The sequence below is a fragment of the Panthera leo genome, chromosome C2 (assembly GCF_018350215.1).
Source record: "Panthera leo isolate Ple1 chromosome C2, P.leo_Ple1_pat1.1, whole genome shotgun sequence".
NCBI lineage: Eukaryota > Metazoa > Chordata > Mammalia > Carnivora > Felidae > Panthera > Panthera leo.
The window spans coordinates 77538548-77610636 of NC_056687.1; the positions used below are offsets into that span (position 1 = coordinate 77538548).

The 72089-nt window shown below is 37.1% G+C and overlaps 1 protein-coding gene across 1 annotated transcript; it reads right to left on the reverse strand.

The window, feature by feature from the left end:
* Window positions 1-1682: 1682 nt before the first annotated feature.
* Window positions 1683-23475, reverse strand: CLDN16 (claudin 16). Its single transcript, XM_042903638.1, is given in 7 exon segments — window positions 1683-1816; window positions 2571-2762; window positions 6145-6309; window positions 9580-9682; window positions 23146-23280; window positions 23282-23329; window positions 23332-23475. Coding segments are annotated over 7 exon segments (921 nt in total).
* Between the last annotated feature and the right edge of the window lie 48614 nt (window positions 23476-72089).

The following is a 72089-nucleotide window of genomic DNA, read 5'->3' on the forward strand; positions in this document are numbered from 1 at the left end:
GTGAATCAGTTATTCTTAACCCTAAAATTAGATTAGAATTTCTCCTGAGAATACTAGTAAAGAGATACCATGTGAAGTCATGAACACCACTCTCAATGTAAATATATGTTCTAGGCTTTCATCATCTTATTTTCACATTGTTTTTAGCTTTTATTAACTTAAAATACTTCTTTTGGGGGTCTTCAGAAATTCGCAGCTAAATTTCCATTTTCCAGAGAACTACTATCTAGTTCAGTGGATAGCCTGTTAAGGTACTGCAAAAGCATTAAGCTATTCATGTGACTTACAAGAAATCAGAAAACCTGAGATTAAATTATATAACTTTAAAAACAAACCCTACCATTTAAAAAAAATGGGGGCGCCTGGGTGGCTCAGTCGGTTGAGTGGCCGACTTCAGCTCAGGTCATGATCTCGCGGTCCGTGAGTTCGAGCCCCGCGTCGGGCTCTGTGCTGACAGCTCAGAGCCTGGAGCCTGTTTCAGATTCTGTGTCTCCCTCTCTCTGTGACCCTCCCCCGTTCATGCTCTGTCTCTCTCTGTCTCAAAAATAAATAAACGTTAAAAAAAAAATTAAAAAATAAAAAAAAAATAAAAAAAAATAAAAAAAATGTATGACCACAGTGTGAATATGAACAAGATGCTATTAGCAATCATTCACTGATTTCTTTACGTGTATTATTAAATACATAATTCCATTTTTTTTCTCGACAAATAGACATTTTGTGAGAAAAACTGATCTTTATTTCAGTGGAGAGTTGTGAGAATTTATTTCTTCCAATCAACAAATATTTGTTAAATTTTATCATTTGTCAGATATTTTCCTGGGTGCTAAGGATGCAGTTGGTGGGAGAACACCTGAATCAGTGAATTTTAACATGGTGCATTTCTGAAACATTTTTGGATGTCCAGTACATAAACGACTGAACTCTCTGGTTTAGCTGTTGCAGCTGTGGTCTAATAATTTGGCAATATATAAGCAAACTTACAGTAGCAATAAAATAATACACAGATCTCTTATGTTGTTTACAAGGAAGACAGTGACCACTGCTCTGGTATTAATCTGACATTTGCTTTTGACATTCCAAGTATGGAGGGGACACTTCTTATCTTTCAGTTCCACCAGCAGCTGGTAGATGAAGCTGTTAATTTCTTTTTTCTGTTTTAACAGAGTCAGAGTAACAGTAGGGTTTGATATACTAGTTTAAATGTGGAAAATCATCTTCAAAGTTATCAAATAACTCAGTTGAGAACACAAAGAATGAACCAAAAGCCAGAGAAGGAGCTAAGAGGCTGTCAATACCTTCAAAGATTAGAATCTCTGGCCTCTTTTAAAGGTTGCTTTCTGGTTTAAAGTATCATTTTACTTGAATATCACCATGTCACAATCTCTAATAGCAATATGAAATCACAAACAAACATTTGTATATCCTAGCAACCTTATCTGCAAATACAGGGCAAGTGTATGTGAGCATGTGCAAGAGGAGGGTAGAAAGGAAGGAGAATATGGGAATAACAGAAAAAGAGCAGTGATAGCAGAATCAAACTTCCTCATTAAGCTGAGCAATTAACTTAGTTGAACATGAGGACTAAGTAAGTGCTCCTAGATCAACCTGCTATTGTATTAACCTAAACATATTGATTGATCATTTCAGGAACATATATACACAGACTGATGTGTGGCACTTTACACTCTCGTGTCCACGGCATACATTTTGGCGGTCTCTGTCCGAGGGGCTACGTATGACTTGGCCATGGAAATAGCTGCATTTGAGTAGGCTTTCCTCATGGAATACGGATAGTTCCTTTCAGGTCCAACATCTGTTGGAAAGAGATAAATGTAGTTGTATAGAAATAATTATGATTCAGTGAACTTTGGGGAAAAATGCCATTTTACACATTCTTCTCATAAAGAGACAAAAATATAAATACTTTTAAGAAGGAATCATCTAAGAAGAACCTTAGAATAAAATCTAAGATTTTCATCTGGAAAGTTATTTTTAGATTAAAAGCTTAGGTACTTTCCTTCTTTTTCTCTCCTCCTTCTCTTCTGTCCTTCCTTCCTTCCTTCCTTCCTTCCTTCCTTCCTTCTTTCCTTCCTTTCTCTTTTCTTCCTTCCTTCCCTCCTTCCTTCTTTCCTGATGAGGAGATGGATTTTCTTGCTTTTTAACAATATTTTTAGAAACCCAATAGTAATGCATTATATTTTTTAACAACAAATATTTGACTTGGCTCTCAGTCTACTTCTCTGTTTAACTCTAGATATAAATTTAGTAGATTAGATGAAGTTAGATATATAAGATTATGAACACATTAAAATCATCATTATATATTTAGATATTGGATACAGTTATAGGTGTGTTTTTTTTCCACCCAATATACCACTTATGAGGTATGAGGCTTGAATATTGCAAATCAGTTTTCCTTGAACAACAGAAACTTCTCAAGTGTCATTTTTTATAAGAGGTAGGGATCAAGTAAGCAACATTATTTCGCACTGGTGAGAACTGTTTCTACCAGATTGGGAAGACTGATAATGGAGGCAAGTAAGTGTGCTATTTTATTTTGTTCTTACCTTTGAAGAGGTATAAGCAGCATGTCAGGACAGCACCAGCCAAAAAGCAACCCAGAGACCCAGCCATTCCAAGCCAGCAAGACCAACCAAATTTATATTGGATGCCAAGAAATATATTGTGCAAAACCAGAGAAGAACGTTCTACATAAACATCAACAGCATACCACACTGAACCAATGATTCCTGGGGCACCTGAAAGAAAGAAAAGTTGCTAAAATAATACAGGCTTTCCAAATGTAAGTTCATGGACTGCTACCCAAAATGGATGGCATCATTTAGACAGGGATAATAATCATTTGGAGGGGCAATAATAATTGCTTTCTATTTTGTGTTTCTTCCAAATTATGTATCAGTTTATACATAAAGAGAAATACAAAAATTTTAAAATGCAGTGTTCATCTGTTTGTGTAAACTTAAAATGATCATTGTGGTTTTCTTTAATTTTCCTCTCTCACATGTTATTTTGAATGCTGTGTAAAAGGAAATATGAAAAACAACAGAAAAAAAGAAAGAACACAAAATCGAAGACAAATAATACACAGCATACATTCACTCTATTGATTTTTTAATTAAAAGTATATATCTTTAAGAATATTCTATTCTTCTCTGCCCCACCCTCTGGACCCACAATTAAAGCTGTGTCAGCTACATAATCAGCACCCATATGGAAACTATGTTTTTTGAAGTCAATAATCTTAGTCTGTTGGGCTTAAAAACAAATAACTGGAGTAAAAATTGTCTTTATTTTAAAATAAATTCTTACCTACTACCCACACACCATGAGAGAACAAACTAAGAAATTTTATTCCTTTTAAACAAAATTTAACCCCCCAAATTAGTCTATCTGACAATTTGACTGGCTTGGAATGATGCCAGTAGAGTCTGCTTGCTTTAAAGGTATAAATTGCACATCAGTGCTAAGGTGCAGGAAAAAAAAAGGTGAGGAGCTATAGGACAAAATGCTATGTGAAAATGGTGTTTCACATTCTTTTCTAGGGGGTCTGTGATATGTATTTAAGTCACCATTTCATTGCATTATTTTCCCAGTTGTTTAATGCAAGAAGTTTAAGGACAGATAATGAACACATAACCTTTAGATAACAGGGTATAAATTACCACCTATTTTCTACAGTACTTCTAATCTATGGGTTTAAGATGGAAATTCCTTTTTTAAAACTTAGAAAGAGATTATGTAAAATTATATATACATATAACACACATAGATACATATATATATGAAATATGCATATATTTCATTTTATACCATATGAAAATAGCATGTCATATATATTTATATATATGTATGGTGTTAGTATTTCATGTATTACATATATTTATTATATGTAATATAATATAATTATATAATATATATCTAATTTCTTCTCTTTTTAGGTTTATTTATTTTGAGAGACAGAGTGAGTGGGGGGGCAGGGATTGGAGAGAGGGAGAAAGAGAGAGAAGTCCAAGCAAGCTCCACACCACCAGCACGGAGCCCAATGTGGGGCTCAAACTCATGAACCATGAGATTATAACCTGAACCAAAATCAAGAGGCAGAGGCTTAACTGACTGAGCCACCCAGGTACACTTGGCATAGTAATTTCAAATGATGGTTTCAAGCCTTTGGCAATATCTGGAAATTTAATTTCATCATTTCTTCATCCATTCCTATAGGGAATTTTTCATCAACTCATATTTTAAAATTTAGCTGATTTTTATTTTTTTAAATCAAAAGTGGCATATATAGTGGTATCTCAGAAAGTATTCTGGAACAAAACTGTATGCATTTGTTTAAATTTGTTAAATAAAACACATGGTTACATACAAAAGCTCTATGTTATCACTAGGCCAACCTAGACATGAGAATAAATGTCTTAAAAAGGAAAACTTACTAAGTTCTTATGGTTTTTTAATACAACCTAAGGATCATCAGGCCTTGACTCAATGCTTGTGTGAAAAAATTCAGGGAGGCCCCAGTTTTGACTGTGTGATGGGTTAGGCTCTCTGCTATGGGCTCACTCTGTCCACACTGGATCTTTACAACAGCAATTCAGAATAGATTTTATTGCTGGGACGTGGCCTTCTTTTGCAGATCAAGTAAAGAAGACCAGTTAAGAAACTGGCCTAAGGTAAAAAGTCACACATATATATCTCCAAGTATTAAAAAAATTAAAAAAAAATTTTTAATGTTTATTTTTGAGACAGAAAGACAGACATGTGTGGGGGAGGGTCAAAGAGAGAGAGAGAGCGGGAAAGACATAATCTGAAGCAGGCTCCAGGCTCTGAGCTGTAAGCACAGAGCCCGATGTGGGGCTAAAACTCGGGAACAGCAAGATCATGACCTGAGCTGAAGTTGGACGCTTAACCGACTGAGCCACCCAGGTGCCCCTAAAAAAAATTTTTCTTAAGTAAACTCTACCCCCAACGTGGAACTCGAGTTCCCAACTCTGAGATCAAGATTGCATGCTCTACTGACTGAGCCAGCCAGACACCTCTGCAAGTATTTTTAATTCCAAAATCCCTATCCATTCATTTTATACTTCCTGGTGAAGTTATCACTTATATTTGCTTTGCTAAATTTTCACTACTACCATTAAAAAAAAAGATAGTTTCCTCTCTGGGGGTGTGCCCATTGGTTTTCAATCTTCCTGCACTTTGATCTCTTGGACAGTGTATTTTCTCCCAACTTGCATTCAGGTCTTAAGAAGACATCATATTGTGACAGAGAAAGACTAAAGTGAATTTAATGACAGAATTTAATGATGCTTTTTCATCAATAAACACCATGTAAAGTGCTTCTTGACTTGTTTATAAGTCATGCTTGATTTATTATCCTTCAGAATTCCATTTATTCATCTGCCTCTTAAGTGGAGATATAATCTGCTTATTGTTACATTTACATTCAGATGGGTTGGCACATAAGAAAACCTGACATAGGACTTGGCACAACTTAGTTGCTAAAGAATTGCTAAAGAATTGCCTACTCTTACAGTGGGTACAGGTAAGGAGATGGGACCTTGGGACTTTAGGATTTAACTTCAAGAATAATAAAAAATAAATTATTTGAAAATTTTAAACCATTATATAACTTTTTAAATGGTTAAAAATAGTTTGAGGACTTCAATAAACTTTCATCTAACATCGTAACAAAAAATTAATTATCTGATTTCACAGCTGAAGAAAGAAGGGCTGATGTGCTCCTTATTCCTTCAATCTAGAAAAGCAAGTCACATATGATGTTAAAATGAACAGCTTCACAGGGCACCTGTATAGCTTAGTCGGTTCAGTGACTGACTCTTGATTTTGGCTCAGGTCATGATCTCAGGGTCATGAGATAGAGCCCCACATTGGTCTCTGCGCTGATACTGTGGAGCCTGCTTGGGATTCTCTCTCTGCCCCTCTCTCTGCCCCTCCCCTGTTCATTTGCACATGTGCACGTGTGCTCTTCCTCTCTCTCTGGAACAAAACTTAATAATAAATAAACTTAAAAAAAATGAACTGCTTCACAACAGCATCCTCCTTCATCTCAAGACTGTAGATGAGCACCTCTACCCCCATCCCTAGTGCAGAGAGTACCTGCTATTAGTAATATGGTTCCAGCAACAAAGCAGATGCGGACTTTGATGTATGGCTCATCAGGGAGGAATTTCACACAGTGGAGACCAAGAAGCAGGGTGATAAATCCAAATCCAGCTAAAATATCTGCAGTAATCATCAACGCTCGAGTTACCACCAGCTTCACTGGAAGATCAGGGCATGTGGTTAAATCATGGTCAGAGGAAGGAAACATGTTAATGTCGAGGTATCCAAAAACCAGATAATTACATACATTAACAAATGCCTATTGAATTAGAATTTAAATTTGCATGAACTTGGATTTTTTTTTCATAAAATGCAAAAATATCATGAGATTATCGGTATTATTATTTGTTTAAGCACTGATTATTACTTAGACTTGTCGGCCCCCTAGCAAAATGCTTGGCCTATCGTGTACACTAAATACCTTTTTCCTTGTTTGTTTCTTGTTCTGGAATGAGACTTGTTCACAAGTATTATAGCTGAATACTCAATTGAAAGTAGAGTATCTATTCTGCAGAAGTTGCCCAATGAATATTTAAGAAATAAATGATCACTACAGTTGTTTGAAGTTCCATTGAAAAATATACTTAAAATAACTGGTTAAAATTTGGTACAGGGGAGCAGGATAAAATGATTCAAGATGTCTTTTGCCCATTCAAGCTAATGGGAGCCATCTCTTCTAAAGCCATCTCTTTAGAAGGAGGAGGAGCTACAGAGCTTCTGTTATTTAGTCGAAGACTACTTCTAAAGGCCAGATCATATTCTTTTTCATCGCCTCCAGGGGTGACCCTTCTTGGCCAACATTCCATCTTAACCCTTTAATCTTGCACTGTCAACTGAGCAAATTTCAACTATGGCCAATGAGAATATGTGGTAGAAGGTCCAGGGAAGAGGGTATTAGGTAAGTAGAAGTGGAATAGTAGCAATCATCTTCTGCAGTGGAAGCATCTTCAAATGTGAAAACCTCTTGAACTGTGAGTCTCGGTTATGGTACCTTAAAAATGGGAAATTTTGTCAGAAATGAAGGGTTAATTACCTGATGTCAAAACTACTACTATTTTAGCTCGCTAATGGAAAGGAGGAATACAATTTATTCTTTTTGAGGGTATTGTAATTATGTTTTATTTTCATAGTGATGGGGGCTTCCTTGTATTTTAAATAATTCTTCTGCAGTGGTGAGATAAATTTAGGGCTGATTAGTAATAGATTGCTTGTAAAATGTGGCCAATTTATTTAAAATAAAAAAATACCTTTATAATCCATCTAAGAGAGGAAATCAATGCATAAAATCAGCTTTTACCTGATTAATAGGTGAATATTTAAGATCTTAATATATGGCATTATTTCAAAAAATTTAGATTTATATTTCTAATTTAGGCCAAATCTAAGGCTTATTTTTCTCAAATTTCAAGAAAGAGAAAAATATGTGCCTAACTAGGCTATATATATAGAAGTGGGTCTCCTACTCAGCACCCCAAGCCAAGCAGTCCCACACTTTGGAGTGCCTTCCTTAAATATTAAGTCCCTTTTGGACCTGGGACCAACAGGGCCAGGATTGCCTTTGGATGGGACACCTTGAAATCGTGACCCTGGTTTTCCCCTCTCCAAGCCTTGATCCCACATATAGCATGATTTCTGATGCTCTGTAGAACTCCAGGACTCATGTCTATGGTGTTATCCAGCCAGCCTTATGGCCTGTCCAGTTCTAAGAGGGCAGTTCTGCAGGCAGACTGCTAATGCTAATGAACCAGGAATTTTTTTTTCCCAGGTATTGTCTGAGAACAGGCTGCTAGAATAATGTTAAATATTCTGACTGGAGAAAAGGGAACTCAAATTAACTATATCAACAAGAGCCCTGAAAAAAAAATTTTGTCTCGGTCTGTATATCCTAGGCCCATAGGACAGTGGGAAAAGTTATCTAATTGTGATTCTATAAAAGATATCAAAGACTAAAAATAAAATTTTATAGGTAATATCCTAACTTAGAGGGTATAGTTGTTATTTTCTTAGAATACATGTAGTCTCTAAGCATATGATGGAATTTCTTAAACAAAAGTAATTACTTTTTAAGATATTATTTGAAATTAATAGGTAAGAACATATTTTAAAATGTGAGCTAGTGCAGGCAAAAGATTAAAAAAAATAAATATTTAAAAATACAATCAGCAGTGTTCTCTGTGCAGTAAGCTTATGAGTGATTTTCTGTTATTCTTGTATAAATGTACATAACAACATTTACAAGTTTGAAATATTTTATCTTTATTTTTTTTTCTCCGCTCCCACCATAGCACCGCATTTCTGGAATAGCCTAGTGTCCACATGAACTTACATTTTTATTGACCAAATCATGCTTTTTCGTGGATAGAAGTAGGTTACCACAAGGAGGGAAAAAGAGAAAGAATTAAGAAGTTTCAAAAAAAAATGAAATATAGGCTTTATGAATTAGGTTAAAAAAAAACACTCAAATCCTAAATAGCAGAAGAAGATATTTTAGAGCACTGCTCCTTTTAAGTGCTTATCCCTGGACTGAAATAGCTGTCCAGGGGAAAAGTCACATTCCAAGCATTTGCTTTTCATTTATCTTCAGAAAAGAAGTTGCCAGGCTCTACCATACCCCGTCTGCTTTGAAGGAGACCAAAACCAATTAGCTTTAACAACAGCACCAGTATTTCTTGGCATGATTCAATGTTCTAAATAAATAAATATCTGCTGTGGAGAAAAACTGAGAGAATCAATGATAACATTTTTTCATCTATGAAATCTCTTTATTCATAGAAATATGGACCTTGTTAACACCTAATTAAAATTTAAAGCTAAAGGTTAGGAAGAAGAAGGAGCTGGCTTTACTATTTCTGTTAATTGTGTGTCATATGTATTGATTCTTTTCATTCCCTGATCCTATAATCTGTGTGTCTCTCTTTGCCTATCTCCATGTCTGTTTTTCTCTTTGTCTCTGCCCCCTCTGTTTCCACCTTCTCTCTTTCTCAGCAACTCTCTCAATGAATTAATGTCAACTTCCTATCTGACTTACATCACAGCTAAAAGACATCTCTGAAATGGTTTTCATCTAATGTGTCAATTCTAATCCTCCAGTAACCACAACCTGAAGAATTCATCTCAATTTAAAAAGTGTTTACTTTAAGTCTACTGTGTGTAAGACACTCTGCCAGGTATTTGGGGGGAGGGGGCAGAGATGAAGAAGTTAATATTTTTACCTTAAAAGAATGTATACAACATGGAAAAAGATAAAATATGCCCAACGTGTTTCAATTCACGTTTCTGAACTTTTTATGGAAACATTTAAAATGAGACAGAACTTTACCATAGTTCTGGAGACACACACACACACACACACACACACACACACACACACACAATGAAAACCTGTTTGGGATCCCTCCCTGGCAAGGGGGTTGTCTAAGGCATACATACAGGGGTGTTCGGCAAGGATAGAATCATACTCGTCACAGGTGCGAATCCCATCAAAAACGTTCGTGACACACTCCCACCAGAGGCCTCGGCATTTGGTGCTCACCTAGATGTTGGGAGAAGACACTGTGTGAAACAACTCATGCAGGCACACTCTAGTTCCCCTGGATCAAAGGAAGACCTCGGCTGTTGTGCGTTTGATAGTAAAGTACATTGGTTGCAAGCGTGATCAGAATTTCATTTACAACAAACACAATGTGTTTTACAGTATTTTCCCTTAAGCACTAACAACTAAAGGCTTTCTCCACCAGGAAATGAATTCACTTCCTGATGGGGTGGGGAGGGGGGGCAGTGGTACCTAACTAGATAAAGTCTTCATTACATATAGGCAAATGTCTATGGCTGGTTCGATCGTGGAGTCATGGTTTCACATGGAGACAATTTATGTCACTTTTCCTCTGCTGACATTTTTCATCAAAAATAAATAAATAAATAAATAAATAAATAAATAAATAAATAAAAAAAACAATAAATGCTAACTCTTGACATCCTGAGTCTATTAAGAATGTACATTAATTTTTCACCCCGATAAACACTGAGTCCCATGAAGAAAGGCATTATTGTATATGAAGTTCACAATTTTACAATAATTGCCAAAGAATGCCATACCTCAGGACAGCAACAAATAAAATATAAAGACCCACAGCTTCTTCCTCTTTGCTCCACTGACACATTACAAATGTTCCAGCTATGATATGAATGTGAACGAACTGAGCATTAATGTCATAGAACCTGACAGCTGGAAACCACTTTTACTTAGAATCATAGTGCAGATGATTCTAAGTGTCCACCTAGAGCTAAAAGATACCAGTGCCCAGAGCCATTCCATGTTTTATCTGTAAGCTGCACGTCACAAAAGATTTCCTAAAATTGTAAACATGCCAATGGGAAATAGTTTCAAGTATTCTTGACACAGCTCATGCATATGGAACAGAGCTAATATGATTGTTTGTCCTGATTCAATTACAGATTCACATTACCTTGGGATTCTGGGAATAGTTTAGTAAAATTTAACCAAGAATTATCTTGGAAAATAAAAACTTATTTTTTTTTTCCTTAAAGAAAGACTAAATAACAATGTGGGAAGAGAAATGCCAAAGCGGGGAGATTAAAATTGGTGTGAAGAAGAAAGGAAGGGACGTAAAACCCTTTGATCTGCAAAAGGAAACCGTATCAGGGAATGTTTGTGCTTTGAAGCTTTGCTTGGTGCTCTACCTTGCAGCTGTATTGTGTGCCAAATAAAACTTTACTGCTTGTTCTTCCACTACAAATGTCAATGTTGTACTTCTATTGTCCTTTTATAGGTAAAATACACATAATCAGTAATAATAAATCTATATTGAGTCCATACTGTGAAGCAGTTACTATTTAAGTATATTATTATCCCATTTATTCCTTAACTGCTCCTGTGAGACATCAATTACTATCAGCTATTTTACAAATAAGGAGAATGAGGAATATAAAAGGTAAGTGATAACCCCAAGCAAGCATAGTTCACAAATACGGCAATCTGTGTGCTTGTTCTTAAGCACCGCAGTATACTTAAAACCCATTTTAAGAAATTCCAAATCCGTTTCAGGCTAGAGTACTCCAGCACTGAAAATGAGAAGATAGCTTGGGGTGAAGGGTTATAAACCCTAACTTTAATCTTGTCCTACGGCTATTATTCTACAAACCTTCACTTTGGCTTGCTCTTCCTAAGGTTAAAACTGAAGGGATGCTTTGGGGATATTATCTGCCTTAGGAACTGCAATAACCAAAAATTTAACACAGATCTACCTTGTGAAAGTTAACATACCAATTTTTTAATGATGGATGTGAGCATCTCAAGTTAGATATGCATGCAATTTAAGCTGCCACTAAAAAAGTATAGACTTTAAATCTAAGTTGATACTTTTTAAATGTGTTGTATCTTTGGGCAAGATCTTACCTTTTTTTGAGCCTCAATCTTCTTATCTGCGTAAAGGAGATAGTGCTAGGATAGTTATAAGAATTAAAAAATTACAAACACACAATATAAATGATTTGCTCATAAGTGATCTTAGTAAAGTACTTAAACATCGTAACCACCTGAGTAGTGACAGTGTTCAACATTGCTAACTAACCACAATCAAAGTGAAGAAGGGTAGGTATGATGGGTTGAATTATGCCCCCCCCCTCACTTCTCCCACCAAAGATCTGTCCAAGTCCTAATCCCCAGAACCTATGGATGTATGGATGTTATCTTTTTTGGAAAAAGGGACTTTGCATATGGCCAACTAATCTTTGACAAAGCAGGAAAGAATATCCAATGGAAAAAAGACAGTCTCTTTAACAAATGGTGCTGGGAGAACTGGATAGCAACATGCAGAAGAATGAAACTAGACCACTTTCTTACACTATTCACAAAAACAAACTCAAAATGGATAAAGACCTGAATGTGAGGCAGGAAACCATCAAAAAACCCTAGAGGAGAAGCAGGAAAAAACCTCTCTGACCTCAGCCGCAGCAATTTCTTACCTGACATATCCCCAAAGGCAAGGGAATTAAAAGCAAAAATGAACTATTGGGACCTCATGAAGATAAAAAGCTTCTGCACTGCAAAGGAAACAATCAACAAAACCAACGGAGTGGGAAATGCCAACTAAAAGGCAACCAACGGAATGGGAAATGATATTTGCAAATGACATATCAGATAAGGGCTAGTATCCAAAATCTGTAAACAACTCACCAAACTCCATACCCAAAAAACAAATAATCCAGTGAAGAAATGGGCAGAAAACATGAATAGACACTTCTCTAAAGAAGACATCCAGATGACCAACAGGCACATGAAAAGATGCTCAACGTCGCTCCTCATCAGGGAAATACAAATCAAAACCACACTCAAATACCACCTCATGCCAGTCAGAGTGGCTCAAATGAACAAATCAGGGGACTATAGATGCTGGCGAGGATGTGGAGAAACAGGAACCCTCTTGCACTGTTGGTGAGAATGCAAATTGGTGCAGATGCTCTGGAAAACAGTGTGGAGGTTCCTCAAAAAATTAAAAATAGATCTACCCTATGACCCAGCAATAGCACTGCTAGGAATTTACCCAAGGGATACAGGAGTACTGATGCATAGGGGCACTTATACCCCAATGTTTATAGCAGCACTCTCAACAATAGCCAAATTATGGAAAGAGCGTAAATGTCCATCAACTGATGAATGCATAAAGAAACTGTGGTTTATATACACAATGGAGTACTACGTGGCAATGAGAAAGAATGAAATATGGCCCTTTGTAGCAACATGGATGGAACTGGAGAGGGTGATGCTAAGTGAAATAAGCCATACAGAGAAAGACAGATATCATATGTTGTCACTCCTATGTGGATCCTGAGAAACTTGATAGAAGGCCATGGGGGAGGGGAAGGAAAAAAAAAAAAAAAGAGGCTAGAGAGGGAGGGAGCCAAAACATAACAGATTCTTAAAAACTGAGAACAAACTGAGGGTTGATGGGGGTTGGGAGGGAGGGGAGGGTGGGTGATGGGTATTGAGGAGGGCACCTATTGGGATGAGCACTGGGTGTTTTATGGAAACCAATTTGACAATAAATTTCATATTTAAAAAAAAAGGAAAAAGGGACTTTGCATATGTAGTGAAGTTACGGATCTTGAGGTAATGAGATCATCTTGGATTACCAGGGTGGACCCCAAATTTAATGACAAGTGTTTTAATGAGAGACACATAGAGAAGAAGGTACTATGACCAGAGAGGCAGAGATTGAAGTGATGTGGCTGTAAATCAAGGAATGGAGTAGTGACCAGAAGCCAGAAGAGGAGAGGAACAGATTCTCCCCTAGAGCCTTCAGAGGGGGCACAGCCTTGTCAACACCTTGATTTCAAACTTGTAACCTCCAGAACTGCAAGAGAATAAATTTCTCTTGTGTTAAGCCACCAAATTGTGGTAATTTGTTATGGCAGCCCTAGGAGACAAATACAGTAGAGATGATTGGTACAGAACTGTTATACTGAAATAGAAAACAGGACTTCTCATAGCTTATTCCTGTTCAGTCCCTCAATTAACAAGAACATACTGGATCCAGTTTATACCAACTAGAGCTAGGTTATACGGATTTGAAGTCACTGTTCCATAATTAGACAGTGACTGTCCATAATTCCTTCTGTCTAACATAGCCCCATTAAAACAAACAAACAAACATTCCTACTGTGGTATTTCTTTTTATATATGAGGTTATTTAGAAAGGAACCTGAGATATATATGTAGGAAACTCATTTTACACTAAAAAAGAGTCTCTTGGCAAAATAATCCAACAGTGGTGTCATTTTCAAGGCTATTGATCATTTACCTGCAATGACCATATTTAGAAAAGCAATGAGCTCATTAGAGGAAACAGGAATCTAATTTCATTAGGTATTAATGCTCAGGGGCACACTATTAGATTGCTTGGTATTCACACTCGGTTAAGGTACGTGAGAATAGTGGCTGTAATTAACTAAACTTCTGTGTTAATATAGCACTTACTGGAGACACCCTTAAAGGTGCCTTTGTGCACAAAGACAAGGTTAAAATTTTTTATGGTATTTATCATATTTAGGGAAGCCCTCCTTGGCTCTAATATATAATCTTCACTTACTTATTCCTGTGTTATACAGAGGCTTATTAAGAACTCTCTCAAAGGCAAGTAAATCTAAATTCTTAAAAGTTTTAAGACAAGGTTCTGTTTAAAAAGGAGACTGATGCTTCAAATATTATGATTAACCTTTCTTAAAGGGCAAAAATGCAAAATGTTAACTAATAATTCTTATCTTGCAAGGTCATTCAAAATAGAAGATTGCAATTTTAAGCTTACTCTTTTAACATGCAATTTATACATTAATAAATACAGATAATGATACTAGAGGGATTTCTATATTATTTCAATGAATATCTGTCCTGACGTGAGGAGATTATCTCCTAAATGGGGAGAACTCAGTTTATCCAAGATGTAACAATAAAAGCACAAGTCACAAACATGAGGCTGGCATAAATCTCTTAATATTATTTCATTACAATAGTAAAACAGAGATCTTATAGAACAGTCCATATTTCTGCTTTCCTTTGGCAACTTAGTCATGCTGGCCACCTGGACTCCTCAGTCCCACATAACAATGATTAGCACCAAGGGACTGGCTGCTTCCTTTAGATGGGGCTTGTACTCACAGTTTTCCTCCTCCTCCCTCCTCCCCCAATCTGCCTCTCTCAAGGATGTTGGTTACCTGGTTCCTAACAGCATTTAACTTTCTCACTCCTTGTGTATAATAATGAGAATGACTCCCTTTGCCTTCAATTTGTCAAATTTCTACCTATCCTTCAAATGGCACTTCAAAGATACTCCTTCTTCCAAGAAGTTCTCCCAGTTTCTCCAGCTAGGGTTAATTTATTCCTAGATCATACCATAATCTGTCCATATTTTCTATAGTATTTACAATATTGCATTACTATTCTTCTGTGCATTTGCAGACATCTGTCTCCCAAGTCTGTCTGTTGTCCTCTTTCAAACTATATTCATTGAAGATCTGCCATGTGCCAGTCAACAGACTAACAAAATGCTGGGGATAAAGCAAAGTCCAAGAAAGGTATGGCACCTCGCTTCAAGGAGCTTACAGACCCTCCTGCTTGGAACATAATGGATGCTCAAAAGATGTTTATTAAGAAAAAAAAATTGGTCACTTTTTCTTTCTTTTTTTTTGAATCTTTATTTCCTTTGAGAGAGAGACGGAGACAGAGACAGAGTGCGAGCAGGGGAGGGGCAGAGAGAATCCGAAGCAGGTTCCAGGCTCTGAGCTGTCAGCACACAGCCTGACACGGGCTCCAAATCACGAAAGCAAGCTCATGACCTGAGCCAAAGTCAGAAGCCCAACCGACTGAGCCACCCAGGCGCCCTGGTCACTTTTTAAAATTCACATTAACTATCTGTCTTTAGATAATGGTTACTGATACACTCTATGCACAACTGGTGCTTAATATATGCTTCTGACTTGACTGAATGGATAAAACAGCTGAATCTGGGAGTCAAAGAATTATGATTTAGACTATAGAGTTAATACTGATTTATTTTCAGGCTGGACCCTATCTACTCGACCAGCTCTGGGAAGTAAGTGTTTACCACAGGACACGGGATGAGCAGGATACCACTCAGAAAATTCTTTAGGACACCATACTGACCACGTCTCTTCCCTGTTGAATTTATAGTATCCTAAATTAGTTCCTTAATCCTGGGATTTCCTATTCCCATCTCTTTAGCAACTTCCCATTAAGGCTTCTCTACCCTTGTCTTTGCCATTTTTTTTTCCTTGTCACTCTGGAAATATTTACAGACAGCAACATATAATTTTGCCTGCCTTGTCTTGTTTCCTGTAGTACTGGATGTTTGTCTTGCCTCCATGTATTTTATATATCTTTTGGGAATTAGAGAAACTTAAAAATACTTTAATTAATCGGCATTTATTTTTCTTCCAGCTGTGTGGGGAAAAATATATTTATATACTCAATAGTTTGAATAAATATGTATTGTTGGCTGGCCACTATAAAATAAGATTTTTCTTTGTCAATGCTCATTAAGTTATAAGTGCATATGCACTGAGATGTGTGTGTAAATATAATACATAGAGAGAGAAGTATGCAAAACCCAAAAGAAAAGTAGAATAAGCCATGAAGATGTACTATTTTAAAAACCACCTTGCACACACCTATTATAGGAATTTATGCTTTTCACACCACTTTACCATTCTTGTGTTAATGTTCTTTAATACGGAAGATACAACTTAGCTGTTACCAGTATTTACTTAAATATACTCATTAAGATGCAAAACCTTAATAATTCCATAGTAAATAACATACTTTACTACTAATACTTGAGACAATTTCAACATGAAATGCATTTGAGTTTTTTTATACCAGGATTCTGAACTTTTCATTTTAATATTTTATATTATTGGGACACTTGGGTAGCTTAGTCACTTGAGTGTATGACTCCCGATTTTGGCTTAGGTCATGATTCCAGGGTCCTGGGATCAAGTTCTATGTAGGGATAAATGCTGAGCATGGATCCTGCTTAAGATTCTCTCTCCCTTTCTATCTCTCCCTCTGCCCCTCTTCCCCACTCATGCTCTCTCTCTCTCAAATATATATATATATATATATATATATATATATATATATATATATATATAAAACTATCCCAAGGTCTAAAAGAACTCAAAACAGTCATTTATAAAGGTAAAGAAGCAAGATTAAAGTAAGCATAATAGATGTTACCTTTCCTTTCCTCTCCATTTATGTGCCACGAGTTATTTGCTGAAATACATTTGGTTTAGTTCTGCCTGTTTATTTGTGGGAGGCTGGCTAAAAGTAAAAATGGCAAGAACGAGATAATACTTACTTAGTAGGTAAAATGGTCTTCATGGTTATATTACCCAATTTACATATTTGAACTAAACATTTCTATTTTTTTACGTTTATTTATTTATTTTGAGAGAGAGACAGAGTGCACGAGTGAGAGAGGGGCAGAGAGAGAGGGAGAGAGAATCCTAAGTAGGCTCTGCTCTGTCAGCTCAGAGCCTGATGTGGGGCTCAGATTCACGAATCATGAGATCATGAACCCAGCTGAAAACAAGAGCCAGACACTTACCCAACTGAAGCATCCAGGCACCCCTAAATATATCAGTTTTAACATTTATTGTTTAATTTATTTAAATCACACGTTTAATCATCTTAGAATGCTTATGAAAGCATGGCATCCTAACTTTGCAATGACTACTGCATCGGTTGTGACAGGTCAGTGTTTGCTGAGTGAATGGTAATAAAATATTAGTTTACTTTTTCCTCTCTTCTTTTCTTCATTTCTGTCTTTATTTAAAGCACCAGGCAGAAAAAGCTATATTCTCTGGACCAGAATACACTCTTCACCAACCTTATTGTACATCCCAGGGAATTAGATTTTTATTCCTGCTTTTTTAAAAAAAGGGACGAAATCCATATCTTCAACAATTTTAAATTGTACTAAGATTAAAAAGCCTTGCCTAGAAAATGGTGGTGGTCTCCCCACAGAGATACTTTTCATTTATGGCTCAATGTGTGATTTCCAAAGATCACATCGCATTATATTCATTCTTTTCATAAACATGCCAAGTATCTTAATAGATGCACCCTGTCAGTTCATGTGAATCATGAGTTTCCATGATGTGGAAATTGGTGTGAAGAGGAGGAGATCATGAGATGAACAAGAGAATATTTGTAGCCGCCAATGTCTGCTGAATGAGTTTGCAATGAGTCGGGAAAGTAAAACCAGTATATATATATATATATATATATATATATATATATATATAATCAGAGTACATGCAGGTATGATAATTTTAATATTTATTTTATATCCAAAACAACTGTGGCATCATTAATGTAATTAGAAATCCCAGGGAAGAACCTGATCATGGGGATAAAATAAATCCAAATGTGAGAAACCTTCATTTGAAGTAATAAAATTTTAATCATAATAGTGCTTGGTGTATAGCAAATTCTCAGTAAATAATTAACGCAAGATTAACTGAAAACGGATTAATCTTGTGAAAACATTCTTTCCCTCTGATAATTGAAAGAACTTTGCCAAGAAACTACTTTTTTTTTATTTAAGTGTGGTATATGAAGAATTTCATATCTTCTAATATAGTTAACAAACTAATAATAATAATTCATTTTATTTTTCTTTTTAAAATGCATTTAATAGGTAACTTATGCTACTTTGTCTCTATTGTTTGCTCTTATTCCCTGGTTAGATAAAAACAGTCATAAGTATAAAAATGGGCAAACCACAGCTCAGAGAAGTGAACAAAATTTCTCCAAGAGAATCAATAGCTAACACAGGGATAGAACTTAAATCTCATATCTCTCCCTTCAGTGAACATTATACAAAATGTCATCTTCTCCTCCAGAACAAAAACAAAACAATAAACTGCAAATAGACACTAATATATCTCTCGTTTATTGACTGATTTGTATTTGCCCAGGACTGTGGTAAATGCTTTAGGACAAGCTCACAAGCTTAATCCTCACAAGGCACTTATTACATTATTATCCTCCCTTTACAGAAGAAAAAATGTGCTTTACAGCAATTTAAACGTCTGCTATTTAAAATCATACAGGTATTGCCTGGGAGTGTGGGATTTAATCTAGGGTCCTCTCACATCAAGTCCAACCTGTGAACTTTCCCACTAGAAAGCATTTCACTCCTGGCCCCCTCGAGGTGCTGTATAAAAATCTCAGTGAGGAAAAAATAGTGGGATGGTCCAGGGACATTGCTGCTTAATGACTTCTGTACAGAGACTCATTTTCCTCCATTTGAGCTCTTGGTGAGTGACTCCACCATTCCTCTAATTGCTTAAAAACAGTAAAGTGGATTTCAACCTTGGCTTGTCCCTTGAATCAGCTCCTTTCTCCACATGCACTTATTAATCCTATCCATTCAAGTTCTTTAGAGCTTCCCATATCTTCACGTCTCTCTATGCTTGCTGCCTCACTAGTTCAAGCCATCAATGTTTCCCTCCTGTTCTACGGCAAAGACCTCCCAATTAGTCTCCTACATTTCCTTCTATTCATTCTAACCTTTCCCCATAAGTAGCCACAACAATTGATATTTGTAAAACACATGTGCATATTTGTTTACAGTGAAACACCTTTCACTACAGTGTAAGATCTATATTTTACTTGAACACAAAGCCTTTGATGACCAAGCTCCTATAGTCTCCTACCTACATTGGAAATTCTTACCATGCTGACATAGTCCAAAGACACATATATTACTCTCATACCTGGATCACTGCCCATACTATTTCCTGTGCTTGCAATACTCTCTACTTCTTCCTTACTCACCTGTCCTTAGGTCCTATGCTAGGTGTTTCTTCTGGGGTGCCTTTACTCATTCTCTAAGATTGGGTGAGCCAGTCACTCAGAGTTATTTGTTATCATGGTGCTTGTCACACCGTATGGCAACTTTCAGTTTACTTGCCCATAACTCCCAGTAATGTTGGGACAACCCAAGGTAGATCCAGGTCACATATTCCTTCCAAACCTGTTCGCACGGCAACCCCAGGGGACAGAGGTATCAGACAGTATTTGTGGAATGAAAGAAGATAGAAAGAAAATAATAAAGGGAGAGAGAGAGAGGGAAGGAAACAGAGATGAGGGGGAAATTATGGGAAGGAAAAAGAATAAGTAAGGAGAGGAAGAGCATAAGGGGTAGAAGAGGGAAGAAAGGAGACAGGGAAAAAAGGAGAATGGAAGTATCGAGAAAAAGAGGGTGGAGGGAAGGACAAGAAGAAATAAGTAATGAGGAATGGAGTAATATGGAAGGAAGAACATAGGAAGTAACAGAGAAACAGAGAAGGTTTGCATTAGATTCCAGATGGAAGTTTCTGGGGAGACTGTAGACACCATGGGTCCTTCAGTGAGTGGCCATGACTTTGGGATCACAGACAGTCATAGTCAAGGAGTCCTTGTGTTAAACAACATGAAGACTGAGGAAGGATCTTAAAACTATGGAGTTTACTTCATCTTCTAATTGAAGAAACTGAGCTAATTGAAGACAGAGCTGGGGCTTGCTCAATGGAAGACAGGTAAGATGCGAACACAGGCTGGAATAATCTCGAAGCCCTAGATCTTTCCACCGCATCAGTCCTCCCAGAGACACAGGAATCAGTAATGAAGGAGCAGGGCCCCTGGTCCCTGGTTTGGAGCTGTGCACTCTGCCATCTGTGTGCCATTTCTTTTCTCCTAACATTTTTACTTAATGCAAAGAACTTTCTTCAACGGAGGCATGAGTAAGGCAAAATAATGTTTTATACTATTTTGAGTATGCTGTAGTAAGACAAAAGAGTATTTGAGCTCTTTCTGCCTTGTGCTCCCGGTTATTCATCTTAATCCTCTAACAAGCCTTGAGTTTTTACTCATTCTGTACTTTTGCCGTGTATCCTCTCGTCTAGAAGGCCCCTGCTGCCATTTCTACCTTTTGAAGTCCTTTTGGAGGCTTTGCTCAAATGCCTTTTCCTCCCTGAGGCCAGCTTCAATGTCCTCAACAGGAAATAATCATTCTATCTTCTTTGCTTCAATGGTATATTGTTCATTTCTTTCTCAAATATGAACTGGCCTATGCCTTTCATTATAGTTCCATGTGTATCTTTTTTCTCTACTAAATGTCCACTCCTAGAAGGCATGACCCATTCCCGCTTTATCTTTGCCTCCCCTAGGAAGATTAGCCCAGTACTTTTTATATGTCATACATTCCATGTTTGTTACGTTGAATTGAACTGTTGAATCCATTTTCCAGTTTCCATCTCCATCGCTCTAGAAGATTAACAAAGCCAACAAAGCTAAAAATTCATAATACTCCTTTTTGCTTAAATACTGCACAGGTGGGTTTTTTTAAAAGCGCTTTTACTGTGTTGACTTTTGTCCAATAGTTGTTTAAAGTGAGCTGCTCATGTGGACCAAAAATGATACATACATAAGGAAGGAAGCAAGGAGCAAGAGTAACAGACTTGAGTCAGTGGGTATCAGAACACTGAAATCTGTGGATAATTGTATGTCTTCATATATTGGCCAACTGAAGGAGGAATTATTACAAGAGGTCCCTGTCGCATTGAAAATACTGACAAATAGAGATTGTTGGAGAGCAGAAGCCTCATTTGTTACAGTATTTCTTTTAATGTGGAAGCGTCTTGGAGAATGTTTGCATAGTATGTTTCAAATATGGGAAATAAGAAAGAAGCTAAGAAATACTAACTCTTGTCCAAGGTTAGCAAGGATTTACTCGAGGTGAATAACCTGGACTGCTCATACCATTCATTTTAACTAGAAGTGTTCTTGCACAGAGCAGATGGCAAATTGGTTGGATGTACTGAGATACAAGCAAGAAAATGCTTTAAATGCCGGGACTCTCAATCTCCCTCAGCAAGGTCTGACCCTTCCTAAAACTTCCATTCTTGCCAAGTGAAGTTAGTATTTCTGTCGGCTTAAGCAGAAAGATTTTCAAATTGTTTCAGAAAATATTTTAACAGTGCTTTTAGATGAGATTTTGCATATTTTTCAAAAATAATTTTGTGTGTGCTAGAGTCCAATATATTTCTAAATTAATCTCCTACTACTGGCAGTCTGGATTCTGGGGAGCTAATGGCAGCAGACATTTTTATCTGCACTTTTCTCTTAGCACTGTTCAAAAGGCATTCTTTTTTTCATTCACCACTTACATGCGAGGCCAGATAAAATACATCACTGGACTCACATATAGCACACATCCTTTGCAGTATTTCAATTCTATCACAATTTTCAGGCACATAATTTTCTAGCTCTAAAGAAGTATTTCTAACTCTGTTGGTTTTGAAATGCCATGTAGAAGTCAGAGGAAAATTAAAAGCTAAATATAAATAAATAAATAAATAAAGCAAGCCAAAATAATACACAGCAGAATAGAAAGGTCATTACTTTCTGTTTCTAACTGTAACATGAGAGTCTAATAAATAAAATTAGGAGAAAAAAATATATAAACTAGCTCTTGGGTATCTTTCCTAAACTTCATAGAGGTGATATTATAGCGTTTGTTAGAACAAATTGTTCCCCTCAGGATATAAGTAAGAGAGTAGAATGGGTTGCTGCATAGTCATTGAGTTCCTGATATATTGTTTCTTTTCTTACCTACTTTTTCTGAAACCTCACTAATGAATAGTAGCTGATTTTGAAGATTTGATTTTTAATCAGTTCTACCTTCCTCACATTCCTATAGCCGCAGGAAATTACTGTAAATTTCAAAATGGTTTCTTTCTGAGCTTCTCCAGTAAGAAAAATAAAATCTGCAAATGTGAACCACTCACTCATTTGTGTTAACAGTTGGCTTCCAAGAGCAACTTATTTTTGAGAGTTTCTTAAATCCATATCTGTCCCCCATACTTTGGGACCCACTGGAAAGATTTGTTCTTCCTCTCGCTCCTACTTGGAAGCACCTTAAAATAACAATTCCTCTTATGTAGGAAATGGGTAGGTTTTTATACACCTTGAGCTTGATTACTCAGTTTCTTAGATTATCACTCTAAGAGAGGCCAGTCATAATGCTGTCATCCAAATTAGAAAATGATTATGAGAAAGGCTGTCACTGGAATGTTATTATAATTTAGTATAAGCAGCAGTGGAAGAGGTGAGTTTCTAGAAGACTCAGTGGCAGGGATTATGTAGTTACACTTAAGGGAATTTATCCTTAAGAAAAAAGAGGGATTATCCAGTTACCTCATCTATATAATGGGATAATAACAATGCCTACCTCATAGATCAGCTGTGAGGATTAAATGAGCTAACATAAGACTCAGTAAGTAGTAAGTAAGGAGTAAGTCCATCCATGTTGGCTATTATTTCTATCCCCAGTAAGCATCCTGAGACAGCGGGGCTGAGAGAAAATTTGGACAGGCTTGGGTCAGGAAAAGAAGGTGCTGACTTCTTACCTCCAGGGAATCGTCAGCATTCACCATCCAACAGTCTGTCCAGGTGGCCACAACCAAGAACCCAGTAGAGAAAAAGGCAAAGAAGCAGGCGGCGTACTGAAGAAGATCCCTCATTTTAGCAAGCAGCCTGTCTGGAAGGGACACATGGGCAGCTGCGAGCCCTGGGCCCACTCAGGTGGCTGGAACGTTGTCAGTCTTCTGAGCTTCTGGTACCTGGGGATGTGAAAATACCGGTCTTTTACTTTTCCTCACACCCCACCGCAGACGTCTTAAGTTGTGGTAAGAGTAACGCGAACAGGCTGTAACCCACAGAGGGGTCCTGGAGGTCATTATCCAAAGCAACCAGCCTCCAATCAGAAGCCAGGTCAGTGAAAGGGCTGAGTGTGTTTTGGGTGGGGGAGAAAAGGCACTGTGGTAACATTTTCGGGCCAGACTGTGGGCTAATGTGAGGTGATGGTCACCCGAGGCACGTGCCAGCGCCAAGATGGAGAGAAGAAGGGTCACACCCCATGCTGACGCCTGTAAACCGATCTTTCTCAGGCCCTCCAGGGAAAGTGAGCTATTCTCCTCCCCCTTAGTAAGGAGGCTACACGGTTGACTGAGTGCTCTTTTATTATGAGGACTATTTTAATATTCGTTGACTACCTTGGACAGACAGGCCACTGGTGAAACTATGCTAAACAAGTGTTTGCTCAAGGGAGTTTGCATTCCACAGTGTTGGGCAGAACAGCTCCTTGAAGGGTTTCCAGCACCCTTGCCCCAGGTGGAGTCACAGTTCCTAACCTTCTGGCACCACAGAGTGAGAAGGCGTGTGCAGTTTCATCATCAGTTCTGTGTGTAAATCCTTGCTCTGAAGCTTATAGGCGGAGGGCACTTGGGCTGTGGGTTCTGGAAAACTGGAGGTACTAATGCCATCTTCATGAGACATTTGTGAGAATTGTCTGATATTGTGTCTGTATATCATTTAGGACAGTGTCCCAACAAAAGTAGTTAAGTGGCAAATATTAACATGACCAAGAAGTCCTTATATGATTACTTTTCTCCCATATATTCCTGACTGAATGCATGTCAAAAAAAAGCAAACGAACGAACAAAAACACCTGTTTATGTTAGGGAAAAACATTTTAAAAAAGTTTTTGATATAGCATATACAACTGGAGCTTTACTTTTATCTGAATGGATAGTTTTATTGGGTAAAAATATTCCATAACCAGTAGTCTTTTTAAAATACCTAGAAGAGCATACACACACCCATTTTATCATAATCAGATAGACTTCTCTAAACTAAAACACAACACTTAAGTGTAATAATAAAAACTATATTACGTGGTTCTTAATCCAAGAGAGAGAATACAAAAGGGGTGAGATAGAAAAAGAAGAGGGTGGTGAGGAACAGGAAAAGAATTACAAATAGGTCATTACTTTGGGAAGACTCAGCTACTAAGATAGTTATTTTAGGAATGGCTCAAGGAAGGATTACCTTTTTTCCAACTTAAAAATGATTGGGTTATACTATTTAGGGTAAAAGGCTAAAATCAGTATTGATACAATATCCTTCAAGGATATATTAAAATAATAACTAATAACTTTTTATAACTGAAACGTGTTATTTTCTCATTTTAATTCATTTGTGTTCAAATATATAAAAATGTAAATTTAAAGTTAAGAGTAAATGCATAAGTTTATGTAAAACCCTATGTGGAAGATAAACTTAACTGTCACCATAAACGAGGATACATATGTTAGAGGTAGTTACTGTTAGTTTGTAAGTTGCACTCGAGATGCTTTCAATTTTACTAATTTTACTGACTTATTTTACTTAACAATTGGGAAAAATAATGCTTATTGTTTGAAGTGTTCATTCAAGAATGGAATTATCTATGGTGTAAGGCAGCCACAATGCATACATACTATTTTGCTGAGTCACAATTGAATCTTTCCCTGTGCCCTAAAATCTAAAACGTTCATGCTCTATTGGTCTGGGAGAGGAAACCCATTCCAAAAGCACACAACCCGTTACAGGAAAAATCCCGGACTTAGCAGCTAGCTTTCCACCTAAGTACCTTTCACAATGAACTATTCCCGCTAACAGTGCACCCAGGGCAATGGTTCTAAAACTTCAGTGCACACTGGAATTTCCAAAGCCACTTATTACAAATGCAGAAGTGGGAGCTCCACCCTCAAAGATTTGAATTCAGGAAATTGGGAGTGGAGGCCACGTGTTCAGATTTTACAAATGTCTTGTTTAAAATTCTGATTCTGAAACAGATGACCACACTTTGAGAGACTGAGAAGAAAAGAAAATCAGAATTAAAACCAGCATACTATTTTTCATAGTCATATATTATAGACCGCAAAGCCATGGGAGGGGAGATGTGAGAATTGCATCTTTGGTACAAACACTTCCCTATTGATAACCAATAGCAGGTCCCAGATCCAGATATAAGAGCTTAACAGAGAAGATCAAGAAAGAGAGAAAACGCTGAGCACATGCATGCATTCTACATGCAAACACAAACATGTACACGTGTATCTTGGGAAATCAGAGATTCTTCTATAAGAAAAGTATAGACTATAAATTACTTTCATTCCTCAAGTGGTACTAAACATTGCATATCGTTGAAGGTGAAGGTACTATTCCTATAACTATAGAACTGTTCCTGAATCAAAAGTTTAGTACTTGTAGAGAACAACACAAGGCAATCAGATTTAAATGTTCATTTCTGTGGGTGAGTCCATAATATGAAAGGGGACCCAGGAAAGGAGAGCCATACCAACTAACAGAGGAGGAAGGACTTCATGATGGAATGTGTGTGCATTTCTAAGGAAGATTGAAATGTGTAGGCAGCTGTGAAGATGGAGAGTGTAGAAGGAGAACAAATCACTCACAAGTCCATACAGACAATCACTTTTCCTTTCTGCCCGTGCTGTCGACTCTGGTAACTAGCTTTATCAACTCATTCACAGTTTAGTTCTGTTCCATGCCCACATTTATGGGCAGCCTACTCTGACTCCAGTTTTATGCGAGGTTCTGGGGACACAGAAAAAATAGAAGATGGAAGACATGGTCCCTGTATTGGAGAAGTTATAGTCAATGACCCAGAGCCAGGCTCATGGTGTGAAATGAAGAACTCCACTTAGGTAACTCTGAATACAACCTTAAGTTATAGTTCCACTCCCCAGAATAATGTCCAGGCATATTAGTTGGAAAAAAGCAGAGTTTCCCAATGTAATAGAAACACAAAGGACAATTGTCACCATGCATGTGGCTCAGCAGTGTTTACAAAATATTTTCAAATGCATTATCTCACGTAAGTGTCATAAAGACAGCTTTGTTTTGTTCACCAATGCACCCCAAGTGCTTAAAATTCCGCCTGGCATGCGGTAGGTCTTACCAAATATATGCTGAATTTAATTGAATCCTCACAGCTCCCACATTTTATAGAAAAGGAAGTAAGGTTACACTTGCTCTTTCTGAGCCATCCTGGCTCCCCCAGGATCAATCCCAGGCTGGCAGAAGTGGCACTACCATCTTTGCAGCTCCAGAGCTCTCTGTTCTGCACAGTTGCTAAGAAATTTTGGTCCATTCATATTCACTGTGTTCCCCTGGGCACACACTGGGCCTGGATGAAGCTTTAAAGCCACCTGGTGATGAAGTGAGTGGCTCCCTCAGCCTGGCAGCTGAGCTCTTGGTCTGTGGAAGGAGCTCATTGAACAACTGGGAAGACTGCAGTTACCCCTTTGGCCTGTAGGTGGAAGCAGCTCAGCACTTTCGTTTGAGAAAAACAGTAAGGTGTTTTTTGTGTGTGTGTTAACTGTTGTTTCTCTTAGTGTCACACACTGTCCCTTCTATCTATATTCTTTATAAGAATACACGTCCTTAGAAGGAATAGCTGATTTATACTACAACTCATGAATGCTCTTCTCACTCATTTTTAATTGCCCAGTGCTCATTGGAAAAACTTACATGACAAAATCAGTTGCTGTTGTCAGAGGCCATACTGACTATAACTAATAGCAAAATAAATCTGTGGTTAAAAGCTTGGACCTCAGAGTCAGGCAAACCTGAGTTCAGGCTAAGCCACTTAACACATGTGCTCTCCTGGGCCGGTCACTTAATTGCTTGCTCAATAAAATGAGAATTATGAAATCTGTCTAAGATGGCTATGAAAGGTAAGTAACATTTTCAAAAGCCTTAATACAGTGCCTGGAAAATAATAAACAATGAATTACGATTTCAGAGTAGATGAGTTGGAACCCCTTTCCCTAGACTTACAGTGAGATTTGAGAACTCTCTCCTTTCTCCATGATGACAAGGAAGTGAGACTCAACACATACTACCAGTTGTCTCCAAAAAATCTTCTAATATTTATCTTCTTTGTTGCAGTTCACAGTATATGGCGATGGGGGTGGGATCCTGGGTGGTGCAGGCTGAGATAGCTGGCCACTAAGAGTTGCAAAACAGGTTCTAAGACACCTCTTTTGCAATTTCTGCCTGGGGTCTCTCATCCCATTGTGGAATGTGATATTTTTTGTCTAGTGACTTCAGTTGAAACTGGGACTAAATGCCTCCAAATGAAAAACGTATTACAGAGAATTATGTGATGTTAGACTGGAACTCTAGTGTTCATCCTGGCTAGACCATGCTTAGATTGGTTGTGCTTAGTTCTGAGTACCACCGGTTAATGTAAATGGAACCCATCTAGAGGAGAAGCTTCCAGGTAGTGAAGTTAATGAGATCATATTATATTATATATATATATATATAATATATAATATATATCTTTATATATTATATAAATATATAATTTATATAATTATATAAAATATAAAATATATATATATAAATATATATATTTATAATATATTTATATATTTATATATAATATATATTTTATATAAATATATAATATTTAATAAATATATATAATATTTATATATATAAATTTAATATATATATTAAATATATAAAATAAAAATATATTATATATAATATAATATAAAATAATATATATCATATATATATGAGATGAGGAGATCATCTCATATTAGGTATGGCTGGGAAAGTTGGGATCAAGAGGGTATTTGAATCTAAATAAAGGAGACAAACATGATAGTGGGTTTTAAATAATAGGAGAATTGATATGTAGGAAAGAAATGATGATCTTTCTGGGAGGCTTTGGTGAATGTGACTAAAAAAATATTTGAAAGCATAGGAAAACAGAATTGTACTCAGTTAAGGGAGAAATTTCCAACAATTTCCAGTCTGGTCTGGTGGGTTTCTTGACATTGAAGATACTCACATAGAGGAAGGCTTACCACTGGTAGACAGTTCATGAATCAGTTCATGATGGGATACTTGGACTCTCCAATTTGAAAACACATGGGAGAGCATGAGGTCCTGGAAATTTTATGCTGTTAATTTATGTCTTACTTTACATAGAATTTGAGTCTTACTTAAGCCAAATCTCAGAGATGACTCAGTGAATCATTCATCAAAAATCACACCTCAATTCAGCAGCAATGCTTACAGCATTACTCATTCTGTAACTTATTTCACCTGGAAAAACAAGACTTTCATCATGTTACGGTACCATTCAGCCTTCAAGGGTGCTTTGGGTGAATATGCTAGAATAAACCTGGTATCAAAGGTTAGCATTTTACTCCCTTTGAGTTAACACGTAACTCATAAAGCCATCCTAACATGAAACTTTTCTCTTGAATGGCCTACACCCCTCTACCCACATCCTTATGTTCAGTATTAAATTGGTATTAAATGAGTCCGTCAGAATCAGGCTTCTCACACGTGAAACTCTTTTTTCAAATGATTCATGCACATTCAATTTGCCATTACTAAGTTTCTCTCATCATTTTGCTCTTCATTCTTATTTTCTCTCCTCATATGTAAGCATTCACTCATGGAGTTAGTTTCAGCTCTTCTGTTTACATCACAAAGACTTTGGGGCACCTGGGTGGCTCAGTCAGTTAAGCATCTGACTTTGGCTCAGGTCGTGATCTCAAAGGTCATGAGTTCAAGCCCCGCATTGGTCTCTGTGCTAACAGCTCAGAGCCTGAAGCTGCTTTGGATTCTGTCTCTGTCTCTGTCTCTGTCTCTCTGTCTCTCTCTGTCTCTCTCTCTCAAAATAAATAATAAGCATTAAAAAAAATCCCAAAGACTCTGTGAATGGTGAATGTTCAGTGTATCCTTCATCCATATTGGGTAAGACTGTTAGGGGATTGCAGGACATGCTCTCACAAACTGTCAGGCTGTGTCCTTATCACTGCCCCTGTGCCCACCTTTATAATCCAGTGGGATCAATTAATGTATTCTTACCTCAGCTCTCTGGGATGAAAATAGCACAAAGAAAGTTCCCATCAAGACAGTGGATTACTAACTTCCAATTTCACTTACTACACTGGTGCTAAATGACATCAGTGATAAAATCATGTTAGCAAGGGCCTAGAGCTGGGAGGAAAGAGTGAGTACTCTCCTGTATCCATAGTTTAGCATATTTTTGGGACAGTAGAGAAAAATGAAGTTGGAGTGGCAAGTTATGTTCACATTGTAGAAGATCTTCAATTCCAGATTGAGGAGCATGGATTAACTTGATATTTGTTGTGAATCCGTGAACGTTTTCGACAAGAAAGCATGAGTGATGAAGTAGCAGAGAGACCAGACAGCATCCTTTTCTTCTGCCCCCTGTGAACTTAATTCCTCTCTGTCCTAATCCTTAGCCTTTAAACCAGAGTGAGCTCTACCAACCAGGTATGGGGAAGCAAATGTAAACAAGTCCTGATCAATGAATTATACTTTAGGAAATTACCTTCACTCGTCCCCTTGCTCTTTGCCCCAAATCACCCCATGCCAGTGTCCTGTCTTCCAATAGCTTCCTGGATTCAGAGTCTTTGGAGTCTATAAGTCATTGAAATCCTAGTACTGACCACTTGGACTTGTAAATGGACTGGACTGCCTAGTTTTTACCTTTGGTGGCTCCTAGGACACAGCTTGTACCCCCCCTCCTGGCCAGTCTGACTAACATCCATCCCATCCTGCTCACCTCCAGTCCCTGGGACCTCCCCTTGTGTCAGTCCATTTAATAAGATCTGTTTCCTTTTGTCCACCAAGGAGAAGCAACTCCAGTCCTTAACTGATCCTCTGGTTCTTTGGCACGTGACTTAAAATGTACTAATTTAGAAGCAAATTCATCAGCCTAATTTTTTTTTTTTAACCTTCATAACTTGTCTACACTTTACACATCCAGCATTATTTTCACAGTCAGTCTTGAGCTGGAAAAGCAGTAGGGAGCCAAAAGGGAACAGAAATGCAAAGGACATGACTGCTCGGGGGGAGGAACGTGTGGTGGGGACATCTTGCTATTTGTTCTCCATAGCCTACGCTGTGCTCCGTGTAAGTAGCTCCTGCTGGAACCACAAACACTCTGACCTTTCCTGACTTATATCTTTGTTCATATTGCTTTGTCTTTAGGAGTGATCTCCACTAATACTCCAAACTCACTTATCCCAAACCAATATATCTTTCCAGATGCCTTCTTCAGAAAGCCTGTTATTAATAACATGAGATAACATTTATCTTTCCTGTTATTTCCTCTGTATATCTTGCGATAGTTAACTATGTTATCAACTTGAGTGGGTCACAGAGCACCCTGATATTTGGTCAAACAGTACTCTGGGTGTTTCTGTGAGGGTGTTTGGGTGAGATTAATATTGAAAGCAGTATACTGAGTAAAGTAGATTGTCCTTCTTAATGTGGGTGGATCTCATCCAGTCCTCTGAAGGCCCGAATAGAACAAGGCTAAACTTCCTCCCAGTAAGAGAGAATTCTTCCCATCGGACACTCTCCAAACTGGGACGTTACTTTTTCTCTTCCCTTCAGACTTGAACTGAAACATTTGCCCTTCCTTGGTCTGCAGACTGCCAGCCTTCAGATGGGAACTATAATTGGCTCTCCTGGTTCTCAGACATGCAGATTGTGGACCAATTCTTCTGGGTCTCCAGCTTAACCATTCATCTTGCAGGTCTTGGGACTTGACTTGCCCACCACCATAACCACAGTAGAGTGATAGATACATGTAGATATAGATATATAGATAACTAGGATATATACAGATAGACACATATCTCCCACATCCTATTAGTTCTGTTTCTTTGTAGAACCTTTCTATACCTCTCATAAGACAATGATATATTACCCCCTCTTTGCTTACTCAGTCCTTATTAATGTAGCTCCCATTCTAGTTATTATGCATTTTTTCCCCTTAATCTGTGGTAACCTCTGTCTCTGAACATATGTTGATGCTCTTTCTTCTAGCTGGGATGGTTTTTATTTTTCTTGCCATTTATTATAATCCTCATCATCATTAACTTCACGGACCCTGATTTGATATCGTTAGCTCACTCTCCTCTCTGTCGTTTGGATTTGTAATCCACAGCCACATAGTTTAGCACATCATTATTTCAAGTTTTCTATATGTTAGTCTGATGTCTCCAGATAGTGCTTAACAAAACAAAATCTTCAGTATAAAGTGTATGTTAGACATATGATGGGCTTACTATCCCCAAATCAATAAAACACCATTTAAGAAGTTTGCAGTCAAATAGATAGATACATGATAGACAGACAGACAGATAGATAGATCTTGTGTTGAAATATGTGTTTCTGAAAAATGTTTTAGGAGCATAAATGATGGAGTGATTAATATCTCTAGGCAATTATTGCTAAGACTTAATGGAGAAGCTGATGGTTGATCTGGTATTTAAATGCTTAGACGTCTCTGAACACAAAAGATGGAAAAAGAGTATTGCTGGCAAAGGAACAAAGGCCCAGGGGTCAATCTCATTGTTGAGGGATGAGTTTGTGATAGCCATCCTCTAGGCAAATGAAACAGGGATATTTATTTATTTATTGATTGATTGATTGATTGATTTGGCCTGTACTAAGTACAGTGATTACATCATTGTAGAATCTCACAGGCTGGGGTTGTTTGTTTGTTTAAGAATATAAGTTTCCTGGAAATAGAAACTGTGCCTAGTTTTACTGAATTCCAGGGTTCAATAACTATATGTTGAGTGAATGAATAAATTAATAAATGAGTTGCATTTCCATTTGTTAGGTGTCATTCTGGAAACTCATCAAAGAACAAAATATGCCAGTGGGGAAAGGACATTCAATAATATTTAGGCTCTTCATAGATATTTGCTATCTGTCAGATAAAGATATAAGTTTACCTTTCACATTCTACATAGGTTCCTCTACAGTGGTCCAGTAATAGTATAGTTTATCTGGAATACATTTTACGTTTAAGAGGCAGGACGTTTTAGTAAAAGGCGAAAGATTTATATGATCTGAAGAGAAACCAGAGTATGAGAGGCAGGACGTTTTAATAGAAAATACTGAGCTGAAATTCCATATACTTGGTTCACTCCCAGGTACACTTTAGATTTTCTTAGCTTTTATGATAATTAAGAAGCTTTAACAATTGTCCAGTAAGTTTGATCATTATAGATAGTCAATTTATGTAACAGAGGTTCAAAACAAAACTTCAAGTAAATTTCTATACCTATGCTTCAAATGAATAAAAGGTCTATATACGAGTTTTCAAAGAAGTAATGGAAAGAACTCTTTATCAAGTTAGCTATATTTAACTGGAGTTCATGAACATTTTCACTTATATTACTTAATTTTGTATTTAAGACATAATTAGAAAAGCATCATATCACCATTTTTTAGATGAAGAAAATGAGGACTGTTTGTCAAAAGACTTAACCAAAGTGACAGAACAAGAATGTGGCAGAATCAGAGTTTGGATGCAAGACAAAGCGGAACACAGGCAGGTGTCCAGCAGAAACTATGAAAGCCAACGTACATGAGTCAGGGAAATGGAAGTCCTTCTGAAATCAAGGCCTCCTCACACCTGGCAAGTATTCAGGGACAAGCTTCTACTCTACCTGGTAGCTGTCCAAAATCCTGACTCCGTAAGATCCTAAGGCAGGATTCAAGTGTAAGATCAACGTAAGACCGAACAAGATAGAATCAGGGCCTGGCACTCGTGACCTTCAGATTGTCATCTTGGTCCTACAAAAGCTTTGTACTGAAACTATGAAGCAAGTCACTTCACTCATCTAAATTTATCAGTGAAATAGTTTCAACCAACCTGCCCTCAGGGAGGCGGTGAAATTGACATCACTCAGGAAAGGTGGAAGGCGCTCTATTGTACTTTGTATCCTGTTTTATATCCGTGTAGAAACACTGTAAAGTTTTACCCTCCATCAGAAAGACCTTCTGGCATTCTGGCCTCTTCCCTCTCTCCCAAACCTACTCATGGGATCCTCTTCCATCTTTAAGAAACTTCTCAAATGTTATCTTCTTATGAGTATAGTGTGACGCCCCCGTTTGTATGTAATCTCTCCTTTGAACTAATTTTAACTCTTGGCTTATAATATATATATATATATATATATATATATATATATATATATATTACACATAAGAATAATTATTAGTGTTGCAAACATTTATTGAAGGCTTATTACATGACACAAACTGAGCTAATTCTTTTTTAAATATCATCTCTTTTCATTCTCCCAACAATCAGAAGAGGTCATTGCTATTATGAACACACATTTTATGGATGAGGAAACAGGTGATATATATTTTTTCATTATTTAAAAACATTTTTAAAGTTTTTATTTATTCTTGAGAGAGAGAAAGACAGAGTGTGAGCGGGGGAGGGGCAGAAAGAGACGGAGACCCAGAATTTGAAGCAGGCTCTGAGCTGTAAGCACAGAGCCCAACCTATAAACCGTGAGATCATGACCTGAGCTGAAGTTGGACGCTTAACTGACTGAGCCACCCAGGTGCCCCTAGAGTGATGGATATTTTTTTAATGTTTATTTATTTTGAGACAGAGAGATAGAGCACGGATGAGTGGGGGTGGGGCAGAAAGAAAGGGAGAGAATGAATCCCAAGCAGGCTCTGTGCTGTCAGGGCACAGCCCAACAGGTCGCCCTGTCTCTGAGCCGAAATCAAGAGTCAGATGCTTAACTGATTGAGCCTGATTGGAGTGATGTTTTATGCTATCCCAGTTTTCACAAGTAGCACATAATGGAGCTGGGATCCTGGGTCAGACTGACTCCAGAGAATATGGTACTAATGCCACTATACAAGGTAGACTTCTACCTTATATTAGCACTGCACTTTTTCCTACTAGATCACTAGAAACCCATGGTTAAAACCAGAAGGCTATCTTGGAGGTAATCTTGTTTAGCCATCCCATTTTACAGATGAAGAAAAACAATGAGACTCCAGGAAAACATTGTATCCAAGGTGACTGACACAACTGTGAATGAGATACATAGGACCCAAAACCCCTCCACTTTTCATTTTCCACAATGCCTGTGAGATTCATCAGGGCATAGGGGCACCTCCTCACCCTCTTATCACCTGCATGGCCACCTTCTTATAGCAAGTGCTTAAAAACTAAATTTTACTGGATTTTTTTTTTGTAATCAATGGTCAGTAATTAGAACACGTGGAGATATCAGAGTATATCATGGTTGTTAATGACATACATCAAATGCAAGCTACTAATGTTCTTACATATGTAAGGAGACTTTAAACAGATAATCAAAACATTGGTAGACACTGTTTTTACTTTTTTTGTTTTGTTTTTGGCAGAGATCGATTAAATTGATCAACTAAGTTCTATTAAGCCAAACTGATTTACAGAGATGAAATGAACTACAAGGGATAAAGCCCCAAAATGGGGTTTAGGCATGAAAATTCTCATGGTAGAAGGAAACTAATCATGTGACCATCCATTTAAACAAAATTTTCCAACCACAAAAATTCAAACAGTGAAAAAAAAAAAAAAAAAAACTTTCCTGGGTGGTCAGCTGGATTAGCATCAATTCCTCAGTACCTCCTTTACCACATTGGCTTTGCACTACCCTTTTAAAGGTTCCCATTGCTATCAGGAGAAAATACAAAGTATTTAGCTCGGCATGCAAGATCTTTCCCAATCTGACCCTTGTCTGCTTTCCTAGATTCACCTGTTACGACTCCTTAACATGCACGCAGTTCCTTTGAACCAGTAACGCTCTCTAGCATCTGGACAAAGCCTTTTCCTCTATCTGAAAGATCTCTGCTCTTCCCCTCTCCTCACCACTTAACTCCTCTGCCCCTTTATAGACTCAAGTTTCATTATTTAGTAGGTGATTGACTTTTAAAACTGTTTGATCATCAAAATCACCTGAGGAGTTGTTATCAAAAAGCAGATACCCACAGAGATTGTGGTTTCCGGGCATCATAATTTCTTAACAGAGCTTTGGGAGATTCTGGGAAATCACTGCCTTAGATAACTGCTCAGAACCTACCCTTCACTATGATATCACTTATCAGACTGTAATTGTGTCTCTCCTCCCAACCAGAGACGCTCCTTATTGGCAGAGATGCACCTTTCATTTCTCTAACACCAGCCAGCATTAGGTCATTAAGCAAGGTTGTGTGAATAAATGAAGTTGGCAGATCACCAGCTTCTTTTCTCAAATTGTTCCCTCTGTTTACTTTATTTTCTAATAAGCTTTTCAGATCCTCTTGGTTAAAGTTGATAATACTGTAAGTTATCCTGGTAGATATTTTTATTTTTCTTTTGCAACACTTTACAGTCTGACTTATATTTATGTATTTGAACATCTCTCCCACTGAGTTCTGAGCTTCTGAAGTCAGAGTAAGTCTTTTTTTTTTTCAATTTTGTGATTCTTTCAATAATCATGAACATACCACATTCATATTTGTTGAATTAAAATAAAACTTATATTTCTTTAATTTCCTCATCTTTCATATCACTGGGGTTCCCAGAATCAAACACTTTAGGCCCACATAACGTGTAACATTTCACAGAAATACAGCCAATTAACTTGAGTTTGTCTCATATAAAAAAAGCTTTTGATTCTCAAGCAAAAATTTAGGACCACACTCATATATATCCAACAGGAAGAGGGATGAGGTTTCAGAATGTGGGAGTAGGACATAATTAGTACAAGGACACAATATTCTTCATAGTAGATAAATCTGTAATCAGTTTCAGAAAAATATATTCTGAAGTTGGTGATGTAGATTAGTTTGCAAATTGTGTCTCAGTCACTCAACTCCAATGTCCCTTTAGCTCCAAGTTCTCTCCAGTAGGATCTGTCAGTAAAAGCAGTACTTGAGAATGGTTCTGATGTTTGGCAAAATGAAGGAGGTGGTTACTGGAATTACTGTTCCCAATGTGATAATCTGAAATTCAGATATTGGGGGGAAAAAGACAAAAATTTAGAGCTGGGTAACTAATCAGGGATTTAAAAAAAAAATGAAAGGGCTAAATCAGGGCAAGGGTGAAGAAATCGAGAAGGATTAGAAAAGGTTGGTGACCAGAGGAAGATAACAATTAAGAAAGCTAAATCTAAAAATTGTCAACATGCTGAGTACTCATTTTGGATTGACCCACAAACACTTCGCTGGGTAGAGGGAAGACTCTTGAAATAAATAAATCAGAATCAACTGTAAATGTTGCACAAATAGATAAATGATGAATGAACAAATGCATGAAAGGATATCCGGATCAGTTTATGTCCATGATTGCAAGTAAGCTCATCATACTGTGTTCTATCGACACTTTGCCATCCTCTTTGGGCAGAAATGTCTAATTCTCTCAACTATAACTGGGCTTGCTCTCTCTCTCACACACACACAAACTGTTGTTTTTTGCTTTATGAGATATTTTTATGTCTAAAACATTCCCTTTTACTCCTGGCATGTGGGTCTTTCAGCTGAGGCCTGCAAGGGGCAATAGCTTTTTCTAGTAGGACTCAACTCTGATCTATAATGAGGCTACACTCATAGCTCTGACATTCCAAAGAGCCCAGGAGTTGGAGCAAAATTAAATGCCAAGTCTATGAAACAAAATAAAACAGCGTAAATCCCCTTGGTCAGTTAACATTTGCAAAAATGCTGTCAGTAAGTTATTAAGCAAATACTATTTATTTGACCTTCAGGAATTGTATGTGAAAGGAAAAGGTAGGACTGCTTATCATTTATCCTAAAGTGCATCTCACACGCTAGAGTTTGAACATCCCTTCTGAATATATAAAAGTGACTGGAGTCAGGTGCAAAGAAGGAAAGAAACAGAAACACTGTACTTCACAATAAACACACAAAGTATTGTTGAAAGTTTTGTAAGCATATGCACCTCTTTAAAAAGAAACATACAGGGGCGCCTGGGTGGCTTGGTTGGTTAAGCATCCGACTTCGGCTCAGGTCATGGTCTCGCGGTCCGTGAGTTCGAGCCCCGTGTCGGGCTCTGTGTTGACAGCTCAGAGCCTGGAGCCTGTTTCGGATTCTGTGTCTCCCTCTCTCTCTGCCCCTCCCCTGTTCATGCTCTGTCTCTCTCTGTCTCAAAAATAAATAAACGTTAAAAAAAATTAAAAAAAAAAACATACAGTCCACAGACCTGTAAATCTAATGCCATTGAAATTTATTTAGCTATACCCTACCCTGCTACCTTCAGTTTAAAGATGTCAAATACAATGATAGACCTAATTGATCTTTGCTTATATCCTTATTAATGATACTTAAAATTAGAGCAAATATAGTAGTAGAACTCAGCATAGAGTATATGTAAAATGAAGTTTGTTTTCTTTTAGGTATTGCCTTTAAGCCAAAAAAGACTCATTTCTGTTTATATTAATAACTGGTATTTTTCAAAACATGTGTCAACTGAAAACGATGTGCCTGGATCTAGCTAGATGAGCTGGTATCTGAATGTGGGAGTGAATTCACAGATCTCACATTCTGAACTCCATGTGCTACACGTATTAGATTCAACCACAAGAGGATTGTTTTCCAAACAGATGGCCAACAACGAGTCCCATCCTGCAGAGTGATGAAGAATGGAGTGTTTGAGGGCGTTAGAAAGGTCAGGAGGAGAAGAAAGTAAACAGTCGAGTTGCCACTCCTTCAGATGGCATCCTCCATAAGCTGTGAACATTTTCTGAGCTAAAGCACTTCCTAAGATTTATTGATAATTTACACATTTAGCCTTGTACACATTAAAGACCTCTCACCCCGCCAAAGTGGAAACTACCAACAACAATAACAAAAAAGAATAAAAAGAAAAAATCTATTTTCAGTGTTGGAAGGAAAAACAGAGAAAGAACTTCCTAGGGCTGCTTCCAGTGATTCATGGCCCCACCCCTCACATGGTAGACTGGACTTGATTTTTGGTAGCTGGAGTTTTTTACTTGTTTTTTTATCTCTCTAGAACCTTTCTATGCCTGAATTATATGATTCTATCAGCTATACCCTCACAAGCAGTAATGCTGCTGCCTAAAATCCTTACTTTTACTTTTATCACCCATAAGGGAAGACAAGCATCTGAGACAGCCCCTGAGAAGCTTCTTTTTACAAAAAGAAAAGAAAAGGGGGAGTCATGTATTTCCTAACAAGTAAGGTAAAGTTCTAATTGCAGGGGAAATATATAAGGATCTCTCAGATCCTTTGCCAGATTAACAATTAAAAACTATGCTTGTCTTATATGTTTAAAGTATGGGTACATTTTGGACTGTCATGTGTTTTCCATGTCACTGATTGGTTCTACAGAACCAGTAATATATTTCCTATATCACTGCTTGGTTCTGAAGAATTTATTCGTAAAGAAAACATGTTGCCAGAGCACTGTACTAGATATTGGACAAACAAAGATAACTAAGAGTCTTTTCTCTAGGAGTTCACAATCTACAGCACAATTGCTTTAGGGCAATGCAAAGTAGTTAAATGCCACGTATCACAACTATATTTAAGGCATGTCTACTACTCAGGCTTAAGTTCAGAAAGGAGAGTGTCCCTTAGAACTTAATGTTAAAAAAACATAATTAAGTTAACCTTTCTCTCCTTAAACTGGTCAAGCAGATTAGGAATCAGGGACCACATTTCTTGTTCCTAAATAAGTCACTCCTAAAAATGTAATATGTTCTGAGCCTGGATGCTTTGTGGAATCATTCATAAAATATTTCTATTACTGTTAAGTGTGAAGTAAGAATTTGCTAGCTGATACTCTCAGTGACATTCTGGAGATGGAGGTAGATTATGGATGAGGAACAAGGAACAAGAAGAATAAAGACTCTCAAAAGACCCGAGTTTTAGCCCCAACTCAGACACATAGTCATTAATTTAGGAAAAAATATTTCACTACTTTTAGTCTTTAAAAAAATTTTTTTAATGTTTATTTTTTGAAAGAGAGAGAGAGACACACACAGAGCACAAATAGGGAAGGTGCAGAGAGAGAGGGAGACACAGAATCCGAAGCAGGGTCCAGGCTCTGACCTGTCAGCACAGAATTGGATGCGGGGCTCAAGCCCACAAACCATGAGATCATGACCTGAGCCTAAGTGGGACGCTCAACTGACTGAACCACCCAGGTGCCCCGTTCACTACTTTTAGTCTCAACTTCAAAGCCTGAGGAGGAAAGGAAGGGAGCTCTTGGCTTCTCCTTCTCCTTCTCCTTCTCCTTCTCCTTCTCCTTCTCCTTCTCCTTCTCCTTCTCCTTCTCCTTCTCCTTCTCCTTCTCCTTCTCCTTCTCCTTCTCCTTCTCCTTCTCCTTCTCCTCCTCCTCCTCCTCCTCCTCCTCCTCCTCCTCCTCCTCCTTCTTCTTCTTCTTCTTCTTCTTCTTCTTCTTCTTCTTCTTCTAAGTTTATTTATTTATTTTGAGAGAGAAAAAGAGACAGTGAGAGAATGTGAGCAGGGAAGGGGCAGAGAGAGAGAGAGAGAGAGAGAATTTCAAGCAGGCTCCCTGCCACCAGAGCAGAGCCTGAGACAAGGCTCAAACCCATGAACTGTGAGATCATGGCCTGAGCCAAAATCAGGAGTCAGATGCTTAGCCAACCCAGGTGCCCCCGGGGCTCTCAGCTTCTTAAAAGTCTTATTCCAAATTGGATTTCCTAAACCCTCCCCATGTCAAACAAAAGACACTGAGAAATAGAAAGAGTTGGGGTGGTAACGTCATGGATGAGAGGGTAGAACAAACCAAGGGTTGCATCTAGAGATTCAGGCAGATATCCACATGCACAGTGAGATCTGAAATGCAGTTAGAAATACCAGAGGTAAGAAGGCTAAAACTAATAATCAGGAAGTAGGATCTGGCAGGATGGAGCAGGAGGCAGGAAGCAGGCCCTGGCAAGCAGATCAGATATAATCTACCAGCGTTAGGTAGACTTTGACACCTAAGCGAGAACTTTGCCAATCCCAGCTCTTACGTTTCTCTTTAAAGAAAGTAATGGAGAAAAGCTAATTTGCTGATAATTGTTAAGTGCCAAGGGCCATATTGTGCACTTCTCAAAAGCTAGCTCTTTAATTCCAGTTTGCTTTTGGGGAAACTGAGGTTCAGAGAGTGTTAGTAATTTGCTCTAGATTTAGGGGACATGAAGGAGCGTGGCGTTCATCCTGAAAGGGTCTGATGAGCCCTTTTGCTGACAGTGAGCCCTCTAACTCTTTGCAGTTTCTTGATTCTTTGGGTTGAAAAGGAGAAAATCTCTGAATGCTGTCCAAAAGAAAAATCTTTCATTAACCAGGCTTCAAGTACAGTAAGCATGGTCAAGATGTAGGTGACCACAGGCAGGCAGCAGCCCATTCAGGTGGATGTTTAACCATCTGGGGCAGCAAGCATGTGGGCTCCAGTGTCAGAGAGTCTGGAAGCTGGCAACTTAGAGAACTGAGGAGAATGGCAGAGGGTTGAGCGTAGACGTCTGGGTGCCTGACTTGAAACCACGGTTTAGGAGTAGACAAAATCCCTGCTGCCAGATCAACTGGACAGAATAGCACAGTGCTCTATCCATTCATTAACAAATCAACAATTACAGTAAAATCTTGGTTTGCCGGCATCATCTGTTCTGGAAATATGCTTGTAATCCAAAGCACTCATATATTAAAGCAAATTGCAAGAGCCATTGACTCAGTTTTGATCATGTGACGTTCAGTGTCACATACTACTCGTATTGCAAGACATTGCTCGTTTCTCAAGTTAAAACTTACTAGAAATGTTTGCTCGTCTTATGGAATACTCGCGGACCAAGTTACTTGCAATACAAGGTTTTACTGTGTTTCTTTTGCACCTACTAGATTTGAGGGTTTGTTCTGGCCTAGGGTTATAGCAGTGACCACAGTAGACAAACAAACATTCCTACCTTCATAGAACTTATTTTCTATTAGAAGAAGGAAACCAGCTAGTAATTCAGGTACCAAGGAACGAGGCAAGAACATAATTTCAAGAACAGATATTAGTTGGCAAATTGAGAACTTCAGAGAGTCTGACTCAATTTTCTCTGCCTGAATTATTAGTTTATGATTTATAAGGTTTCTGCTGAATGGGGACACACTTGGTCTCAAACCCTGGAGTGACACTGAGCTTACAAAATGTCTAGTTTGGAGGTGTATAACAGCAGAGGAGTCACTAATGATATTAGAGTCGATATTAAGGAAATTATCATGGACAAATGTAACCCTCACATACATCTAGCTTATTCATACCTATCTGATTGTCTATGTGAGAATATGCATGGTCCCAGCAGACATTTAGGCAGATTATGTATGCTGCACATTACCTAAATCTTGTTTATCATTCAGACCATATTCTTTGTGAATTACATTCCTGTAGATAGTAGCGTGCAACTTGAATAGCAATATCTAGCAGCCCTAACCTTTTACCACGGGGTGTAATGATTGATATTAACTGACTAGTGGTGTTAACCAAGATACTTGACACTAAAATCAGTCACTAATATTAGTTTGCAAAAAAACTAAGTCAAATGAGTCTATTTAAATTAAGGAGCATGTTCAAAAGTAAAGAGCTCAAGATATAGCATAAATTGAGAAAATTTCACAGTTCTTCTTTCTCCTGGTTCAAGGAGGAACTTTTGAATTAAATAAAAATCCCTGAAGATGCAAGACTTCCACATGACTTTCTAGGTGTTTGTTTGTTTGTTTGTTTGTTTGTTTGTTTAAGGAAAAAAACACACATTGGGGCACCTCGGGGACTCAGTTGGTTTGAAAGTCTGACTTTGGCTCAGGTCATGATCTCACATTGGTGGGTCCAAGCCCTGCATCCAGCTCTGTGCTGACAGCTCAGAGCCTGGAGCCTGCTTTGGTTTCTGTGCCTCCCTTTTTCTCTGCCCTTCCCCTACTCATGCTCTCTCACTCTCCATAATAAATAAACATTAAAAAAAACCACACATCTTTCAATCTAATCTTAAAAACTTTTAAAATAGCAGAGGTAGAATATCTCTAAGAGAGTTCTAAAAAGGAAAGAGAACCTCCAAAAATTACATAAATACAAGTACAGTCTTATATTTGGAAGGTGGGTTTCCAGGAAGGTGCATTTACAGCTCTGTCCATCTCTTCTACGCTGTCCTGCCTTCCTATAGAGGAATGTCACCTGTGTGGGGTGAAAGGAGGTGTTCTCTGTGAGCCTCTGCTTTTCTCAGAATGTAAAATTTGCTTTGAAACTTTGTGCTAATTCTGACTCAGTTCACAGGACCTTTACAAGTTTCGTCTACCCACACCTACTTTTATTTGAGCAAAGGAAAATAACATTTAGCTTTTCCTTCCAGCAAACAAGTCTCAACAAAGCCAAAGCTGCTTTAGTCATTTTTCTAGCCATCCTTTTGTAAGATTTTATTTATCATAATGAGCTCGAGTCACCTTTTTCCCTAAAGATAGAAAGAAAGAAATGACAGAATGATTATTAGGCCATAGTACTCGATAAACAAATTAATATATTTATCAATAGGGGAAGACATTCATGATAAATCTTTAAATGGTAAAAAGCTAATGAATAAATAGTAAAGATTTATTTTATAAAGTAAATATATACAGTTTTTATTAGAGAAAAAATCTAGGATAATTTACATCAAAATTTAAATAGTCAAGAGTTTCCTCTGAGGAATGTATTTTAGATTATTTTAATAGAGAGTTGTTTGCTTATCTTCTCTACAATGAATATTAATTGTATAATAAAAATGACCGAATGATCAAATTATAGCAGTTTTTGCTTCCTGTTTCCTTATGAACATTTAGAACTATAGTTAAAGAGCAATTTTATGTATCCGACATACATTTACTGAGCATTGTGACCTATACACAATTTCATTTGTGCCTCATTTATAGCTTTGTGAATCAGTCAGTTGAAAGATATGCTGGCCCTGCCACCTTAGTGGTAACCGCCAGAGAGAAAGGCAAATGTATAGTTGGGTAAAATGGGCCAGTAGAATTGGCCTGACTTGGGGACTGGCTCTTCAAAGGCAATCACTCTCTGGGGATGGGGATCTAAATTAATGAGTGGCATATGCCAGCAGGATTTGTTATTCAGTAGAGACAACCTAAATGAAGACAACAGTGTTATAAAGAAGAGAGTTCATCTGTTAAGAAGCAAGACTCACAACAGTATTAGCCAGAGAAAGGGAAAGGAGAATTAATCAGGTTATCAGGATCTATGACCAAGTGCTTGAGATTTAGAGAATCAAGGATTTTTTATTTTTATTTATTTCTTAAAATATTTTATTATTTATTTTTGAGAGAAAGAGAGAACATGCTAGCGAGGGAGGGGCAGGAGACAGAGGATCCAAAACAGGCTCTGCACTGAGAACACAGCCTGATGCGGGGTTCAAACTCATGCACTGTGAGATCATGACCTGAGCTGAAGTCCAACGCTTAACAGGCTGAGCCACCCAGGTACCCCTCAAGGACATTTTATGAGATTGCTCTTTGTGCTCTAATAATACAATACAAGCTAAAATGCTTATTAAAGGTTTAAAGGCATGATTTCTGCCTGTAGATAAACTGCATTTTTTTTTATAGCAAGTGATAGAAAACCCAAATCAAGCTACTTTCAACAACAAAAGGGTTTGGTTGACATGAATAAGTGAAAAGGTATAGAGTTTTCTGGCGCTGTCTCCACAATTCTTTATGTTCTACCCTCTTCAAGAATGGTAGTTTGGTCTTCCAGTTGACTTTCCCCATCCTGACAGAATGGTTCCAACATTCACATACACACATTTCACCATCTAGGAGATAGAAGACTGTTGTTACACTAAAATTCCCCATAACATCCTGAAGCGACTCTGAATGGACTCACTCAGGTCAAATGTCTCACTCTACTACTATTACTGTGGCAAAAAGAGTGAAATGCAGTGAGTGGCTTGGTTTAAATTATTGCATTAGGTATCTACTGCTGTGTAACAAAACTTAATAGCTTCAAGCAACAAATGTTTATTTCTATGGGTCAGGAACAGAGGGTCAGCTTAGCTTGAGTGGTTCTGATTCAGGATCTCTCATGAAGTCAAATGTTGGCCAGAGTGAAGTCTCGTGACAGTACAGCTTGGGAAGGATGTGCTTCCACTCTACTGTTGTTGGCAGGCCCCCGTTCCTCACTGGTTGTTGGCTGATCACTTCCTCTCTTCATATTAGGGGCCTATATTATTATTAGCTGCCTGAGTGTCCTCATGACATGACAGCTGGCTTCCCACACGCTGAGTGGTCACAGAGACAGAGTGTGTGCCTCCAAGAAAAAAAAGCTGCAATCTCTTTAATAACTTAATCTGAAAAATACCATTAATTCTGCCAAATTCGGTTGGTCACACAGACCAGTGCCAGTAAAATGTGGGATGAGACTACACAAGGTGTGAATGCCAGGTGGAGAGAGATTTTTGAGGGCTATTTTGGGGGCTTCCTACCATAGCCCTGTTCACGACTTTGCAGCCAAGAGCAGTATATGAGAACCCGACATAAATTAGATCCTGTTGTGTTCCCACAGAATACTAATTCTAATGAATTATAAAATGTTCCACAATAAAGTGGGTTCTGTGGCCAGTAAAGTTCAGGCAACAAAACAAAACTAACAGGTTCCTTTTTGGATAATAAGATCCTTTCAAAAGAAAGCATTTTGTAGGTCCTGTTTTCTGAGGAATACACTTCGGCCAATATTAATTGGACATGTGGAGAAAATTTTCACCTTGATCCTCCTCTAATCCTAATGTCGACTCCTTGGTTAGTTGACAAGCATGAACTAAATGTTCCCACTGGAGAAATTCACACTGGAGTAGTACATTTGAGTCTCTGGTTCACTGGTCGAATTTCCCTCTTTGATAGGTTTCATCTGCTGTGTGGGTAAATTTCTGAGAGAAGATAACATATACTCTAATTTCAAGTCTTAAGCATCATCAATTTTCCAAAAGGTCACAGGATAGAAATATTGTTTTATGGGAGTAATAATGATATATATTATCTTGCTTTCTATCATACTCTATGATTTCACCATGCACTTTTATATCCATCATCAAATACAAACTTTAGTAGTTATGAGGACAGAAAGTATTATTCTATCATAAAAGGAAAAGGAAAAAAAATTCTTTCAGAATGGCAAATGAATCTTTCCGCTCAAAAGGAATCAAGATATGAAAGATAGTCTTCACTAAAGTTAAGAGCTTAAAAAATAACCCATGCCTTCAAGTTTTGAGTTCAAATGATAATTTTGAATGTTTCTATTTGTCTTTTTCCTTGAACACTCCCACATCCTGTCCTGGAACAACTATAAGGCCTTGGCAATCCTCAGACATTCTTATTTTTGGAAGCTCCAGTTTACACTATATTGAAGGCAGTGGAAGCTGTGGTAGGTTGTTCAAATCCCCCTGAAGCATAAGTCATTCATTCCCTTAAGCATCTGGGAGTGTTGGATGCTGGTGGATCACAGCTGAGACCCTCTCCAAAGTATTGCTCTCAGTTGTAGGGAGCTTCCCATCTAAGCATACACCCCCTACTGGGAACTCATATCTCAGAATGTAAAGAAAGAAAATTATGGCTTCCTTCCCCAACTTGGGACAACTATGAAAGGTCATCCTAAATCAAAAGCTCTATGTGGGATTGGTCAAATCATTGCTGTCCCTACATCACAGTGCAACTTCTCTCCGTGTCCAATCTTGTCCCCTCACCCTCTTCCAGATGTGTTCCAATGAGTCCTCCTGAGTAAATCCGTTTCTCAGTCTTCATCTCAGAGTCTTTTTCCCAGATAACTTGACTTAATACCTTTGGTATCCAAAGTTGGGCCTGAGAAACAGATTTTTTTTTAACGTTTATTTATTTTTGAGACACAGAGAGAAAGAGCATGAACGGGGGAGGGTCAGAGAGAGGGAGACACAGAATCCGAAACAGGCTCCAGGTTCTGAGCTGTCAGCACAGAGCCCGACACGGGGCTCCAACCCACGGACCGAGAGATCATGACCTGAGCCGAAGTCTGCCGCTTAACCGACTGAGCCACCCAGGCGCCCCGAGAAAAAGATTTTAAAATGGCATTTTAGAAGTCAGATAATTTGCCAGTGGAGTATTCATAGCTATTGGTGTGCTTTATTAGTGAAATTATTTTAAAAAAATCACTGATGATTAACTTGGAAATAATAATGTTGGAATGGAATATTCTGATGGTGCAATATGTCATATATTGGGGGAAAAATGCAAGGCCTATGGTGATAGCTACCTGTTTAAATTACCAATTTAAGATATGGCAGCATATGAAAAGATTCTTATCCCCCATAGCTGGAGAGCCAATAAGAGCAGTCCCAAGACTCAAGAGTTCTATAAAAAGTGTTGAATTGCTATCTGGAAAGTCTGTTCCGACAAGGTCAAAACCCTGATTGGAAAGGAGTAGTATCCTTTGACTTCCAATGAGAATAACTAGGTTGATGCCTTTGAAAACCTCAAACTCCAAACCTAAATTCTCTGGGCCTGTAAAAGTAGCCCACTCCTCCAAGTTAATGACTAGTCTTTCCCCCTACTCAAGAACTATGTAGAAGCCCCTGTCTTGCAAGGTAACATGTATTCTCCCCACCATTAAATATATCTACACTTGTCTTCTAGATCAGTAATTAGAGCTGAGTCACAATATAGCTTGGCTGGGAAAAACTGGGCCTGATAAGGAAGAAATGAATACTATGTTTAAGAAATTGCTAGACCTAGCCAAAATACAGTGGCATGAGCTGGGAGAGCATATACAGGACTAGGACCTAAGAGTGCTAAATGAAAGAAGGTAGGCAGGACTCAAATCTATGTAAGGAAAAGTTGATTGATAAGGGATCACCCTTCTGTGATAAAAAGATTTAATACTCAATAATTTAATCCTGGTAGACAGTATTAATATGCTTCTAAGATTAATAAGCTTCTTAGGAACTTAGGGAAAGAGATGGCTCATATTTGATGAAGTGGAAATCCTAGAACTCTCATGGAGGATGGTAGCAGGAGATATTAAAAAACTCAAAGAAGTGAGCATGTCAGAATGGCTACACCACCTAGGGCTGGAAACCCATCAGCCAATTATTTGGTATGGAAGAGCCCCAAAGATGTTTCATTTACCAATACAACAAAGAATGCACTGGAGAATGGGGTATCAGTATATCAGTATGGTTGGAAAGATAAGCCATGGCTATTATCAGTAGACCAAAGCTGATGGCAGGAAAGAATGTTATAGAATAATGGAGATTAAAAAAAAAAAAGTAAGGATTGTTTCAGATGGCAATTCACCACCTGAAGCAAGGACATGTAATAGCTCTAAATATCTGAAGATCTGAATGACAGCTAAGGGATATGAGAGATGTGCATACCTATGGAAATAGTTAATAGATCATAGTGTTCTCAGGCACAAGATAAATGGACAGACAAAAAGAGTATTACCTAATTTACACAATGAAAACAAGCCAAGATGGATAAAGAAGAACTGGGGGATGGGCAGCTGTCCTAATAAAAGTCTTAATTTCCAAGACCAGAACCCATGGGTTAAAGGAGAAAAAAATCTAAAAAATATTTGGAGACCTGTTGCATCAGTGAGGTTCTGAGGGAATCTGTGGTGTGTGATATACTAATACTCCTCACAAATAAACAAAGAAACACTGGGCAGCCCTCATTGAAAGCATCATATTTAAAATATCATATTTAAGAATACTTTGACTTATTTACCAAGTGACATGCAAGGCTGCCAACTTTGAATGGTCCCAGAACAATAAAGTGTTCTGTAGCTATTCTAAGCTATAGCTCAAGAAGCCTTGCCACCTGAGCCATATGACAAGTAAATCCTAATGTTACTAAAAGTATGATTAAGTCATAGTAAGATCAGCCAAGATTATGTTCACATGGGTGCTTCTTTATATCTGGCTGGATGAAAGAGGAACAAAAAAAGATACACTTGGTTTATAGATAGTTTGGCTCAATGGGTGGTGAAAGCCAAAGATGGACCATATAACCTCACTTAAGGCAACACTGAAAACAGCAGTATGGAGAAATCCTCTGACCAGTGAGAACTTCAGGTGATACAACTGATCATTCACTGTGTGTGATAAGAAAAAGAACTCTTAGGAAGAATACATAAAACTGAAGAATATACAGAAACTCAAGGCAAACTATTGGCCAGGAGACTGGAAGAAAGATTCACTTTGGGAAAAGGAGGTTTGGGGAGAGACATATGGGTGTATCTATGGGGCCGACACAAAGTGTGATCTTTGGATCACATGCTAATGTCCACCAAAGAGCATCCACTACTAAACAAGCAATAAACGACCAAATAAGTGTTGAAACCAGACAGTAATTACAACTTATTTGCAGATGTAGCCCCAACTCAAGTCAACTTTTAGAGAAATTTAACTTATTAACACCTTACTTTAATTAACAGACAGGAAAGAAACAAAACAAAAAGATTATACTTTGGTCTTCACAGTCTTTTTAATTCACATCTGAAATATAAATAAAAATAATTTTAAAATATAAAACAGTCAGTGAAGTAAATACTTGTAACCAGTAATCAAAAGGAGACACAGTTTATGGAAGCAGTCCCACAAATGACCCAGACCTAATCATTGGAATTAGCAAAGACTCTAAAATAATAATTATAAACCTGGGAAAGTATTTACAGGTAAAGATGGATATAATGAGAGAAATACAAACTCTAAAAGGAAAAAAATGGAAAGCTTATAACAGAAAAATACAATATCTGAAATTACAGTATTGACTGGATGATGTCAATAGCAAATTGGGTAGTAAAAGAGAAAAATAATGAACCTGAAGATAAGCCAATGAAAGCATCTAAACTGAAACAGAGAGAGAAATAGGATTGGAGAGTGAGGATTAGTGACCTGTGGGTTAATATCAAGTGATGTAACATTGTTGTAACTGAGGCTTCAGAAAGAAAGGAGAGAAAAATGCATTTTAAACATTATTGCTGAATTTTTTAAAAATGTGTTTAATTTTTCAATGTACAAATTCAAAAATTTCAATAAACCCAGGCAGGAAACATACAAATAAAAGCACACTTAGACACTTTTTCGATGAAAGTCAAAAATAAAAGTGGGGTGGGGGGGAATCTTGAAAGAAGCTAGAGGCAAAGAAAAAAAATAAAGACAAAAAGAGAAAGCAACGTATAATGTATAGGGAATCAGAAATACGAGAATGGCTGATTTCTCATGAGAAACAAGGCAAGTTAGAAGACAATAGAAGGATGCTTTAAAGACTCAAAACAAAGGAAAACAAATCAAAACAAAAAGTCAATTTATAATTCTATATCCAATGAAAATATCCTTCAAAACTGAACTTAAAATAAGGACTAAATGAGATGATGTATGTTTAAGTGCTCAATTAATAATAGATATTTCATAAATACTATAAAGACTGTGAGCTCTCATGCTTATTAAGTAACCCACGCATAGTAGGCACTCAGTAAACATTGGCTGAATAAAAGAATGAAGTAGTCTCATATAAGTAAATGTTTCATATCTGTGTGATTATAATAATAGATGTTTGCCCTTTAGAAAAAAATAATAATAAGGTGAAACAAAGGCATTTCAGATAAACAAAATTGAGGGAATTAGTTTCCCCCAGAAAACCCACACTAAACATAATTCCTTAATTTCTTTAAAATGATTCATTTAGAAAGCATTTGATTATTTAAAGCAAGAAAATAACAGTGTTACTTGAAAATAGTGCAAAGAAGAAGAGGGCTAAATATTTTTGTAAAGGTCTTGTTTTATTAGTGAAGCAGTATAATCTATCATTCAAAGATAGGCAATGATAATTTAAGAATGAATATTTTAATCTCTAGAGTAACCACTAAAAATAAATATTAAAACAAAGGAGAGAGAATCAAAATGGCAATAGAGGAAATTAAAATCAACTTTAAGGGGAAAAAATAAGTTTATCTAAAAAAAAGCAGCCAATGTGGAACAAAGGAATGAAAAACAGAATGGGAACAAGAAAAAAAAAAAACAAAACAAAACAAGGTAGTAGGCTGAATTCCAACCAAATCAATAATTACATTAAATTTAGTAAATGAACTAAACATTCTAGCTTGTTCTTACCTTACCTGTCTTCCCCACTTCCTCTTTCTTATTATACCAGTTCAGTTTCTTATCATCTCCATTTTAATGATTGGAAAGTCTTTCTTAAATGGTCTTCCTGCTTCACCTTCCTCACATGCCACACCAATACTAGATAAATCTTTGTAAAACCCAAATCAAACCATATCAGATAACTCAGCTCAAGCAATCCTTATTATTGCCTTACTGGTTCCTTTCTTGCCTAGATGTAAGGTTACAGATCTCTTATCATAAAAGAGGGCCTGAAGCTGAATATTGGAACCTGAGGAAATGTCCCTATTTTCCTCCTGGAAATAGCTTACACCATTTTAAAGAATTTTGCAGACCCTTTCCCTTGTACTAGGTTTCTGACTCCCTGCTCTAGTTCTTTAGGCATCTGTACTTGCTTTGCAAGATTTCTTTGTTTCTTGTTTACTTTGTCCTGAATACTGTAGTCAGTTTCTTCTTTGCTTGACAATTTACAGGCCAAAGGTCAGCCAAGCCCCAATCCCAGCTCAGCTTAATCCAACACAGGCCAGCCCAACCCAGTTAAGAATCCCAGCCTTTGTTAGAATCACTGGCTGGGCCAGCAGGAGCATTCAAACATTTTGCACTGTCAAAACTTGAGCATATGGTTTTCTTTTGGTTCTTGGACCCAACTCCAAAATGCGTATGTGGAGGCTTCCCCAAACCAACAAGCAATTCTCAGACACCAGCAGGTGTCAATTCAACTGAATTCTCATACTATCTACCTACCTAGATTCCACAGGTAAAGGGTTCAGTCTCACAAGACTGCCCTCTACCTTAGATGCCAATCATAAGCCCAGGTTATTGCCTGTCCTTCTGACCAACTGACTATAAATCAGAAGTTCCCACAATTCCCTCTTTGGGTTCTATTAATTTGCCAGAAGTCCCCATGGAACTCAAGAAACCAGTTGACTCACTAGATTCCTGATTTTATCACACAGGATATTAAAGGCTATGAATCAACAACCAGATGAAGAGATACATAGGGCGAGGTCCTGAACAAAGGAGCTTCTGTTCCATGGATTTGGGGCTTAGAATGGTAACACATGGAAGTGTTCTGGTTCCCCAACCTGGAAGCTCTCTGACCCTACTCCTTTTGGGTTTTTATATAGGCTTCATGATGTAGCCATCAATGAATTAATTGATTAATTCATTGGCATTGGAGATTGATTCAACTCTAGCCCCTCTCCTATCTCTGGAAATCAGGGAGTAGGATTGTAAATTCCAACCCCAACTTTGTTTCCCCTGGCAACCAGCCCCCATCCTGAGGTGCTCTCCAGATGTCACCTTGTTAACATAAACCCAATAGTTGTGGAAAGGAGCTTGTTATGAAGGAAAGTCATTATTTCAACATTTCAACATTATGGCTCTGAAGGTCATCAGGAACTGAGGACAAAAAACCAAACATTATAACAAAAGATGCCCCCATTGCTTCTACAGTACCAAAAATTCCAGGGGTTTTGGAAGTTGTGATCCAGGAACTGTGGACAAAGACCAAATATATTTAAGAAATATTAGATTACAGCTACCCCCAAATTTCAGAAATTTCCTGAACATGCCTTTCTCTGTCATTTGTTTATGTCTTTATGAACTCCCGTTTTTCTTTCTGAAATACTCTATTTTTTTTCTGCTTTCAGAACTCTTATCCTCTAAGATCTGGCCCAAATCTTACACAAACTGGGAGAAATATTTCCCAAGCAGAATTAGCCTGTCTCCTTTCTCAGTGTTCCCACGCTACTTTGAATCAACACAGATCACACTGAATTGTAAATACTGTCTGCCTGCTCCAACCGTTAATCTGGGAAGAACAAGATTTTATTATTGGAAGAAAGTAGTCTTACTGAGATGGTGGCATAGTTACTGCTGACTTTATTTCTCTTCACAGGTAGAACAACTAAAATCTATTTAAGAAAAAGACACCACTGAGAATCCTAGAACGTGAGTCTGAGGCTCAAGCACCCCCTCTACCTCAGAGATCAAGACAGACTGCATTAGAAGGGTAAGAGAAGTAGCTACATTTTGGTTGCACTGCCCCTCATATAGGTCAGTTCCACACATCTGCCCTAAAACACTAAGTCTCCCTAGTTTTGATAGGAAGGAAAGAGCACTCAGTGAAGAACCAGCTTCGCTGTAGCATTGGGGTTGCTTAGTGGGGCCCCTATTCTGATCTCATATCAGGGGAACTACAGGGGAATCTGTAGACCTCAAACAGTGGGAATCAGACCGTGATAGAGCAGGTGGGTAGGGTTTGCAACAACCAGCACACAGATCTTAGCAGACTGAGTTCAAACCTGCAGTGCCAAAGTAATGCCAACCAATGGTTTCTCTTATTTGCAAAACCAAGTCAGGAGCACACCTGACCAGGAAATTCAGCAGGGTGCAGATCTGCCGGATTTGGATCCTCAAACAAGGTGTTATGCTGGCCCTAGAGTTTGGTTTGCTTGTCCACAGCCAAGCAATGAGTTGAATCATAGCCCCACAACAAATCAGCTACCACTGGAATCAGTGTAGCCCAGCGGTGATTAAACTGAAAGGCAGGCAGGCAAAAAGTAGATTGTCACCAGAGTAAAGCCAGTAGTAGCAGGCATGGAGTGTTTCCCAACTATGCACAGGTAGGGGTGTCAATTTATAGCCAAAGCTGAGGGTAGCTCCCCACACCTCCCAACCAGAGAGGCTCTTTGGAAAATTGAGAGTAGCTTTAGCAATCCTTCCTTATTATCCTTAGAGAATAAGCTAATTGCACATTCTCCAATGTGCAGTAAGCCAATGAAAAAAAAATGACATTGAGCTTCTGCCAAGAATAAAAATAGGCTAGTTATTGGTGTGGTGCCATATAGAATGAGGACCTAATGCTCAAAGTCCTGAACTCCCCATTGGATAACAAGTGAGGGTTCTTAAAGGCAAAAATTAATGTTAGGGTTCCTGGGTAGAGAGACACTTAATGGTTGGTGGAGAATGAAGTAATATTCTTAAGATGTTATGTTCTATTATTTGACATCCAGCATGTCTGGTTGTGAGAGAGTCTGTTCCACTTCAAAAACTGTAACTCTGTAAAATATCTCTATTCCTCATTAGTGAGTTAATAAAATACAATGTATTAGAGTAAGACATTTTGTGATTCTTATCAATAGTAATTTATTATGTTTAAGTGATTGTATAAATATTCTCTAAATATTTATGAGTATACTGTATAAGTATACTCAAATAAGTATGAGTATATATTTATGAGTAAATATTTATGAGTATACTGTGTTAAACAGTATATACCTAAAGAGTAAACAGTATATATGTAAAATTCTACCAGTGCTCAACGGTGGCCTTCATATAGTTTAACAAATCTGACCTACGTTCCATTCCCCACTAGCATTTTTTCCCATATGGTTTTATCACCAGTTGTGAAGTGTCTTTTGTCTCTAATTGATGAGAAAGTCTGGAGACAACCCCTGGAAGCAGTGTGACCCAGCAGCTCAAGGTACAATCCTATAGTAATTACACAAAAGAGTACAGTAAAGAATTAAAAGCATACTGATACCAAAAGACACCAAAAAACACACAAAAAAGACAGCAGGATAAGAAACAAAAAACAGCAGATTTACAAAACAACCAGGAAATAATAACAAAGATTGTGGGTTGCAAAGCAGCAAGAGAGCACGCCTAAACTCATGTAACAAAGCTAGCATTATGCTGATACCAAAACCCAAGGATAATACTAGAAAAGAAAACTAAAGGCCAATATCCCTGATGAATACAGGTGTACAAATTGTCAATAAAATATTAACTAACTGAAATCAGCAGCACACTAAAAAATCATTCACCATGATCAAGTGGGATTTATCTTAGGATGCAAGGATGGTTCAATATATGCAAACAATAGTTGTGATAACATTGCATTAATAGAATGAAAGAAAAGAATCATATAGTAATCTCAATAAATGCAGAGAAATATTTGACAAAATTCAACATCCATTTCTGATAAAAACTCTTAATAAATCAGAAGAAACATAGCTCAACATAATGAAGACCAGATATGACAAGCCCACAGCTAATATAGTCAATAGTGGAAGGTTGAAAGCTTATACTTTGAGATCGGAGATAAGACAAAGGTACCCACTTTTACCACTCATTTTTATTCAGCATAGTACTAGAAGTCCTAGCAAGAACAATCAGACAAGAAAAAAGATGTAAAAAGTATCAGACTTTGATAAGAAAGAAATGCAGTCACCTGAGTGACTCAGTCAGTTGAGCATCTGACTTTGGCTCAGGTCATTATCTCGCGGTTCATGAGTTTGAGCTCCACATCAGGTTCATTGCTGTCAGCACAGAGTCTGCTTCAGATCCTCTGTTCCCATCTCTCTTTGCCCCTCTCTCACTCACACACTCTCTCTCACAAATATAAAAACATTAAAAAAAGAAAACAAAAAAGTAAAATTGTCTCTGTGTATAGGTGATATGGTTTTATATATAGAAAATCCTAAAGATCCAACCAAAAGTTTGCTAAATCTAATCAGTGAACTCAGTAAAGTTGCCAGATACAAAATTAACATACACCAATCAGTAGCATTTCTATACTATAACAATGAATTTTCTCAAAAAGAAATAAATAAATTAATCCCATTTAAAATAGCATGAATAACAATAAAACACAGGAATAAATTTAACCAAGAAGCTGAAAGATCTCTACTTTGAAAACTAAAAGACATTGGTGAAAAAAAATTGAAGAATACACAAATAAATGGAAAGGCATTCCATGTTCATGGACTGGAAGAATTAATATTGTTAAAAAATGTCAGTCATTTTTGACAGTCATCTGTAGATTCAATGCAATCCTTATAAAGACTCAATTTCACTTTTTACAGAAGTAGAAAAACACTCCTAAACTTTATATGGAAACACAAAGACCCTGAATAGCCAAAGAAATCATGAAAAAGAAGAACAAAGTGGGAGGTATCACTATTACTGGTTTCAGGCTATCTTATAAAGTCATAGTCATCAAAACAGTATGTTACTGGCATAAAAACAGGCAGATGGACCAATAAAACAGAATCAAGAGATCAAAAATAAACCCAGCCACGTATGGTCAACTAATGTTTGACAAGGAAGTCATGAATACTAAATGGAGAAAGAAAATCTCTTCAGTAAATGGTGCTGGAATAATTGGATATTCACATGTAAGAAAATGAAACTGGACCTTTATCTTACAGCACTAACAAAATTAACTCCAAATGGATTAAAGACCTAAATATAAGACCTGAAATCATGAAACTCTTAGAAGAAAACATAGGAGTAAAGCCCTTTGACATGGGTCACGGTAATGATTTTTTAGATATAACATGTAAAGCACAAACAAAAAAAATAAAATAAAATAAAAAAACCCAGGTGGGACAACATCAAACTAAAAAGCTTCTGAACAGCAAAAAAAAACCACCAACAAAATGAAAAGACAATCTACAAAATGGGAAAAAAATATTTGCAAGTCACATATCTGATAAAGGGTTAATATTCAAAATATATAAGGAACTCATACAACTCAGTAGCAAAAAACAAATGACCACCTAAAAAATGGGCAAAGGATTTGAACAAACATTTCTCCAAAGGAGATAAATGAAAGGCCAACAGATATATGAAAAGTCGCTCAACATGACCAATCATTAGAGGAGTGCAAATTATTACAAGTTACTTCCTCATGCCTGTTAGAATGGCCATCACCAAAAAGATAAGAGATAACAAATTCTGGCATGGATGTGGAGGAAAGGAAACCCTTTTATACTGTTGGTGTGAACGTAAATGGGTATAGCCAACATGGAAAACAGTATGGAGGTTCCTCAAAAAATTAAAAATAGAACTACTATATTCTAAAGCAATTCCACTTCCAGGAATATATCCAAAGAAAATAAAAACATCAATTTTAAAAGGTATCTTCACCCTCATATTCATAGCAACATTGTTTACAATAAATAACACATGGAAACAACCTAAGTGTCCACTGATGGATGAATGGATAAAGAAATTATGCCATATATATATATATATATATATACACATATATATGTATATATATATACATTATATATACATTATACATATATATATGTATATATATGTATATATATATACACACATTATATATACATTATACATATATATGTATATATATGTATACATATATATATATGTATATATATATACATATATATATGTATATATATATATACATTATATATACATTATATATATATATATATATATATATATATATATATATATAATGGAATGTTATTCAGCCACAAAAAATGAGTAAATCCTATCATTTGTGACAACATGCATGAACCTTGAAGGCATTATGATAAATAAAATATGTCAGAGAAAGATAAATACTATATGATCTCATTTATATGTGGAATCTAACAAAACAATCTCATAGAAAAAGGGGTCAGTCTTGTGGTTAACAGAAGCAGAGGGCAGGGGAAGAGAGAGCTGGAGGAAGGTAGTTAAAAGGTACAGACTTGCAGTTATAAGATAAACAAGTACTAAAGATACAATATACAGCATAATGACTACAGCTAACAGTGCTCTTTGATTACACAGGAAAATTGTTAAGAGAATAAATCCTAAGAGTTCTCATTGCAAGGAGAACATTTTTTCCTTTTTTTTTTTTTTTTTTGTATCCATATGAGAAGACAGATGTTAGCTTAACCTACTGTGGTTATAATGAAACTGGAGCACTTTCTTACACCATACACAAAAATAAATTCAAAATGGATGAAAAACCTAAATGTGAGACAGGAAACCATCAGAATCCTACAGGAGAAAACAGGCAGTGACCTCTTTGACCTCAGCTGCAGCAACTTCTTACTTGACATGCCTCAGGAGGCAAGAGAAACAAAAGCAAAAATGAACTATTGGGACCTTATCAAGATAAAAAGCTTCTGCACAGTGAAGGAAAGAATCAAAAAAAACTAAAAGGCAACCAACGGAATGGGAGAAGATATTTGCAAATCACATATTGGATAAATCTATAAAGAACTTACCAACTCAATACCCAATAACAAATGATCCAGTGGGCAGAAGATATGAAAAGACACTTTTCCAAAGAAGACATCCACGTAGCTAACAGACACATGAAAAGATGGTCAACATCACTCATCATCAGAGAAATACAAAACAAGACCATAACAATGGCTAAACCTGTCAGAAGGGCTAAAATGAACAACTCAGGAAACAACATATGTTGGCAAGGATACAGAGAAAGGGGAACATTTCTGCACTGTCGGTGGGAATACAAACCGGTGCAGCCAGTCTGGAGAACAATATGAATGTTCCTCAAAAAGTTGAAAATAGAGCTAGCCTACAATCCAGTAACAGCACTACTAGGTATTTATCCAAAGGATACAAATAATACTGATTCAAAAGGACACATGCACCCCAATATTTATAGCAACACTACCAACAATAGCTAAATTATGAAGAGCCCAAATGTCCATTGACTGATGAGTGGATAAAGAAGATGTTGTGTGTGTGTATATATATATATATATATATATATATATATATATATATATATCTTGCCATTTGCAACAACATCATGGATAGAACTAGAGGGTATTATGCTAAGCAAAATAAGTCAGATAGAGAAAGGCAGATATGTGATTCCACTCATATGTGGAATTTGAGAAACAACAGAGGAACATAGGGGAAGGGAAGGAAAAATAAGAGAAAAGCACAGAGGGAGGCAAACCGTAAGAGACTCTTAAACATAGAGAACAAACTGAGCGTTACTGGAGGGGAGGCAGGTGGGGGGATGGCTTAAATGGGTGATGAATATTAAGGAGGGCACTTGTTGGGGTGAGCACTGGGAGTTATATGTAAGTGATGAATCACTGGGTTGTACTCCTGAAGCCATGACAACACTGTATGTTAACTAACTTGAGTTTTTTAAAACATAATAATTTCACAATATATGTAAATCACACCATCATATTGTACACCTTATATACAATGATATATATCAATTATTTGTCAATAAAACTGGGAAATTTTTTCAATTAAAAAAGAAAAGATCATTATATCCTCTTTGTCCTTAGACAAATGCTGATATTTAAAAGATTTTCAAGAAGCAATATATTTAAGGGAACATATAGTTTATTATAATCTAGAGCAAGAAGCCTATAAAAAATGGAGGGTTCTACCCTTTCACTGGTTAGAATCAAATATAGGATTATAATAAAATTGCACTGGATCTATTCATTTAATCCAGCTGGAATTTACTAAGAACTTATATCGCATCAGAGCTCAAGAGTATGTGGAAAGAATTTATGGTTAATAATACTGAATAAGTAGAGGGAGGGAATCAAATTTAGAAGTCCTTCATGCAAAGTGAGTGAAGTTTGAATTTAATTGAAATGTTAGAGCTGTTTGTTCAGGAGCAAAAATTTTTATAATCTTTATTCAGCAAATTTTTTTTGCAGAGATAAGACAAATTTCAGTACAAACAAGATGGAGAGGAGTACTTAAAACACTTCAATTACCAAATTCTATCACTTTACAGGTACACAATTATATTCAGAAAATTGAGAACTTGATTACACATCATACTTACTATGTTATAAGAAAAGTTCCAAAAGGCTTCTATCCAACAAGTTTATTAATTAACTTGAGTAAATAACATGCATCAAACAGCAGAATATTAGAAAGTTAGCCCAGAGTGAGACCATCTGCAATTTGTAAAATTACACTCTTTAAAAAATAATGATAATAAATTAGGTTTCAGTAATGTCCTGTATTGTAAATGTTGTTCAAAGGAAGGTCCATAGGTTCTCTTATTTAGGCAAATTTACCTACTAAACTGAGCTATAAATTTCAATAACTACTGAAGTCTCTCCAAGAACAGCAACTGGAAAAAGGAAAGATGATCTTCAGCAGAATTGGATTTAATTAAAAGACAATGCCCATTGAATTTCAATATAGGCAGGCCAATACAATAGATCAGTTCATAATCTGTTTTTTAATACAATTTAGCTTGTTGAAGTCTTGAGCAATGGACTCATGTTTGAATTTTCCAGAAAAATTCACTGTGAGGACTGGTTAGGATATCCTGAGAAAGCAGATAGCTCTCATTCCAAACCCCACAATTTGTAATCATCTTAAAAATGCTATCATTCTTAGAGATGCTCCTCCTTTCCATCTTCTGTATGTTATAGAGAATTTATGGATGAGTTTCTGTGTCTGGTTGATGCATTTGTTTGTACTCAAGAAGGAGTTGTCAAGATTTTTATTATACTTTACATATTCAGTCCTACGGGACATTTCTATTTTGAAAGTTGCTGAACTGGAGAAATGAATGCGTTCATGGTTAGATATTCTTTGTACAATGTGAGAGAAACCATGTTTTGTAAATCATGCTTTATTTTTGGTTTATCTTTATACCACCTCTCAGTGACCCTTGTTATGATATAAAATTCACAGAGCTACACACTGGGCTTACAAAACAGGAATTTGGCAAGAAGAAAATGATTTTTCTCATATCACAAAAAAATTATATGTAATATAATTTGTGGAGGAAATGGAAAGATTAAAGAGTCCGGGGAATAAATTTCAAAATCTGATTCCCAATCTACAATGATACATTGAACATCTACTGCTTACAGGCCTCTGTGCTGCTTCCTAGAATGTGGAGGAGATGCAAACTTAAAAATAAAATAAACAATCCCCCCACTTCAGGAATGAAAACTTTGTAGCAGAAAGATAAACTAGTGCTAATATGAATTAAAGTTGAATAAGAGTCATGAGACTAGTGTAAAGTTCTGTAGGATCATAGAGAAGGAAATGTGTTAGGAAGATTCAAAGATGACTTAGAATACATGGAAATGTTTGACCTGAATTTTAAAATCAAATCAAGATTATATATATATATATATATATATATATATATATATATATGTGTGTGTGTGTGTGTGTGTGTAAAATCATATATATATAATTTATTATAGTCTGTGTTAATATTATATATTATATAATAGTATTATTTATATATTATACATATTTATAATATGTAAATAAATAAAATCAACACTTACAAATGGCAAGAAAGAGACAGACTTGCAATCTGGGCTGAGAGAAAACCGTGAGTAAAACACCAAAGAAGGGAAATGAAAAATGTAGTTTGCACACCAGAAAAAGTAAGTTCTGATCATTTCGTGAAGAACTTTGATTGTAAAGTGAAGAAATTAAACTTTAGCCTTTGGGAAGTCAGAGGCCCTTAAAGTTCATGCTTGGAACTTTAAAAGATTCCTCTAGAACTGAGTAGTGTGGAAAAATAACTGGAATGAGAAAAGGGGGAAAAAATGAGGGCAAGGAAAATAAGGCCTTGTTGTTTTAGTAGGTAAAGATAAAGAGCACTTGCATAGCATTGGAAGTTCTAGCCAGAGAAATTAGGCAAGAAAAACAAATAATGAAAGCAATGAAATTAGAAGGAAAGAAGTAAAATCATCTGCTTGCAGGTGATATGACCTTATATGTAGAAAGCCTTAATGATTACACACACACACACACACACACACAACTAGAACTAATAAATAATTTCACTAAAGTAGCAGGACACACAGTCAATACCTAAAAATGAGGTAGATTTCTATATACTCAAAGTGAACAATCTGAAAGAGAAAATTATAAAAATAATTCCATTTACAATAGCATCAAAAATAATATAATACTTAGAAATTAAGGAGGTGAAAGATTTGTACATTGCAAACATTATTGAAAGAAATTAAATAAAATATAAATAAATGGAAACAGACCTTATGTTCATAGATTGGAAAACTTAATATTGTTAAAATGTCAATACTACCCAAAATTACCTAAAGATTCAATGCAATCCCTATCAAAATCCCAATGATATATATTTTTAAAATTTTTAACGTTTATTTATTTTTGAGACAGAGAGAGAGCATGAATGGGGGAGGGTCAGAGAGAGAGGGAGACACAGAATCTGAAACAGGCTCCAGACTCTGAGCTGTCAGCACACAGCCCGACGCAGGGCTCGAACTCATGGACGTCGAGATCATGACCTGAGCCGAAGTCGGACACTGAACCAACTGAGCCACCCAGACGCCCGTGATATTTTTTGTGTAAATAGAAAAAAATCCTAAAATTCGTACAGAGTCTCAGGGGCCCCAAATAGTCAAAACAGTCTTGAGAAAGAACAATACTGGAGGACTCACACTTCTGATTTCAAAACTTACTACGAAGCTACAGTAACCAAAACAGTGTGATAGTGGCATAAAGACAGACGTACAGACTGATGGAATAGAACAGAGGGCCCATAGATAAACCTTCTTATATACATACAGTCAAATGATTTTTGACAAGGGTGCCAGGACCATTCAATGGGGATAAAGCAGTCTTTTCAACAAATGGTGTGGAAAAACTAGATATCCACTTGGAAAGATGAAGTCAAAACCTTACCTAACACCATATACAAAAATTAACTCAAAATGGTTATAAGTCATAATTTCAGACCTAAAGCAGTAAATATCTCTGGAACAAACATAAGACAAAAACTTCATACATTGAATTTGGCAATGATTTCTTGGATATGACACTGAAGGCATAGGTAACAAAAGAAAAATCAGTTAAATTGGACCTCATGAATATTTTAAAAATTTGTGCATCAAAAGATACTATCAGAGTAAAAAGGCAAACCAAAGAATGGGAGAAAACATTTGTAAATCACATATCTGATAAGGGATTAACATCCAGAATATATACAGAACTCCTAGAACTCAACAAAAATAACCCAATTCAAAAATGGGCAAATGACTTGAATATACATTTCTCCAAAAAAAATACACAAATGGCTGATAATCACACGAAAAGACGATTGATGTCCTAATCATTAGGGAAATGCAAATCAAAACTACAATGATATACCACCTCTTACCCATTAGATGGCTACTATCAAAAAAATAGAAAACAGTGTTGGCAAGGATGTAGAAAAATTGGAACCCTCATGCGCTATTAGTGGGAATGTAAAATGATACATTCACCTGGGAAAATAGTATAGGCATTCCTCAAAACATTAAAAATAGGATTATCATATTATCCACCAATTTTACTTCTGGGTATATGCCCCAAGTAATTTAAATCAGGGTCTCGAAGAATATTTGTTCACCCATGTTCAGAGCATCATTATTCACAGTATTGGAAACATGGAAGAAATTTAAATGCCCATTGAGGGATGAACAGATAAGTAAAATGTAGTGTATACATCCAATGAAATATTATCCAACCTAAAAAAGGGGGAAACATTGACACATGCTACAACATAAATGAACCTTGAGGACATTATGCTGAATGAAACAAGCCAGTCACAAAAGACAGATACTGCATGTGAGATAACAAAGTATATACACATTGGTCTTTGTTGCTCCTGGCACAGGGCCCCTAAAACCTTTGTAAATTCCTAAGTGATAAGAACACTAAGGGCACCTCTTGTTCTAATACAGTAAAACCCTGGTTTGCAAGCATAATTCACTCTGGAAACATGCTTGTAATCTAAAGCAATTGTATATCAAAGTGAATTTCCCCATAATAAATAATGGAAACTCAGATGATTCATTCCACAACCCAAAAATATTCATATAAAATGATTACAATACTGTAATACAATGCAAGGTAATAAAGAAAATACAAAATATAAAGAAAAATAAGCAAATTAACCTTCACTTACATTTGAAAACCTTTGTTGCTGGTGTAAGGGAGACAGGAGAGAGGAGGGTTGTGTAGAAGGAATTTCACTATCACTAATGGAGTCGCTGCTATCTATTGGCTCAATGGAATCTTTTTCTTTTCATACAACTTTAACAAGGAACCTATCCAGTGATAATTGCCTTTGCCTCCTTTTGAAGATTTCATGGAAATGTGACATTGCATTGTCATTAAACAGATTTATCGCTCACACAGCTACAGCTTTATTCAGGTGATGCTCTTCTATAAAATTTTGCAATGTTTCCCACATTTGTTTTTTTACACATCTCCCTAATCTCACTTGAAGTGAGGGATTCCTCCACCTTTTTCTCCTCCTCCTCTGCAGACGAGATGCATAGACTTCTTATAAAATCTTGCAATTTCAGCCACTTGAATATCTTGTTCTTACTTCATGATGATTTCATTCTTAACTTCCATGATAATCATTCCTTCTTCTTACCACCTTTCTTTTCAACCTTTGTCTGCACAGGGGGCATTGTATATGCTCACATGGATGTCAACTACAGTACAGTATTAATAAACTCTTGTCATATACTGTATTTAATGTAACTGCCAATAAGGCAGCAGAGGAAAGGGTCTATATCTGCAGCCAGCCTGGCCTAGAATGAACAAAGCATTCCTAAGCTTACTCTTGGATGGAAAAGCAGAGGACTGTCCATAGGTGCTTTGAAGTGACAAAAAATATACTAGTGTCAGTTGTGGACACCTTTCAACATTCTGAAAAATCAATGATTTTTCCAAATACCATGGCCTGAGACTAAGCATCCAAGCATGGGAAACCATGACCCACAATCCCATAGCAAGAAAGAAAGAGAGAGGAACCATTGGCTCAGTTGTGATCATGTGACATTCAGCATCACGTACGACTTGTATTGTAAGATACCATTCATCTATCAAGCTAAAATTTATTAGAAATGTTTGCTCATCTTGTGGAACACTCATAGAACAAGTTACTCACAATTCAAGGTTTTATGATATTTGTCTTTGACCCCATCTTTGACACAGGATTCCTAAGAACCCTGTAAATTCCTTTTATTTTTTAACTTTATTTATTTATTTTGAGATAGAGAGAACCAGTAGGGAAGGGGCAGAGAGATAAGGGGACAAAGGATCTAAAGCAGGCTCAGTGCTGACAACAGAGAGCCTGATGAAGGACTTGAACTCACATTCTGTGAGATTATGACCTGAACTGAAGTTGGATGCTTAACCAACTGAGCCACCCAGGTGCCCCAAGCCTTGTAAATTCTTGAGTGGTAAAAGCATCTAGCAGCATCTTTTGTTTTAATGGGTTGACTCTAGGTGCACTGATGGAGGGTTCCTGAATGGCACTGATCATCACAAAGACCAAGCCATGATTAGATGCATGGAATTTTCAGCTCCATCTTCCATTTTCCAGAGACAGAAGAGGGGCTGAAATTGGAATTAATAATTGATCATGTCTACATGAGAAAGCCTGTAAAATCTCATTAGTGCAGGGTTCAGGGAGCTTCCAGGTGGGTGAACACATTCACCTCCATGTGATGAACACTCAATGAAGCTCAATGCAGACAGAAGCTCCGGTACTGGGCACCCTCCTAAACCTTGCTCTATGTAACACTTCATCTGGCTGTTCATCTGTATCCTTTAGCAGAACCTTTAATAAACTGGTACATATGTTCTGCGAGGTGCTCTGGCAAATCAGTTAAATCCAAGGAGGGGGGTCATTGGAACCTCCAATCTATGTGGTTGGTTAGAAGCACAGTCGACAAGCACAGGTATCTGAAGTATGTGCGTGTGTTTTTTGTGGGGGGGGGGGGAGTCCTGAGGGACTGTGCCCTTAACCTGCGAGATCTGATGCTATCTCCAGGTAGGTAGTGTGAGAATTGAGTTAAATTGTAGAGCACTCAGCTGGCATCACAGAGACTTAGTGGATGTGTGGGGAAACCTCCCACCCCCACCCCCACATTGTAATTCCACCTTAGAACCTTTACATAACATGTCTTCACCTATGTGAGGTACTTAGAGTCGTCAAAATCATGGAGACAGAAAGTAGAATGGTGGCTGCCAGGGACTGGGGGGAAGGGGACATAGTGAGTTATTGTTTAGTGGGGATAGTTTCAGTTTTACAAGATGAAAAGAGTTCTGGAAACGGACCGTGGTGATGGTTGCACAATATTATAAATGTATTTAATGTGATTGAACTGTACACTTAAAAATGGTTAAGATGGTAAATTTTATGTTACATGTATTTTATCACAATTAAAATATTTTTATTTTTTTTTAACGTTTATTTATTTTTGAGACAGAGAGAGACAGAACATGAATGGGGGAGGGTCAGAGAGAGGGAGACACAGAATCTGAAACAGGCTCCAGGCTCTGAGCTGTCAGCACAGAGCCCGACGCGGGGCTCGAACTCACGGACCGCGAGATCATGACCCGAGCTGAAGTCGGCCGCTTAACCGACTGAGCCACCCAGGCGCCCCCACAATTAAAATATTTTTTAAGATAAAGAGCACTTGAAGCAAAGCATTGGTTGTGAGGATAAAGAAGAGGCAATGAATGTGAAAAATTGTTTATAAACAGAATTCAGAGTTCTCAAGGAAAAACCTGCTTAATGATTAAGTAGAGTCAATGTTATCTTGGTTCTAATCCCAGTTCTGATATTTACTAGCTATATAGTCTTGGAAAAGTTTCATGTCTCAGAAGTACATTTCCAGAATTCTGCCAGAATTTGGTGTTGGGACATACTCCATGAAAGGATACTCACTTCATATGAACATCCTCTGTAAAAACAGAAGCAACTTCTTTTTAAATTAAAAAAAAAAAAAATGAGGACTATGATTAGGTTGAATCCCTTTAAAGTGGGTACATTAAAAATGACTTTGCATATATTTGATAGTAGTCAGTAGGCGTTTTCATATGTGAGCCATTTTATCTTTTGAGAATAAAAAATACAAGACTGTGTTATAACCTAGCATAGAGAATCATATACCGGCTACAGTAAAATCCTCATATATTAATCCACATAGGATAAATTCTCAATTTGAACTCTGCTCCATGATTGAATGATAAAATATTTTCAACCTAAATGATGAATGTTATCTGCAATCGTTAAAATTCAAAATTATATAAATGTTTCATAGTTGTAATGATAATTACTGTTTTCTTTTATAGCACTGAATCTTTATTTCAGCAAGACTTTGTGTAAGAGAAAGATATAACTATTTTATTCAAAATATCCATTTCAATACCACTTATTGAATGTCATATCCCTACTGCTTTCAAATGCCAGCTCTGTTACAGAATAAGTTATTTTATATGTTTGAGTATGAATAACGTCGAGTTTAATGAGACTAGGGATAGTCTCACTAAACATGCCACTGGCTTACCACAGATAGGTAATTTGCTACAATGTTATTTGTGTGTGGCAGTTCAAAAATTTCCATCAACAGGGACATTAGTCTGAAAATTTACAGATTTACAGACATGATGTAGCTCATGCTCTGTGTGTACAAACATTCTGTTACAAATATAGTCATCTAAATTTGAAAATGATTATACTTTCAAGATCATAGTATGTTTACTATAGCAGTATTTTATCAGCAATTAAAGGAGAAAATTTTGAAAAAAGGAAGAGATACATTCAAGCCTGTTGTTTGTTAATTTCATAAGCAACAGTTATGACAATAACCTAAAGATGTAATTAATATATTGTTTGCAAGACTTTCTTTAAAAACAATTTCATGTGCCTAGCACACTAAGATGATGGCTTTTATTATTTTCTGCAAAAATCTTATTGGTTTTCCTCCTGATTTCTTTTAGACTCAGTTTAATTTAATTTATTTATTTAATTTTTTTTTATTTTATATTTAAGAGAGAGAGAGAGAGAGAGAGCATGAGCAGGGGAGGAACAGAGAGAGAGAGGGAGACGCAGAATCCAAACTGTCAGCACTGACCCCGACAAGGGGCTTGAACCCATAAGCAATGAGATCATGACCTGAGCTGAAGTCGGATGCTTAACCAACTGAACACCCAGGCACCCCTAATTTATTTATTTTTAAATGTTTATTTCTTTTTTGAGATAGAGAGTGCCAGAGGGGGAGGGGCAGACAGAGAGGAGGACAGAAGATCTGATGCAGGGCTCAAACTCATGAACCTCGAGATCATGATCTGAGGTGAAGTCAGACACTCAACCCACTGGGTCACCCAGGTGCTCCTAGGCTCAGTTTAATTTTAATGAACCTAAAGGTCTTCATATGAAAGATCCTAAAAAGTAAAAATTGAAAACTTCTGATGTCTCTCAAATACAAAAAGTAAAAAAAAAAAAATTCTGAATTGGAAATATAACTATGAATCTGGATATTGTTCCACTCTTTGTTTTCATACCTAAGCAACAGCAATGATTTTTTTTATTACAATTTTCCCTCTGTGTGAGTGACCTTCCTCATGTGAAATCTTTTTTTTAAACAAGTTCTTATATCCAACATATGCATGCCACTGAAATATTAGTGAGGATGAACACTACATTGAAATGGTCTATATGGATTCTCACAGGATTGTACAGAAAATTTTCTTTAAAAAATGATAACAGTACACATGCTTACTATTATAGTTACTGGATAATGACATGTAAATTCCACAACTTACACGTTTTTCTAATAACCTGAGATGTGATGCTTTCCTTTAAATTCATATCATCTTAAAATCATCCCAGAAAAAGGGGGTCGCTTTCTATAAAATTATTTCTTGAGTAGCATTTATTAGAAAAATTTCAAAAACGATAATTAAACAGAAACACATCACACATTTCCCCTCTATCACTAAATCAAAAGTTAAAAGAGAAAGAATTAAGACTTGGAAATTTTCAGTAAGTCTGTAACTCTTTAAGTATTTGGCTGAAGTGAGGTAAAGACATATCACAGAAATCAATTTGTTGGTAAGAATAAAAATATCAAAACAACAGAATTAAAGGTATAAACAAGTCAAAAGTAAATGAGTCCAAGTCTAGCCATGGCAATCCCTATTTATCATAGACATGTAATTACCTCTAAACATGTAATGATGGTGTGAGAAAGAGAAGTCAGATTACTAGGGGTCTATTGTGTGGAAGAGTAAGGTTAACACAAAAGAGTTCTAAAAATAACTTCATCGTATTTTATATGTGTTTGAGATTCTTTGAGTTTCTTTTCTGCAGGTAAAAATATGAATGTACTCCCCCCAAATCAAAGACATTTAGAATAATGTTTATTTATTGAACTACTGTGAACACCTTCTGTGAGCCAGTCCACTTGTGACACTGCAGATATGTTAAGCAGAACTCTGTAAAGTGAATAGAAATCCAATTACCCAAGCCAAAGAGAAGACTTAATTAGCTGACATGAAAAGATAGGGATATCAGAAGGGGCAGGGATAGATCTAGTCTCGGGGACATCCAAATCCAGGGTATTAAAACCTTGACGCGGGGCGCCTGGGTGGCGCAGTCGGTTAAGCGTCCGACTTCAGCCAGGTCACGATCTCGCGGTCTGTGAGTTCGAGCCCCGCGTCAGGCTCTGGGCTGATGGCTCAGAGCCTGGAGCCTGTTTCCGATTCTGTGTCTCCCTCTCTCTCTGCCCCTCCCCCGTTCATGCTCTGTCTCTCTCTGTCCCAAAAATAAATTAAAAAAAAACAACAAAAAAAAAAAAACCTTGACGATTTCCCTTCTCGTCTCTCTGTTTCTCCCTATCTACTGGCTTCATTCTTTAATAGCAGAAAGTCCACTAGGCTTGACTCATTGTTTCAAGTAGTCCTAGGCTTACATTCTCTACAATCTCACAATGAAATAGAATAGAATTCTTCTCTATTGGCTTCATTTTTAAAAAGTAAAAAGGGCTCTTTTTTCTCAGTTTTATGTATTTGTTTTGAAGATATAATTGGTTTTATTAAGCAATTCATGAATTGGGTAGCATCCTATTTAGCAAGTAGAGACATGCTTCTGGCCTCCCAGTTTAGTCACATGCCATCACAGACTATGGTCTTGGCATCAGGGTACAATGATTGGTCCCCCTATCTTGCCATCCTGGGAACAAGAAGACTGTGATGGTCAACACAAAACGCATGGAGAAAGAATCGTTTCCCAAAGAAAAATGTGCATTATTATCAGAAGCGAAGATGCCCACCACAATGGGGAAACGAAACAATGATAAAATGTAGTGGTCTCAAGGCATTCACAATTGAGTACTAAATTCAATAAAAATGAACTGTGATAATGTGAGATGAGCGTTAAACCAAAGGTTTGTGCAAAATCAAGAATCGGACAAAAATATGACAAATAACAGCTGTCCTGAAAATGGCACTTGGCTGGGAAGGTCAGAAATGGATCTTGAATAATAAAAGGGAACTTAGCAAGTGAAGGGAAATAAGAGCATTCTTAGTGAAGCTGTTGAACTAGAGTTTTAGAAAGTATGGGAAATTCAACTGCACATTTTGGAGATCAGGGAGTGTTCTAGCACTGTTTGAATAAATGGGCCACCAACGTGGAGGTGGATTGAGGGAGAGAGATCGAGAAATCAATTGAAATCACATTGCAGAGGTCCTTAAATGTCATGGTGGTGATTTCAGAAACTGTTAGGCCTGCCAGATATTCTGGCTTTGGGTCAACTAGTCAGGTGTCAAACATGTGGTAAGAAAAGCACCCTAAGACAAATCAATTGGAAAGCCTACAGGCTGAGGGGTCACAGTGGCACTTCCTTTCATTTGTTCACAACTGGAATACAGCCACATATTGCAATTTCTGTGTATCTTTATCAGTGGACAATTTTGTGCAGTTTTAGCTACTCTAACTCTCACAAGGTTTTGGTATTGCTATTCTATTAAGAGTTCTTGTTGCCGGCTAACAATGTGCCACCAAGTAGGTGGTTTCATAACACACTTGCTTATTTCTCATTTCCTCACAGTTTTCACAGGTCAGGAGCCTGTGCATGGGGTAGATGGGTCTTTTCCACGGGTCTCAAATGACTGCCAACAAAGTGGTAACTGGGGCTTACATCCTGGGACTGCCTTGCTGTCTTCTTCCCGACTCATTCAAGTTGTGCGCAGAATTCAGGTCCTTTTGGTTGTAGAACTTGTGGCAGCTTCCATCTTCCTCAAGACCAGCCAGACAAAAATCTCTCAAGCTTCGAAGTGCTTCCTTCGAAGTACTCCCTGATTAAGTCAGGGCCTCCTGGATAGTCTTCTTTTTGATTAACTCAAAATAATCTGATTTGGGGCTTTAGCTGCAGCTTCAAAATCCATTTGCCACATAACAGAACATCATCACAGGAATGAAATCCATCATGTCAAAATTTCACTCACCCTCGAAGGGAGGGATTTATACAAGACATGCACAACATGGAGTGGGCATTTGGGGACCCATTTCAAAGTTCTTGCCTCCCCGGGCTTATTAAACATTCCTGCAAAGAAACAGTGGTAGACTGAATAATGTGCTCCCTCCCTACCACCAAGATATCTATGTCCCAATCTCTGAAATCTGTGAATGTTACTTTATATGGCAACCAAAAAAAAAAAAAAAAAAAAGGACTTTGCTGCCGTGATTGAATTAATGATTTGAAATAAGTAAATTATCTAAGATTATCAGGTTGAACCCTAAATGCAATCACATGTATTCTAATAAAAAAGAGATGAAAGAAAATTTGATACAGAAGATAAGACAACATCATTATGAGAGCAGAGACTGGGTTTTGTAATCACAAGCCAAGTTTTGCGAGCAGCCAACAGAAGCTAGGAGAGGCTAGGACAGGACTATCCTCCAGAGCACACCCCCGGAGGGAACACAGCACTTGCCAACACCTTGACTTCTGCCCAGTGAAAATATTCTCAGACATCTGACCTCCAGAACTGTGAGAAATAAATTCCTGTTCTTTTAAAACACCAAATCTGTGCTAGTTTATTGCAGTGGCCATAGGAAACTAACACAGCAAGGCTGTCACATTTACTCTTAGATCCAGCTCTTTGTCACCAACTTTGTAAGTTAAGATGATGATTACAAGCAGGTCTGGTGGAGTCAGATATATATATATGTGTGTGTGTGTGTGTGTGTGTGTGTGTATACACATATATATAAGGTATATACATATATATATATCAAGAAGGTATATACATATATCAAGAAGGTGTGTGTGTATATATATATATATATATATATATGTATCAAGAAGGTATATACATATATCAAGAGGACTATTTGATGCCTCAATTATTAAAATGGACCTTTTCCTAAGTCCTGAGTGTATATTGTGGCAAGAATATTAAAAGACACCCAATATATGATTAACAAAACCTTTATTTTATTTTTTTATTTTTTAAAGTCAATTATTTTCAAGAGGGCTTTCTTTCCTTCCTTTTTTAAATTTTTTAAATGTTTATTTATTTTTGACAGAGAGAGACAGAGAGACAGAGCATGAGCAGGGAATGGTCAGAGAGAGGGAGACACAGAATCCAATGCAGGTTCCAGGCTCAGAGCTGTCAGTACAGAACCCAATGCAGGGCTCAAACTCATGAACCATGAGATCATGACCTGAGCCAAAGTCAGAAGCTTAACTGATTGAGCCACCCAGTCTCCCCGTAAAACTTTTTAAAAAATGTTTATTTATTTATTTTTAGAAAAAGAGAGAGAGAGAGAAAGTGAGCAAGGAAGGGGGAGAGAGAGGGAGAGAAGGGGAGAGAGAATCTCAAGCAGGCTCCACACTGTCAGCATGGAGACCGATGTG